Source organism: Saccopteryx leptura, chromosome 11, assembly GCF_036850995.1.
Source record: "Saccopteryx leptura isolate mSacLep1 chromosome 11, mSacLep1_pri_phased_curated, whole genome shotgun sequence".
NCBI lineage: Eukaryota > Metazoa > Chordata > Mammalia > Chiroptera > Emballonuridae > Saccopteryx > Saccopteryx leptura.
Window position 1 is genome coordinate 73,898,526 of NC_089513.1, and position 72,089 is coordinate 73,970,614.

The window sequence follows — 72,089 nt, forward strand, 5'->3', positions numbered from 1 at the left end:
ATGTGCCTGTTATCTGTACTGGGTACCTTGGTCTGGGTTATGACTTCAAACAATAAAGGCAAAATCTGGTGGCCTGTAACATACTGTTTTGCAATTCATGTTGAGTTGCTAAGTTATATGTAACAGGAATGACCTGAGCACTTCCGATGTGTGCACCTCTGTGCTCGGTGTCGGGATGGGCAGTCTGGTTTCAGAGTAGTTTATCATTGCCTTTATCACGTGTTCATTGTTAAAATGGTGTTCACTAAAGGTCGTTTTAAATTATTTAGCTACACTAAAATGTAAATATACTAAGTTTCTCTGATGCTAGGAACAAAGTATAACAATGATTCTAAAAGGAATCTGAGAAAATTACATTTCTTTCCTACAAAGTAAATATGTTTAAAATATCAATCCAAAATGCCTGGAGTAGGGAAGAAACAATATGGTAAATTAGAAAGCTTTCCTGCACTTTCCTGCACTACAAAGTATCATTTGCCATTCCCAGGACCTGGTAGATTCTCTGAAACCTGATGTGCTTGCACCAATATTAGCTGATCTGTTTCTGGACTTAGAGAATGATCCTCTGAGCAGAAGTTTTTAGCTTATTTAGTTAATTCTTGTACCCCTTGAATCAAGGAGCTTTTTGATAGCATTTAAACAGAATTCAGGACACTCTACCAATTTTTAGGGTGTCACACTTTAACAAAACAGACAAGAAGGCCCTATTCCCTAAAGGTGACAAGCACTAGCATGAGCTGAAAACACGGTTCATCTTGTTAATTACCACACGCAAGTGCCAAGGATAGAAAATGACATGTAAATTAATGATGCATTGAAAGTGCGTTTTAAGAGACTGTTTTTCTTCTGGAAAAGAGCAAGTCTCTAAAAGATAAATGACACAAGGAGTTAGGTCATTGATTTAGTATCAGTCCTGGGGATCACGGGGGTCCAGGATGGTGGACACTGAGAAACTCAGGCCGGCTCTAACGCTGTTGGAGTCGCGTGCCAGTGTGCCAGCCTCGTGCAGCGGCCCTCTGTTCACCGACTTCCTCCCTCCTTCCTCTCTTTTCTGCCCAGCCGCTCAATTGACTTTGGTCTTTTTGTTTCTCCTCCGCTGTCTTCCCCCGTGTTTGGACGGGGCCGCGTCCTGGACTCAGAGTTGAAGTGAAAGGGTCCCTTCCACTGCCTCAGTTCCCAGGCAGACGGGGGCAGGGCCAGGGGTGTGGGACACAGTCTTGGTAAGGTAGCGGCCGTGAGGCTTGCGTTGGAATGGCTGGGGAAGGGGCCACGGCTTCGAGAGCAGGGGCGGCGAGTCCAGAACACAGCGCCGGTTCACCCGCCAGGCGGGGGCTCTCTTTCCAGACTTCTCGGTTCAACACGCCAGTCCAGTCCTTCCATGCTTAGGCCGTGGCGGGTTGGTTTTTATTCTTCCGCTTTGCGCTTGTTCTAAACAATTCTCCTGGCTGTTGGAAGTGACAGTTCTATTTGATTTCAGAATGTGGGGCTGTTGGAAGTGACAGTTTCTACTGTCTTGAAATTGGGCGGAGTAGAAATAGTGTGCAGGTGGCGAGGCCCCCTGTGCCCCAGGATGGACGAGGGGCCGTTCTCCTTCTGGGGAGGGGGACACCTGGCTAGAACGGAGCCTGTTGCATCATGGAATTCCGACAAGGAGCCTGTAAAGACCACAGGATAAGAAATTCAGGTAGAAAGAAATTTAGAATGCTGGAGTATGTTGGTTATATTGTATACTCAGTAAGGACCGGTAAGAACCTGAAAAGATGAGTTTAAAGTGGCCTATCTGGAAGCCGGTAAAAAAAAGAAAGCTGTTTTCCTACCAAAGCCAGTTTTGCTCAGGGCTTGCAAGCTATGCTGTTTGGGGGTCTAGAGATTCGAGGCCTTGCGTGATGGAAACGCAACCCAGACTATCGACCAGAGGAAGGTGGCAGGCAACGTTCAAGGGCCTCGCATCATACGCTTCCTGCGTCACAAGGGGACAGTCACCTCTTCGGAGCTGCAGTGGGAAAGAGGAGATTAGCCAGGGCTTTGACGACCCAGACTTTCAAGCTGCCCACTGAGAAGGTGTAAATTCCAAGCTAAGGCAACTGGGGGATGGGAAGAGGAACGGGGGAGGCTTTTACTATGATTCATTTTCATTGAAGGCTTCTGAGACTTGTAATTTGAAGTGTGTCCTTAACGGTTAAATTTAGTCTCACCGATCCTCCGTTCCTTATATGCAAAACAGGAAGGACAGTAACTTTTACTCCAGGATGATTTTAAGGATAAGATTAGACCATAGGTGTTGGAGGATCAAACATAGCGCTGGGTACGACTTGATCGGGCAACAAATATTAACACTCTAGGCAGGTCAAAGCCCTAGAAAGGAAATTTTTTCGGGATAATGGAAAGTGTGATAATTTATACAGTGAGTAGTAAACTTGTGGAGTTCGTTATTCCAAGACAGGGTACAAGAGATATGTTTCCAAAAAATAACAGACCTACAAAGGGTATTAGTCTTATTTTTAAAATTTTTAAATTTTATTTTTATTTATTCATTTTAGAGAAGAGATAGAGAGTGAGAGAGGGGAGGAGCAGGAAGCATAAACTCTCCTATGTGTCTTGACCCGACAAGCCCAGGGTTCGAACCGGCGACCTCAGCGTTCCAGGTCGACGCTTTATCCACTGCGCCACCACAGGTCAGGCCTGCAAAGGGTTTCTAATGAAGCCAAGAGTTTTCTTTACCTACATGGGGAGCAACACGGGAGTCCAGAGTATCACTGTTATACTGCCTGTCTGGTTTTCCTTGTCTCCCAGCGAGACAAAGAAAGCGCCGTCCATGTTGAAGATACTGCGTGGATCTGAGTCGGATACTAACTTCCCTCTGTTGATTACATCTATGTGTGAGTTCATGAAGGAAAACCCCCTTCTCCTGTGATTATCCAAACACATTCACATTTGGAGCCTGTGTCAAAGTAATTCTTCGTTCAGAGTAAATGCCCACTTAAAATACTCAGTGAAGCTGTGTATGAATGATGCCCTCACTCCCGGATTCCGGCTGGTAGGGTGTTACCATGGCGACGAGCACCACCTGTTTGCTGGTAGGGTGTTACCCATGGCATCGAGCACCACCTGTCTGTCTCCCAGGCCTCTTTTATACTGACTCCCCTTGTACTACTTTTCCAGTCTGTTGCATTATTGAAAGTGGTCCCCGGACCTGGGCCAAGGCCTAACAAACTATGCTAAGCAAAATTACAAATTTTGGATGAAGGTGCTTAATATATAATTAAGAACAGAGCAAAACCATAGAAGCAAAAAAGTGGAATAAAAATTTAAGTGAAATAAAGCTAAAAAAAATAGTCATTAAATTTAGTGAGTTGGCCCTGGCTGGTTGGCTCAGTGGTAGAGGATTGACCTGGCATGTAAAAGTCCCAGGTTCAATTCCCAGTCAGGGCACACAGGAGAAGTGACCATCTGCTTCTTTTCCCCTCTCCCAGCGCTGAGGATGGCTCCATGGTTTCCCCTCAAGCACTAAAGTAGCTCGGTTGCTGAACAATGGAGCAGTGGCCTCAGATGGGCAGAACATCGCCCCCTGGTGGGCATGCCGGGTGGATCCTGGTCAGGCACATGCGGGAGTCTATCTCTCTGCCTCCCTGCCTCTCCCTTAATGAAAAATAAAATTAACAAATTTAGCAAGTTGCATATCATTTCACAATAGAAAAGTTAGTAATATGGTAGAAGTAATTCCAATAATTTGACTTCTTATTGTATAGCTAGGTTATTTACATAGTCCAGAATTTCTTCAAAGTACCTATTTGATTATTTTCAATATAGTATATTATCAAGTATAACTTAATTTTTCTGGATTTTTCTGTGAGATATCTTCTAAAAATTAATATAAACATTTTTTCTTTATGGACTATATACTCCAATCTCACTTTAAAATTTTTGGTATGTAGACACATGTATTTAAAAACTTTTTTTTGAGTGCCCTATATGCTCTAGGTATCGACTTGGTTCAGAGGATACATTGTCTTTGCCTCAGGAAGCTTACAGCCAACATGCAGAGATGGTTGGAAAGTAGGGAACAACAACGCAAATCTGAGTGTCATGCTGGTGAAGGCACGCTGGACGGGCAGAACCAGATCAGAAAGAAGTGGGGCGCGCTCAGAAATTCTTGTGCGCTGAGTCTTGAAAGAAAAGTTAGCCGGGTCTGGTGGGGCTGGGTTGGGATCTAGGAAATAATTCTTTAGAAAGAGGCTGCCATGTGTCAGGGACCGTCGCCGAGAGTGGTTTGGGGCATCGGGCAGCAGAGAATTGCAGGTCACTCAGCGTGACTGCAGCCGCAGGAGGAAATGAGGCTGCTGGCCTTGAGGTGGCCAGGTTCTGCAGCGACTCCTACACCTGCTAAGCTGGGAGGTGGCCAGGTTCTGCAGCGACTCTGACTCCTGCACCTGCTAAGCTGGGAGGTGGCCAGGTTCTGCAGAGACTCCTGCACCTGCTAAGCTGGGAGGTGGCCAGGTTCTGCAGCGACTCCTGCACCTGCTAAGCTGGGAAGTGGCCAGGCTATGCAGTGACTCCTGCACCTGCTAAGCTGGGAGGTGGCCAGGCTATGCAGCGACTCCCGCACCTGCTAAGCCGGCAGGTGGCCAGGTTATGCAGCGACTCCCGCACCTGCTAAGCTGGGAGGTGGCCAGGTTCTGCAGTGACTCCGACTCCTGCACCTGCTAAGCTGGGAGGTGGCCAGGCTATGCAGCGACTCCTGCACCTGCTAAGCTGGGAGGTGGCCAGGCTATGCAGTGACTCCTGCACCTGCTAAGCTGGGAGGTGGCCAGGCTATGCAGTGACTCCTGCACCTGCTAAGCTGGGAGGTGGCATTTTGAGGTTGTCAGTGTTCACCGAGTGACTGTGTGTAGGGGGACGTTTGCTTTTTAAAAGAATTCCTCTGCCAGGAACAGTCATTCAACCCAGTCAGTGGTGCTCGCAGGAAACGCCGCGGGTGAACCGCCCAAGTCCTAGGAACGTGGGAGCTTCCTGTCAGACTGAGTGTTGGTGGAGGGGTCAGAGGTCACTGAAACGAGGCCTAAGCGGAGAGGTCAGAGGTTAAGGCGTGCGCTCACTGGGAGCACATCTGCAGAACGGCAGGTGAGTTCAGTTTCTGCCTCTGTTGAGTTTCAAGGTAGTGCGGTGGTTGCTGGGGCGGGGCCAAGGGGCCGTCGGGGAATGAACGGTGAGGGACAGAGACTGGGCGTGGAGCGGGGAACACGCAATATGGAGCACAGGGATGGGCGGTTGGATTGGGCCCTAAAACCTGGATAATTATGTTAACCAGGGTCACCCCAGTAACTGCTTTTAAAAAACTTCAAGGGCTGTGTGGGCATTTAAGTGAAAAGGTCAGGCAGGCAATTTGTTTTACTGGAAATAATTGAGGTTGTCTTATTCTCCTTCGGGGAGATTGGTTGAGGGGTGGACTATGTCGCCATGTTCCTAACAGTGAAGTGGGACAGTAAGTGTGGCAGGGCCTTCTGAGAAAGACCCTTCTCCATCATAAAAAAGAAGAAGGTTCTCACGGAGAAGTCTTCCCCCTTCTTCCCCGTCTGAGTGTTGATGAATAAGGACCCAGAGCTTGAAACAGAAGGAGAGTTCTTTTGACCTTGACACGAAAGCAGGACAGTCGCAGAGTGGACCCCCTCCTTCCCCCCGGATGTCAGTAAGGTACTGGATTCACCCCACGACGGGCTGGTTTTTAGATGAGATAATAAAAACACTAGCTGTGTGAGCAGTTCTTCTGCTATAGTCACCTGCCACGAAAAGCATTTTAACGGGAGGACTGAGATGCAACGTGAAGGTCATTCTGTGGAGAGCAGGCAACTCTTTGAAGAGCTGAGTCGCGATGGAAAGGGAAGAGGTGATGCTATGATTTAGATGTGGTACCAAAAAAAAAAGTTTTCCTTTACAATAGGAGAGGCTTGAGAATATCTAACCAGGAACATGAAAAAGAAAAATGACAATTCAGAGAGAAATTGAAGGCACGGGCGTGCCCTGAATGGAGCTGATGGAATGGGAAAAGACTTTGGAGAAAGGACGTCCCTTTCTTTCCAGTGGCAGGCAAGGTCGACAGTGGATGGCTGTGCGGTTTGACTGAGAGGTAGACTGCATGGCTTGTGTTCCGTTTCCTTCACAGCTCTCTGTTTCTTGCTTTTATTTTGTTGAGCAACCAGAGTAGAATCTCATATCATCACTGGTTGAGATGGTCAGGATTTTTCTCTTTCAATTATCAGAAGAGAGTGCACCCCCAGAATAAAATAGAGTGTCACCAATATGTAACTACCCACCCTAGGAGGGCAGTAGGACGAGCATCCGCATGTTTGGAAGGAGACAGGATGCAGCTGATTGTGTCCGTGAAGTGTCAAAATCCGATTTCCTGTGGCCAGCTGGCTTCGGGAAGCACACACTGTTCTGCAGAACCCAGGAGTCAAATTGGTACCAGCTGAGGAGAGAGAAATAGGGCTTTAGGCCAAATTAAATAAAAAGCTATATAAAAAAAGGACAAATTCTGAGCAGAAGAGAGAGTGAGAGAAAAAAGGAGCGGACCAAAGAGTTATTTGATAGTTATTTTTAAAGATACAAATGAAGAGGTTTGCCTTTGCAAACCTCAAAGCCCGCAAAGTGTTCTCATTACACTCAAGGGAGGAATGGAAACTGTCTACAGCGGAACATACCAAGAAACCTCCGTCTAGTACGCACACGATTTCCGTAAACCGACAGTCTGCGTTTAGCTCTTTCTCACCTGGATGGTACCAAGGAATGAAATCCAAGATCCATCAATGTCATTCACTTGAGTCTACAAAGGGCAGTGCTTGCTGTCTCCAGAGTTAAGGGTTGACAGGAAACTGTTTCTGTAGGTTGCAAGTTAGAACTGATTCTTCAATGGTACAACGATAGATTGAAGGTATGCTCTCCTATAAGATTCTGTAGGAAACCCACGCCTTTAACATTATTTCCAGATGTACTTTTGGCTAACTTTTTACTTTTCATTTAGCTAGACCTATTTCTTAAACCGGGAGAATGATTATGCCCTGCAGAACAGAGCCATTTCTGAGGCTGAGGGTTGAAATCAGATACACTGGTGATTTTATACATATATGTGATTGCCCATTCCAAAGTGATACAGAGTTCAAGAATAATAACGACCGCACCCATAGCTTCATTTATTTTACATACATGCCAAGAAATATCAAGAACTAATCTTCCTTTGATTTATGTGTCCTGAAAACAATGAGAAACCATTAATAAAGTCATTCATACATCTTCAAAAAGTGATTGACCAGGTTAAAAAAAAAAAAAAAAAAAAAAGAGCCAGCAAAGGCTCAAAAATGATCTTATTTAGTGTTTGGAATAAGCTAAATTGTTTTCAAAACATTTTCGGGGCCCATTTGGATGCTCTACTGCCCGGAGGAGAATTCTGTTTGCTCAGCTGGAAGATGTGCCTCTCGGCATAGCACCCAGTGGACAAAGGCAACAAGAGAAAGTGGAAACATTGTGAACATTTCAGTGTAAGGAAGTCATGTCATAAAGCATACTGCAGGGTATACTCATACGGAGTGATGTATTTTCTGTGTTTTTATGTGTCTGAGGACAAGGTTTGGTTTGTTAACTAGCGGAACTAAGGGAAAAGCATCTTGTTTTGCAGTAAGTGAGGCACTTGTTCTTATAAGCGGGAAGGGCCTTTCCTACTGCTGCTATAGCCTTTGCCCTGCCTCTTATATTTCTTTATTATTATATTTTAATCTAAGTGACTGGAATGTTGAAAAAAATTGTCATTAGTAAGTCAGTGACACCAAGTTGCAAAATAAATGAATAAAAACTTGAGATATATGTCAGCATTGAAAACATTTTAAATAATCTTTTTTTTTTTAATATTTTCATGGCATAAAAGCTACAGATATTAAAAATGGTAAAATACAGCACAGATTAATAATAATATAACTTGACTCAAACTTTAACTGTATAACTATGCCTTAAAAACTTAAACTGTTTGGTATAATACTTCATATGTAATTGCTATTATGTTATTTCTGTAAAACTTACATGAGAGTTATATATATATGCATCATATTTTTTGCTCCATAAGACGCACTTTTTTCCTCCAAAAGTGGAGGAGAAAATGCCTGTGCATCTTACGGAGAAAAAAAATATGGTATTTTATTAATTTTTTAATACACCATTTGGTTCAGAACATTTTTTTTCCCCTCATTAAAAACCCTAGGTGTGTCTTATGGTCAGGTGCGTCCCATGGAGGGAAAAATACGGTATACATATAAACTTACATACACCCCTTTGTATTATTGTCTGTGTAATAGTCTGCTCAGTGAACACAGACTGATTACACTCTTTCAGCATCATAAATATTATCAACAATGCTTTATAATAGTGGCACATTATTTATAATAGTTCCCTCAAATTAGTTAAACCAATACTTCTTGAACAGCTAATTTGTGCTACGCACGGAGGTTTTAAGACACAATTCCTACCTCAAGAAGACTGTAACAGTGGAGAAGACCGGGAAGGAAACAGTGCACCTAAGGTTGGGAAAGATCGCTACCACAGCGGCTACGGCATCAGTCACGCGGGAAGTCAGACACTGGACCGCGAGAGCCCCCCGGCAGAGACGTTCGCACCAGGACTGAGGTCCGCAACTTGGAGTCCACTTGTTACAGGACACACATTACTCTGGTGTCAAACCCCACTCTTCCTATTATACAAGATTAAGGCCAGTCAGTGTAAAGTGGGAAAAGGCTCATCTGTTCTTGCAAGTTTGGTACAATGAGCAACATTCAACAACTTATGAGGAGGTAGGTCACCTGCAAATGCGAGCTGTGTTGGAGAAGTAAGGTGCAGCTGCTATAGCATTTACTCTATGAGTCTGGGCTTCATTGGTTAGATCAGGGGTCGGGAACCTATGGCTTGCGAGCCAGATGTGGCTCTTTTGATGTCTGCATCTGGCTCGCAGACAAATCTTTAATAAAAATAATAATAACATGAAAAATATAAAACATTCTCATGTATTACAATCCATTCATTTTCTACCGCTCATGTTCATGGTTGCAGGTGGCTGGAGCCAATCACAGCTGTCCTCTGGGACAGCACCAAATTTTTATTGGATAATGCGTAATGTAAGCAGGTCATTATATGGCTCTCACGGAATTATATATATTTTTTAAACGCACTTTTTTTTAAATTTTATTCATTTTTAGAGAGGAGAGAGACAGAAAGGGAGAGAGAGGAGAGAGAGACAGAGAGAGAGAAGGGGGGAGGAGCAGGAAGCATCAACTCCCATATGTGCCTTGACCAGGCAAGCCCAGGGTTTCGAACCGGCGACCTCAGCATTTCCAGGTCGACGCTTTATCCATTGCACCACCACAGGTCAGGCCCGGAATTACATTTTAAAATATGTGGTGTACGGCCTGACCTGTGGTGGCGCAGTGGGATAAAACGTCGACCTGGAACACTGAGGTCGCCGGTTCGAAACCTTGGGCTTGCCTGGTCAAGGCACATATGGGAGTTGATGCTTCCTGCTCCTCCCCCTTCTCTCTCTCTCTGTCTCTCTCTCTCACTCCTCTCTCTCTAAAAAATCAATAAATAAAATATTTTTAAAATATGTGGTGTACATGGCTCTCTCAGCCAAAAAGGTTCCCGATCCCTGTGTTAGATTATCTACTTGGGAGCATATTCCTAATTCTAACATCTCCCTGTAAAATATGAGCTCCATCAGAGCAAGAACCTGGAACAATTCCTTGTACAAAGGTGTTCAATCAAAATACACGTTGACTCTGTATGAAAAATAAACAAACAAGCAAAAACAGCCCCTATTCCAAGAACCCACTCCAGACATTCAACCTCTGTGCCTTCAACTTACAGCTCTCTTAGAATTGTCTAGAGCCGTGATGGCGAACCTTTTTATAAAAACCACCCACTTTTGCAGTGCTGGTCAACCTGGTTCCTCCCGCCCACTATTGGGCGTTCCAGCTTTCATGGTGGAGCAACCAACCCATGCCACGATTGGCCCACCATGAAAGCTAGAACACCCACTAGTGGGCAGGAGGGACCAGGTTGACCAGCACTGCAAAAGTGGGTGGTTTTTATAAAAAAAGTTCGCCATCACGGGTCTAGAGTGTGTATGCTGCAATGCCTAAATAGGACAGTATTACAGATTTAGGGCCTTGTCTGAGGAAAGTAACAAAGTAAGTGAAAGTGTCATCTAAATAGACTACTCTCTTCCTATCACCCCAAATTTAAGAAGTTACATAGGACCCTGGCCGGTTGGCTCAGCGGTGGAGCATCGGCCTGGAGTGCGGGGGACCCGGGTTCGATTCCCGGCCAGGGCACATAGGAGAAGCACCCATTTGCTTCTCCACCCCCCCCCCTCCTTCCTCTCTGTCTCTCTCTTCCCCTCCCACAGCTGAGGCTCCATTGGAGCAAGGATGGCCCGGGCGCTGGGGATGGCTCCTTGACTGCTGCCCCAGGCGCTGGAGTGGCTCTGGTCGTGGTGGAGCGACGCCCCCTGGTGGGCAGAGCGTTGCCCCTGGTGGGCGTGCCGGGTGGATCCAAGTCGGGCGCATGCGGGAGTCTGTCGGACTGTCTCTCCCCGTTTCCAGCTTCAGAAAAATACAAAAAAAAAAAAAAAAGGAAAGTTACATAGGACTCGTGTCACGTGTCTTTTCAAAATCGCCCAGTTAGCCGGGCAGCTAAAGGCAGGATGACTTCAGGTGCCTGACGCATTCACTGGCAAAGCTGCTGCCTTTGCCCAGAGGATGTCCCTTGCTTTTCTGGTGGTCTTTTATGCTGCTGTTAAAAGAACTACAATTCCTGATAAGGATTTAGTCTGACATGAAGGTTGACTATCAGTTGAAAGGGATGATATAGGTCAACAGAGAATATTTACCTGGAATTCTGAGAATCCTGAGGGTCACAGCCCGAATTCTGTCATGCAGTGTAGGCGTGTACTTAGGGGGCTTGACCGACCGGAGGCTCGGTTTTGGTTCTGGTTGCTCGATGCCTGGGGTCGGTTCACCTCCGAGGGCTGCAATAAACAATATATGCACGAGGGAATATTTGTAGTGTGATTAGTTATTCAATCCTTGTATTGGGGTGTGTTTTATTCTTGTCACACGAGTCAATCAAACTGAAAACGTTTATTTATTTAGGGGGTATGTCTCAGCGGGACCACAAAAAATAAGGGGCTGGCGTGTCTTAACAGCTTTAGGATATCAAAACTTTTTTCTGTCGTCCAGGAGTATGACAGAGGTGCAGAGACAAAATGGTGCTCCTCTGCGCACCGGATACTCCAGAGATTCTCTGAAGAGACCATGTTTTTCACACTTCTATATTTTTACTAATACTATACCCTCCCCCACCTTTCCAAAGCTGGTAAACATCTATTTATCTTTGAAGACTCAGCCGAGTAACCCATCTTCGGAAAATCCTTGTGCTAAAAGGCGCCTCTATCAAAACATTTATTGTCATTATTTTTGAGTGTCTGTTGCCTAGTGAGAATGTAGGTTCTGCAAGAGCAAGGTCAAAAGAAGGTCACTGAATGAAAATATGCTCTCCGCAAGCCGAAGATCTGATGTTTTGAATATGTATTGATACATTAACCTCACTAGACTTCAATATGCTTGTGTCTTAAAGAAAAAAAGTACTTTTCAGCTCTAATATCTCATGTACACAGGATTGGGCAAAAGGAGATTTACAGATGGGAGTTCACAAAACACAGAGTTTATTCTTGTATTATTTTTTATTCATTATTGTAATATTTTCTATATGAACAACTGTAAACCTACTTTTGCCCCACGCTACATATGGTGGATTGCTGGTCAGTACAAGTTGGTCATTAATCTGAAATAGCAGTTAATCTCTGCTAAACCTTTACTCTATAATTTAAATAGGCAAAGAAATTGTTCTTCTTTCCTCTAAAGTTGATTCCCTTGTAGAGGATTGCTTCTCATTATATTATGCCTAAGCTGTACCTGTGGGTTTTGTCGTTTTTCTACATAAATTTCTTACTTTGTATCCAAACATGATCAGCTGTTTCCATAGGGCAGCATTAATTAGCCCACATCACCTCCTCTTCTTTAAACAGATATTTAATGACATTGTTTAACACTTAGAAAATGCGAATGTGGTTATTGTTCCTTCCTAGATTCCAAAGAGATCCTTTCCTGTTTCTTAAAGCCCTTTGTGTAGCTGTAAGAGCTCATCTTGAGGCGGTTTTGTTTGGCCTGATGCTCAACTCCAGATATTTCTGGAAACTCATCTTGGTGTCTTGACCTTATGCTCTGCAAGTCTGAATCATAAAGAAAGCAAACGCAGCCAAAAAGCAACTATATTTGCCCAGGAACATTGAGCTACTGAAGACACCAGCCTATTTGGGTGTGTGTAAAATGCCACAGCCGTTGGCAACACTTAAAGCGTTAATAGTAAATGGAAGCATTTAGATTTACATATCACTTGAAGAAATTCATAACTCAATAGTCATTGAATAAAATTTATGAAAAGCTTAATTTTATTTTTCTCCAGCAACAAAAACTGTATTGTTTATTTAAATCATAAAATCCCTTTGAGATTTCAAGAGGCTATGAAATTGGTGAATTTGTACTATCGTTCATATAAGAGAAATTTATATGAAGCAGTTTTGCCAATCTGTTGCTAGCATTGCTAATAGGTAACATTTAATTAAAAAATAAAGGTTAGAATATAAATAATATTGAATAAATTGTATTGCAAAAATAATCAACATCACTTCTCTCTTTAAAGAACAAAAAAGTGCCTGACCAGGCGGTGGCACAGTGGATAGAGTGTTGGACTGGGATGCGGAGGACCCAGGTTCGAGACCCTGAGGTCGCCAGCTTGAGCGTGGGCTCATCTGGTTTGAGCAAAGCTCACCAGCTTGGACTCAAAGTCGCTGGCTCGAGCAAGGGGTTAGTTGGTCTGCTGAAGGCCCATGGTCAAGGCACATATGAGAAAGCAATCAATGAACAATTAAGGTGTCACAATGAAAAACTAGTGATTGATGCTTCTCAACTCTCTCTGTTCCTGTCTGTCCCTATCTATCTCTTTATCTGACTCTCTCGCTGTCCCTGTAAAAATTAAAAAAAAAAAAAGATAACAAAAAAGTAGTGAGACAACTTTGAAAATATTAAGTATAATGAAATTATTTTTCTAGGCTTTCATCTGGAATATTGTTATATAAAGAAAGTTTTTGAGGACTTTTAAAATTAAGTTATAATTACCCAGTGAGGTCTGTAAATAGCATGCCTCTGTCCTGCTGTTTAGAACATGTTTCTTGTTGTGTATGACTTAAACACATATCTTTAAGAGTTACCTTGACCATCCTACTTCTGAAAATGCTTTTCTGACTTTCCCAAGAATATTTAAACACAGTCTTAATTTTCAGGTGTGAATTGAGCCCCAAATGTCATAAACGAGGGACATACAGTAACAGTCTGATCTGTAAGGTGGAACAAAGGTAGAGATGAAACAAGAAAATTCAGTACCATTTTAAATAAGCTAGACTCTCTTAACACTTGTTTGCCCTGTAACTATGGTCAACTTAAATCTCTCTGAATTTCTTTTTTTCTCATCTTGATTTGGGAAAGATTCTTACCATTACTCCCTGGAGTTCCTTTGATGATGAAATGAGTTCATTCTTATCTCAACTATAGGAAAAAAAGTCTGATCTGGCCTGATTCTGGTGGAATTTGCGGCCTGGGCTCTTCTCCTGGGTGGAGTCCCATGGAACCCTGCCCGCGACCAAGCGGCAGGGACACTGCCCTACCTCGGGGACACTCGAAACGCAGCTGATCCTCAGAGTGGTTCTCAGATGTTCCTGTGCTGAGGTCAGCTTACCTCTCACCACGGCAGCTGTATGGTAGGCCAACCTCTCATCAACTCTCAGACGTCTCCGTTTTGCAGTGTGGTCCGTGGGGAGTCCTGGATTGTTCCGATGCCACACACAATCTCTGGGGAACTAGGACCCGGAAGGCCTCCTCTCTCAACCCTGTGCACGTTTTCTAATTATCCATTAGAAAACACAACTTTCAAAATGGGTAAAAATGGACTGGCTATGTAGACAAAATAGATTAAGAGCAAAAAAAAAAAAAAAAAAAAATCACCTGATCTAACTTACAAAATCTGCACTTAGCGTGGCGTCTGTTTTAGGATCCGTGACTGTAGAAGTAGTCGTTCATTCTCCAAAGCATCGCTTAAAATGCTCACGAAATGATGAGAGACGTACCAGGGAAGCATTCCCCTCTTCACCTTCCTCCATAACTGTTAGAATATCAAGGGGCTTGGCAACATTAAGCATCTGTTAGATGTTAATAATTTAAAGAAGAAATATTAATTTTTTAAAGTGTATTGACTTTTAGGAGAGAGAGGAAAGGAGAGAGAAAGAGAACGAACATCGGTGCGCTGTTCCGCTTATTTATGCATTCGTCGGTCAATTTCTGTATGTGCCCCAACTGGGGAATGAACTCGCAACCTTGCCATAATGGACCGGCGCTCTAACCAACTGAGCTACCCAGCCTGGGCCAAGAAACATTACTTTTAGCCATATCTTTTGTTTCTTGAACATTAGGGTGCTACGTTCAATACCTAATAGTCAATAAACGTTAGGGCATCGCCGTGTCTTGTCCGACATTGATGCAGGGTTATAGACAGAATGTTTTGTCCAACCCTCCCAAATTTGTATGTTGAAACCTTAACCTCAAATGTGACTTTATTTGGAGATAGGGCCTTTATGGAAGTAATTAAAGCTAAGTGAAGTCTTCAGGGTGGAGCCCTGATCCAATAAAATGAATGTCCTTAAAAACAAAACAAGACACCAGAGAGCTGTTGGACGTGTGTGTGCCCCACACCTCTTTCCGGCTCGAGTGCTGTCTGCCTGAGCGGACCAGAGCGTCCACGTGGGGAGGCAGCCGCCTGTGAGCCAGGGAGAGAGCTCGCACCAGGGGCCTGTGAGCCAGGGAGAGAGCTCGCACCAGGGGCCTGTGAGCCAGCGAGAGAGCTCGCACCAGGGGCTGGGTCCTCTTGAGCTTCCAGCTTCCAGAACTGTGGGGAATAAATCTCTGTTGTGTCAGGCATCCCACCTGTGGTATTTTATTATGGTAGCCCAAGTGCAGTAAGGCATAGCGTAATGACAATTTATTATACAGGTCATAGCAAAACTGATTAGAAGGGCGTATAGACCCTATTGTGTACAATATTTTATTAGTCATATTGCAGAAAAGTAGAAATGAGCAAAAAGAGTTAAAATAGCAAGCACGTATTCCCGAATTCCTCAGTGCCTAAATGTTATCGTAGAAACAATATCGGCTCTCAGTAGTTTTTCCCTTTAAAAAGTTGCAGTTTTGTTGGTGGGGAGGGGGGGAAACATGCAGAAGATAAATTACAGGCCAGTGTAAGAAACTAAAATTAGCACTTGGAAAATTTTGATGTAGGTGGTCTGCCGTAGATATACATAAATATGTCTTTCTGTGTTTTTATCCACTTGGTCAGTCTTTCCTTTTTATTCTTCATCGCTAAGTAGTCCCAGGCTAACAAATACCTTACAAAACTGTGTAGATTCCTGCATTGCTTATACTGTTTGTTATTGAGGCACACAATGTAATTAGACGGTGGCAGGAGGCTAGGGAAGATTTAACATATTATACCACCCAGGGTATTTGAATTTGAATTGAACTGACTAGAGGAAGCCATGTTCACTCCAACGGAAGAGAAATTGGCAGGATTTCAGCGCCGTGGCCAGTCACTCGTGGCCGACAAGTAGTTCCTGCCTACCTACCCCTCCCCCTCATGTATGTAAATGCTAATCTGATGGCATTGGACAAAATGGACAGCTTCATGACCTTAATCACAACCTTTGACATGATTAAAGGGGAAAAAAAAAGTGGTCCAGGAGAGCTTCTGCAACATAGAAAATTTGCCTCTGTTTTTGTTTTAAAATTTTTTATTGAATTTACCCGAGGGACATTAGTTAATAAAATTACCCAGGTTTCCGGTGCACAGTTCTCCAATACGTCATCTGTGTGCTGCATCGTGTGTCCACCACCCCACGTCACGTCTCCCGCCATCACCGTCTGTCCCTCTCTGCCTTCCTCGACCTCCCCACAACCCCCCTTCTCCCCTGCAATCCCCACACTGCCGTCTGTGTCTGTAAGATTCTCCCCCCCTCTGGTTAATCCCCTCACCCTTCACAGCCAGCCCCCAACACCTCTCCCCTCTTGTTCTCTGGATCTAAGAGTCTGTTTCCATTTTGTTCTTTCAATTTATTTTGTTCGTTAGATTCCACGTATAAATAAAAGCATATGAGACTTGTCTTTCTCGGACCGCCTTAGCAATCTCAATTAAAATTGAAAACTTGAAGAGTTCATTCTCCCTTCTACTTCTTGGCACGACCAGCCGCTCATCCATCAGGGTCTCCAGGCCCCTCCCCCTGGCCTCCCTGTTCACAGTTTCCTTCTGGGCAAGGAGCTCTGATCCTTGGCTGGCTTTTCACATTTATGTATAAAAAGCGATGTTGATCTGAACAGGAAGCTTTGTGTCTCCAGAGCGCGCCCCTCCCTGCTTGCACACTGGCCTCCTTGCGGACCCTTGTACATACTCATTCCCCCCGTCCGAGGTTTTGCACCAAGTTTTCCTTTGACGAGAATGTTCTTCCTCTGCAGGGCTGTCCGCTCCGGGTCCTTCAGCTTTTTCTGCACCAGATCGGGGCCTTCTCTGACCACGCCCCCTCTCACCCAGCGCCCGATCCCCGGGAGGCCCCCTCCTGTATTTTGCTGTCTCTCTTAGTGATGTGCAATTAGACTGGATCAATTGGGTCTATTCGTTTAATGCCTGTTTCCCCAATTAGCAAATCTCACACACACACACACACACACACACACACACACACACACACACACACACACACACCGAGAAAGCTCAGTTCCGGGCTCTGTAAATAAGCACGTGGGTCATGTCCAGAGGCCGGCATTTGGGTCTGGGCGTCGGATAGGGACAGAGGACAGGCCGGCTCAGGTTCTTATGGACAGTGACCGTGCGGAGGGCCGGGTTAGTGGTTAGAGCTCTCCAATCAATTTCCCCCTTTCTGCTCCTTGGTCATGGTCCAGATTTACCTGCGAACACCCGCCCCACCCCCTGGCCAGGCGAGTCCTGCCTTTGTTTAGAAACCACTTCCCAAGGCTGTCCTGGGAGCAGGTGCGGAGACCAGCTTCCTGCTAAGTCGTGAAATGGGGGGAAGGTGGTTCCATTTGTTTTATGAACGATCCTTCAGTTAATTATCCTACACATGTGATCTGGAACGCCTTCCTTCTATTCACACCAGCTTGCTCTGAGCATGCGTCTCTTTGGCCACCGGGCCCCCACCCGGGAGGGGCTCCCACGTGGTCTTCTGGCGCTGCTCTGAGAAATAATAATTAAATCAAACGAACAATCCCCGGATAACTGCCGTTTCAATAAAGATTAGTTAGTATTTTAAAGGGCTTTGGAGAGTGGGGAAGTAGGTACCCTGCAGTCTACAAATTGGCTTTGAAATAATATTTAAATCAGGAGACTTTTTAAGAGCTTCGGTTTTTACATAATTTCTCCTATGGAAACTCGGAAACTATTTCAGAGTACTAAATTAATAGAATTATTGAGGTTTCTTTACTTCCCGTATTAACTTTCCAAATTCTTCCTGTATTAGGTTACCAAGACACAGACTGCAGGAAAAGTTAACTTCTAAAAAAGAAATTTCTATTTCTATTAAAAAGTAGAAGTCAACAGTAAGCCAGAAAACTGGAAGCAGGTCATACTCAAAACCCACCCACAGCCTCTCAAGTCCGCGGATCCCTGAAGACCCCAAACCAACAACGCACATTCTAGAGGCACAAAGACCTCCCAAAGCTCTCTGTAGCCCCTACAGAAAAGCCTAGACAACTTCTCTGCACGCACAGATGCAATCCAATTTACAAGCCACCCAGCCAGGGGAGGGAAAATGCCTTCTATCTCCTGCACCCAGGTTTAAAATCTGTTGTTTGTCTTCCTATAATGATCTAATTGACCCTGCTGCATTAAAACAGTTCCACATTAAGATATGTGGACTTAATTGTGTAGATTGCTCTTTCTCTTTTTATTCCGGTAACCTTTCTCTCCATTGTCATGCTGTAGACACTGAGGAAGTTGGGGTGGCTTGTGTGGTAAGAGATGAGGCCGACACTCTTCAAACCCCAGTGATTTCCCGGGACAAAGGGCTCCCCACATGCTCGGACCTTCCCTGGGAGGAAGGGACAGCGGAGAATGAGCCACTTTTCAAAGTCCACCCCCACACCAGCCCACTCTCCTAGGGCTGGGCTCTCAAGGGCTCGACCTCGGTGGGCGAGAGATGAGTAATGTAGCATTCACCTAGTTTGGGGGCTCTGCTCTGTAGCTGGTGTTCAGTCAGTGTGTTCTAAACTAGGCTTTAAGAGTCTCTTCTGCCTCATGTTTTTTCTTCTCCTGAGGGAAAATAAAGCTGAAAAAACATCAAAATTTAAAAGGTCTGGAGCTAATAGCTGTGAAGTCAGCCATCCAATTCAACAGCAAGCAGCAAAAATATGTTTTCGGGTTTCTTTTAGTTTGATAGTATTTTCAAAATTCACACACACACACACACACACACACACACACACACGTGCGCGCACGTGCGCAAAGATGAAAAATACCACAGAGAATTGAAAGTAATAAAAATCAATCTACTTCTCTTTATTCCATCTCAAGAAGATAAAAGAGAGGCTTCATCCTGAAAATGAAGTCGGTCATAGCTGGATTTGATAGTTTAGAAATAAATATCGGGTCGTAAAAGATGATATAGCAATGTGGCAAAATAGAAGGTAAATAAGATGGTTGCCTCCAATCACAAAATTTTTAACCTTGGAAGCAAATGACCGAATCATTCATTCCAAATTGTCGCTTCTGGAATTGAATGGAGCCAGTTGGATTCCCAAGTCAGTCACTTCCTGAGTTGTGTCTACTCTGGGTATTCATTATCTCAACTTAAAAAAAAATGGTAAAATAGAACTTACCACACAGAATTTAAATGAAATTATGTAGGTGGGACATACAATAGGAGCTACAATGCCTATGTTCTGAGGTCACAGAGCACACGTTTCAGAAGAACTGGGTTTGAATATAAACTGAGCCACGTAATAACTTGGAGTGTTTCCAAGTTGATTGGCCCTGACCTTCAAGCGCAGGCTGTGGTTATTTTTATGAGGATTAATTAATGAAGCAGAGTCATTCATTTAAACAATTTTTATTTAGTATGAAACAGGGGACCCAAAAGAGGCCTGCCCATACTTGAGCTGAGATCCTAGTATGTAGTTTTACCAAAATTTAACACCCAGGAATATTTTATTTAACAAAAGTGAAGATCAGAGGTATCCAGAGGTAGAATGCCTCTTCCATTTTACTCTCTAACAGAGTATTATTAAAGAGGGGAGGGGTCACCCAGAGAATCTCTCTCCTAGTTCCAAAGCTTGTCTTTACCTAAAAAACAAGTTTGCACATATTCTGAAAAGTTTTTCAAAGAAGCAATGGGAAAAGATAAAGTATATCATTAAAAAAAAAAAAAACCACATAGAAGGAATTTAACTCCTTGACTCTGTTCTGGTGGTGTTAGCATGTCTGTTGCTTCCCAAGGAAAGTCTGACCTAAGTCCCGAAGTGATGAATTATTTCTATTTGTTCCGTGTTCTGCGGTAGGTGGGCGAAGTTGGTTTAAGATGGTGTTTCCTCATTTTCCTGATTCTTCCAGATCTGGTTGGAGAGTTTGGGATTACTGTAGAAAAAGAAGTATATTAATTAATCATATTCTCCTTCTTTTTGTTCACAGATGTAATGATAAAGTATTTAAAGTGTTTATCTCCTTAGAATCATGTAAACATACTTCCACAGTAGATACAATTATTCACGTATGCCTGCTAATTAATAAGCCACATAAAAATTCCAGGGATTACAGTGGACTTCTGTTTTTCAATGTTCGTAGTCACAGTTTTTAAAAATAACTGGGCCCCCCAGGGACTTTTATTGCTCCTCTCACATTGAAAGTTACATTCAAGAAGAATCCAAATTATGTTGAATTGGCTGCTGTGTCACGGGCTGGTCAATGAAGTATTTATTAGCAAAACCACAATATAAACAAGCCTAAAGGAAAATATAGAACATTCTGTGGGACGTCAGCCAAGGAGGTTTTCTCAGGAGAAGAGGAATGAAGTGAGGGTAAGGACAGATATTTGGCTTTAAAATTACATATAGATACAATGAATAGCAAAAAAAAAAAAATAAATAAATAAAGTAAGTGGAAAAAGGGGCTTTTAAAACTGATGGAAATTGGTAGACTCTCCGCACTATTTTCTTGGATCAATCTTTGGTCTGGAAATACAATGTATGGCCTGTGGGTAGGTGGGAGAGGTTTTGTTTGTTTGTTTGTTTGTTTGTTTTGGGAGAGGGGGTGGTTGTTTTGAACTTTGGTTCCCAATGAATTGCCTACTTGCCCCACCCATCTCTCAGGGTGCCAGGAAAGGTACACTAGTGTTTCAGGTAGATTAATGCTGACCGCAGCTGTTCCCCCTTCCAATGTACAAAAAAAAAAACCCTAAAAATAAAACACACAAAAAAAACCCTGGTCCCTTTTAATTTAGTCTTATGCTCTGTATTTTGTAATTAACAATTACTTTTCCTAAGCTTAATTTTTTTTGGATTTTTTTTTTTCTGAAGTGAGAAGCGGGGAGGCAGTCAGACAGACTCCTGCATGCGCCCTACCGAGATCCACCCGGCATGTCCACCAGGGGGCGATGCTCTGCCCATCTTGGGTATTGCTCTGTTGCAACCAGAGCCATTCCAGCGCTTGAGGCGGAGGCCATGGAGCCATCCTCAGTGCCTGGGCCAAGTTTGCTCCAGTGGAGCCTTGGCTGCGGTAGGGGAAGAGAGAGACAGAGAGGAAGGAGAAGGGGAAGAGTGGAGAAGCAGATGGGCACTTCTGTGTGCCCTGGCCGGGAATCAAACCTGGGACTTCCACATGCTGAGCTGACACTCTACTGCTGAGCCAACCGGCCAGGACCTCCTAAGCTTAATTTCAATCATCGTCTTTCAACATTTCAAGCACATGTCTGAGTTAGCTGTTCTTTCTCCTTGTTCTATATATTTAAGTTCCAACTTTATGCTTAGGTTGATGTTAGGTGTTCAAGCAGCTTAAGAACCTCCTCCTTAAAAATGATCGGGTAAATGCGTGCACACGCACACGAGCACACGCACTTTGCTGCCTGTGGTGCCCTTCTTCACAGCCATACCTCTGAAAGTGGAAGTTACACTCTCCACATCCATACTTTCTAACTCTCTCCTCGACCTGGGACCGTCGGCTTCCATTTGTACCATGGGAGTAAGATTGTTCCCTTTGAGGGACATAATGGCTTTGTTGCTAAAACCAATGGATTCTTCACTGGCTTACTTTTATTTGCTTTCTAGCATCATTTTACTTTTGGCTATTTGTTTCTTAATCCAACTTATTCTTCTTCGGCAGGCTTATATAATTTATCTCCTGGCTCTGTGGTGTCTATTGTATTTTCCTTTAAATTTCCTCAGACTGGGTTCTGGGCATCTGCAGGTGGGTGTCGGGACCCTTCTCCAGGTCTGTTGACTCCTCCTCTGGGAAGGTTGGGTCAGTTCGCGCGGTTAACGTCACCACCTGTTGTCATGGTGTCTCCCATATCCAGCCTCCAGACACGGGCACTGTCGCTTGAATGTCTCCCATATCCAGCATAGGAGGACCCTCAGCTGTCCGCGCTGCAGACTGGACTGTGCACCTCCCCCTCGCTCCTCCACCCTCCCAGCGACTCTTTCTTCTAAGTTCTCCGCCTCTGCTAGGGACATTCACCTCTCCTCGGTTTTCGACGCCAGAAAGGAAGACGTGGCTGGGACTGCTCCTTTTTTTGCATCTTCAAACCCAAAAGACGGGCGAGTCTGGCCGTGCTCATCCTCCACGTCCGTTGCTACTGCGTGCGCCCCGCCCCACCCCGCCTCGCCCCTGGGTACCCGAAGTGCCTAACTCCGCCCGTTAACCGGGCTTGTCTCATCCCGTTCATTTTTACAGCAGAGTTGCACCACTCTTTATAGACAAACAAACAAAAAAAATCAGATCATGTTTTTATTTGTTTCTGCAAATTAAAACCTGTTCATTGAGCATTATTGTATATACTTAGAAGAGAATCCAAATAGACTGCTCACAAAAATTAGGGGATATTTCAAAATGAATGTGAAGCAATAAAAAAAAAAGCATTTGATTTTTTTTTTATTAAACAAGAACATCAGAAAAGCAAACAAGTCACGGAAAGTTGTTCAATTATGCAAATGAGATGCAAAACCAACTTTGATTTCATTGGTGGAAAATGCGCCAGACACAAGGCGGGAAGTCCTGGAGGACCTGCACGTTCCCTGGTCCCCTCATATTTGTGAGCAGCGTATAAGCAAGAGCGTGGTTGTCACGGTCCTTTGCTGTCTAGGTCCTGGCTGCATATTCTGCCCCTGGTCCCTTCCTCCTTCCCCACACGGTCAGCCCCTCCCTCTCATACGTGCACAGGCAAGTGCTTTCCTGGGGAGTCCTAGCCACGTTCCATCGCGGTCAGGTTCTTGAAGCGCCATACTGATACCTGCATTTCCGGGTTCACTTGTCAATCTTCTCCTAACATTTAGACTTTCAGTTAGTTAAGTGTCTTCTACTTCCCAGGAGCAGTCCCGAGTTCCTTCTGTCTGGGTCTGAAGTTTTTATGTTTCTAGACCTCTTCCTGATGTCACCTTTCAGACTCACTCGTAGCTGCCTGTTTTAGTCGCCCGTGTGCTCGCACTTGACCGTGAGCTCTACGGCCCTGGCTGGCTGGCTGGCTGGCGCGTCCACGAACCAAGCATCCGTCCTAGGACTCAGTGCCTCTCAATAAATATGGATTTAATGGATACATGATGCATAATTAATCAAGTAAATGGACTTCTATTATTAATGCATACAAATTATCTTTTTAAAAATATCACTTTATTTCAAAGGTGATATGCATTCATTTTGGAAAATTTAATAACTCCAGACATAATGCTTAATGTTCGATTTATCCTTAATCATATTACATAGCAGTAATAGCAGTTGTTGAAAATCCATCATCTACTTTTTCTGCAATTCAGAAAATTACATATTTATCTCTAAATTACTTTTTAAAACATCTGTATTACAACATTCAAAGATATTTTACAATATGAATAAATGTTATTTGTTTTCCTTTTTTTAGAATCAACAATATCATTGTTTACTTTTTATGATGTAGATTTACAAGTAATAATTCAGTGAGAGATATGTTGTTGAGAATGTCTAAAATGTCCAAAATGCTTTAGAGATTAAAAAAACAAAAAGGTTCTTCTAGGCCCTGGCCAGTTGGCTCAGCAGTAGAGCGTCGGCCTGGCGTATGGAAGTCCCGGGTTTGATTCTCAGCCAGGGCATACAGGGGAAGCTCCCATCTGCTTCTCCACCCTTCCCCCTCTCCTTCCTCTCTGTCTCTCTCTCTTCCCCTCAAACAGCCAAAGCTCCATTGGAGCAAAGTTGGCCTGGGCGCTGAGGATGGCTCCATGGCCTCCGCTTCAGGCGCTAGAATGGCTCTGGTTGCAATGGAGCAACACCCCAGATGGGCAGAGCATTGCTCCCTAGTGCGCATGCCGGGTGAATCCAGGTTGGGTGCATGTAGGAGTCTCTCTGTCTGCATCTCCGTTTCTCACTTCGGAAAAAAAAAATATGGCTTTTCTAAAAAGAGTTTCTCCAAAAATAGCTGATTAAATGCTGAGACTTTCCTAGTTGGTAGCAGCAGAGAATCATTGTTCTATACTTACCATACATGGGTCAGGACAGATAGCAGTGATTTCTGTGGTCATATGTGAGTACAGTGTTCATGTGACATCATCACATGACTTTAATACCATCAACTTCTCCTCTAAATATCTGGCCTTTGCACAGAAAATATGTTCAAAATAGCATGTGCAGCTGGTGTACCCAGGTCAATAACTCAAATGTAGAGTCTCTAAGAAATGCCTTTGTTATAAACGATCTGCTTCCCAGCCTCAGAGAGTCCAAACTAATAGGTTTGTGAAATACTAGCTTGGAATTTGGGCCTAAAACACCTATGGACTTCTCATGAGTTTCTTTACAATTTTTAACCCTGAGACAGTAATGTATCATCCCCTGATGTTAGTGGGATTTTTTATTTTTAGTAATATAAGTATGAGAATGAAAAATGTAAACTGTTTATATTGGAAATTCATTTTTTACCTTTAGAAATATTGTCTTATAGGAAACTATATTTAATGTTTCTTTTACTTGGAACCAACATTGCTCTACCCTGAGGCCTTCCTATATAATGAAGTCATTTTTTCTGCGCTAAATCTACTGTCAGAATTGGAAGCTTATATGCAATGGAATGGGGCTCTGGCACATGTAAAAATGTAGCTGGTGTCTCTATCTGTCACTTTATTGCCACATGGTATTTTACGACTTATAGGGAATTTCAATTGAAATATATGCTATAAGTATGCTATAAGTAAATTCAAATATGATATTCATAAAGAGGTTTATGTACAACATCTCTGATTTTTAGTACTACACACCATATAAAATTTGCTTAAACTCTGCCCTAATACCTCGTTTTTAAATCCACTATAAATAGTAATTATAGATTATTATTGGCCTTCAGAACAGGGGGAAGTAGGGAAAAGCACACATTTGACAACATGAGTCTCATTTCTGGCTTCACCCACTCACATGGATTTTTAAATTATTTCTCCTTTCCCCAGACCCCTTCACCCATTAGCGACTCACCACATACTTGTTGAGCACTTTCTTACTGCCAAGAAGAGTGAATGAAAAGGCGAAGGGATAAAGCAAAGGAATAAGAAAGCTCATTGATGCAGAAAACAGGAGGGAGAGGGGTGGGGGGGAGGAAGGAGAGGGTCGTGAGTGACCCATGGTGATGGTAGGGGACCTGACTCGGGGCGCAGAACGGGTGCCGCAGTGTACAGATGACTTTTTTTTTTTATGACAGAAACAGAGAGAGACAGAGAGAGGGACAGATAGGGACAGACAGACAGGAAGGGAGAGAGATGAGAAGCATCAATTCTTCCTTGCGGCACCTTAGTTGTTCATTGATTGCTTTCTCATATGTGCTTTGACCCGGGGGGGGGGGGAGGGCGGCTACAGCAGACCAAGTGACTTCTTGCTGGAGCCAGTGACCTTGGGTCTAAGCTGGTGAGCTTTGCTCAAACCAGATGAGCCCGCGCTAAAGCCGGCAGCCTCGGGGTTTCGAACCTGGGTCCTCCGCATCCCAGTCCGATGCTTTATCTACTGCGCCACTGCCTGGTCAGGCTACAGATGAGGTATTTGGAATGGTGCCTCTGAAACCTATGTAATTTTATTAATCAGTGCCACCCCAATGAAGTCGATTTAAAAATAAAATGAGAACACCAGATTCCCCGGCTCTGCCTGGCTCCTCTTCGCATTCTTTCTCTGCCTATAAGTCGAAGGGCTCTATGTTCCCCGTCAGTACAAGTTTAGTTTGTGTTTGCTGTGCTTGCGCTGACGGAACACACAAAACGGTATTCCCAAGTGCTGTTTCTGTAAACTTCTAAAGACAATCACATAATGAACAAATGCAGTGTGGTTATTTTTTAAGCTTTTCAACATTTCCTATAAGGAGAGCCCTTTCTATCACTGGTCTTCATTCTGTTAGTCTTTGTTAAAATCGGTGTGTAAAACTAAATTCTTTTTCTCAAATCCAAACTAGAATCTTTTTTTTTTTTTATCTTGGCAACATATCTAGCTCTCTTCTGAGAATATGTCGTTGCTAATAACGACTTTATTCTCATTAAAATCTTCTGCTAATTTCTATTTAGTAATACACCAATTTCTTTCCTTTGGTACTAATTAGCCGATCCGTGCAGGTCTTGACTTGTGAAATCAAAGCAACTGAAGGTGGTGCATCAGTGGTAACACCTACATTTTCCAGTGCGTGTCCAGGTGTGTAGGTAGGCCCATGCATTGAGAAGGAGCTGGTAGGTAGCAATTCCATTGTCAAAGGTGTAAACGGAACCATGTTCTTCTATCCACATAATACCAGGCACGTGCTATCCTCTGCCTCTGCTGGAGCGTTTCTGATTGTTCTGTTGGCATGTGTGGCCGTGCTCAGGTTACGTGATTGTAACCCTGACATCAGCGGACGCATGACGCAATGGTGTTGAATCTGTGCGCTCGTCTGTGAGGACATGTGATTCCCAAGTCAGTCCTCTAATGCCCCCCCCCCACGGTGAACGCTCATTCGACACTGAGGGTGGGCTGGGGGAGAGTCATCAACGTGAGTGTGACAGCAGAGTGGAAACACGCAGCTTAAACACCAACAAAACAGAAGGTCACCACCAAAAAGGCAAAATAACACAACGGGTGTCAGCTTCCTTCTGGTCCTGCTTTGGAGCATTTGGACAGGTAGAGGTCATCAAGACTGTATAGCAACTGTCTTCTCTTCTGCCACCCCGGAGCTCCTCCCTTTAGCCACCATCAGCTCGTTCTCTGCCTCTGTGGCTCTGTTTCTGTTCTGTTTTGTCATTTGTTGTTTGCTCGTTTGTTTAGTTCCATGAATGAGTGAAATCATACTGTGTTTGCCTCTCTCTGAGTTATTTCGCTGAACATAGTGCCCTCTAGGTGCACCGACATGGTCATTCCTCTTTATTGCTGAGTAAGACCCCATTGCATACACGTGCCACGCCTTTAAGGTCTGATGTCTAGTGGATGGATGATAACACTTACTCGCACGCATGCATGCGCTCACCTATCATGTATAGATCTGGGCCAAAGCCAAAACAGCAGCTGCCCCTGCCCCCAACTCAACTTAACCTGATTGGCTAAAGACCAGAGAGAGTACACCTTAATTTAGGATTCATCATTCTGACATTGGCTCTTGAAGTAGACATTATGGATACTGTGATACTACTTCCCCTAGACTCCCAGTCAAGAGCCATAGCCCAGCTCTCACAGCTGCTAACCACACATAGCTCAGCCCCTCCATGGGCATTGTCCTCAGCTGTAAGGAACGTCCTTCCCAAAGGCGGTGGGGGAGGCCCCTGGCCATGATGGGCTGGTGAAGGCATGCCGACGTACAGCTCCCCTTGCTCAAGCTGGGTCAACTTTACAGGCCCATCTGAGCTCCAGAGCTCCCCGTGGGACTGAGATGCCCCTGCACATGGCAGGTCAGCCAGCTGCTCCTTGTCCCAGTCCCCTGTCACCACTTATTTATATGTGTCTATCAGAATGCAGTACCCCTGGAAGCCTTCTCCACGAAGTTCTCCGGCGCTTTAAAAGGAACTCAGGCTAACGCAGAGAAAACCCAGGTCCTGCTGTGTAGAACAATAGAAACTAAAATAATTTTCTTCCTTGAGTGGTGAAAGGCGATCTGGAAGAAATCAGGAGCACAGGCAAGCATGATTCCATCAAGTTTATGGAAGTGTACCATTATCAATGCAATAAGGATTGTAAGACGGAAATGACATTGTTCTCACAATATCCAAGGTAGATACTTAACTTTGGTTTTTCCAGATAGACTTGGCTGGGGTTGCATGTAATCGATAAATGCCAAGCTTGGGGAGAAGTTTACTGTTTAAGACATTTAACGTCGGCCTGACCTGTGGTGGCGCAGTGGATAAAGCGTCAACCTGGAAACGCTGAGGTTGCCGGTTCAAAACCCTGGGCTTGCCTGGTCAAGGCACATATGGGAGTTGATGCTTCTTGCTCCTCCCCCCCCCCATCTCTCTGTCTCTATTCACTAAAATGAATAAATAAATAAAAATAATAAAAAAAAAAAGACATTTAACGTCAGGACTATATACAGTAAAGCCATGGTGCACTTTTGACCGGTCACAGGAAAGCAACAAAAGACGATAGAAATGTGAAATCTGCACCAAATAAAAGGAAAACTCTCCCAGTTTCATACCTATTCAGTGCAGTTCGATGTGGGCTCACGCACAGATTTTTTAGGGCTCCTTAGGTAGCTATCCTGTATAGCCTCTACAGACTCGTCACTGACTGATGGCCTACCAGAACGGGGTTTCTCCACCAAATTGCCGGTTTCCTTCAACTGCTTATCCCACCGAGTAATGTTATTCCTATGTGGTGGCGTCCTATAAACGCGCTGATATTCACGTTGCACTTTGGTCACGGATTTGAATTTAGCGAGCCACAGAACACACTGAACTTTCCTCTGTACTGTCCACATCTCGACAGGCATAGCCGTGGGCTGCTCCGCTGTATACACGGTGTTACATCATCATCTGTGCATGTGCACATGCTGCCACATCATCCTACAGAAACTGGGAGGGTTTTCCTTTTATTTGGTGCAGATTTCACATTTCTGTCGTCTTTTGTTGCTTTCCTGTGACCGGTCAAAAGTGCACCATGACTTCACGGACACACTGTATAATTCTTATGTGAGACAGGACATCCATGTGCGATCATGGGAAAAGGAGAAATGCACATCCTGAAATGATGTCCGTGATGCCGTAAGTGAATACAGAAAGTGGCCTGTATGTGCCCATTATCATTTTTATAAATGGAAACTACCGAAATCCTGAAGATACACACGTACCTGTTTGCATATACTTGAGGGTGAAGAGGGATACCTCACAGGATATGTGAACGTTAACTATCATGGGGGGAGACTAGCAGAAAAAGTAGAGCAGGAGTGTGAACACGATGGGTTTAAAAGAACAAGTATCTCTATTATTCCAGTGTATTTTTTTTCCTGGTGGGGGTTTAAATGTTTGTCATTTTGGAAGGGGCACGTAAGATGTAAAACAAAATAGAATGCCTTAAATCTGAAAACCAGAACTGTGAAAAACTATTCTCAGTACAAATTTTGTCCATTGTAACGGGATACCCGCTCACGTTTACGTTACTGACAGACAGACTCCAGGACTGCGGTGAAATCTGCTGTAAACAAATGCAAAGAATTCAAAGAAGCGGGGTGAGAATAAACAAAACCGAGTCACGGCGGATGACAGAATTGCTAAGTTTCCTCTCCTTAGCAATGCCTAGAGGACTCAGGACGAACAAGCCATCTTTCTTTCTTTTTTCTTTTTTCTCAACTCCGAACTGTTTGAAAGACGAGGCAGACAGGGAGCGTGCCATGTTCAGAAGCCCTCGGAGTCCCCAGCGCCCTGAAGAGAGAATCTGAGCCCGTTGCAATGAAACGCGGGTCTCGTAAGCTCACCTTCCCGGTTAGTGCTTCAGCCTTCGGACGACAGGACGGACGGACGGGAGGCCTCCCGCGTCACCTGCCCCTGTCTCTGTGCTTCCTCCTGCCAGGAAGTCCTCCCGCCAGGTCCCACTTCCCAGGTGAGTCTTGCTTCCCCTCAGTGGTCGGTCAGGATGTCTTCTTCCCCTGGCTAGGGCTTTGTGTCTCTGAGCACGAGCCTGGGTCAGGCGCCGTCCCACCATAACCCCAAAGGCCTCGGGCCCTTCAATTTCTCATTTCATTCATCTCAGTGAATTAGTGGGGGTTTTTTTTAGCTTTAATGGATATACAACAAACTGCGCATTTTAAAATGTGTAATTTCATGAGCTCTGGCCTAAGTCTACAGCCGTGACACCATCACCACAAATCAAGATAATGAACTTTTCCCATCACCCACAAAAGTGTCTTCATGCCGTGTGTATCTCCTCCTCGGCCTCCCCGCCCTTCCCTGGGCATCCCCGAGACTGTGCTGCTCTGCTTTCTGTCCTGACAGACTCATTTAGATGGTCTAGAATCTTATGTAAACGGAACCATACGACAGGTACCCTTTCCTTTCTAGCTTTCTTTCCACTCAGCCTAACTATTTTAAGACTCGTCCATGTCATGGCATAGATCAATAACATGCATTTTTATTCCTGAGTAGTCTGGTGATACCATACAACTTGGTACGGTTATGCCAAGACTTGTTGATCCATTCACCTGTTCTTAGACGTTTGTGTTGTTTCTAGTCTGGGGCTATGAAAAATACAGCTGTCACGCCCATCGGTGTACAAGTCTCCTAGATTTGTGTGGGAGAATAAGCCTGTATTTCTCCTGTGTGAACGCCGGGAGTGTGCATTAGTTTGTAGGGCCGCTGTAACAATGTTCCACAAACTACGTGGCTTGCAACAACAGAGATGGATTCTCCCGTGGTTACAAAGTCTTAGACGCCCAACATCAACCTCTTAGGAGTCACACTCCCACCAAGGCTGAGGGGAAGATGCCTTCTCTGCCTCTCCTAGATCCTGGCATCTCTTGGCATTTCGTGGCTTGCGATTGGGTCACTCCATTCTCTGCCTCTGATTTCATTGGTCTTCCCACTCTGGGTGCAAATGTTCTTCTTCTGATAAACATACCCGTCATATAAGAGTTAGGGCACACCAGTCTGAGCTCACCTTCACTGGGTTACATCTTCAAAGACGTTATTCCCAAATGATGTCCCATTTGCAAATTCTATATAGACGTGAATTTTGCGGGTACACAACTCAACTCAGCACAGGGCCTACCATTTCTTTGGACAAGGTTACTTCTTTACCACACATCTCTGTTTTGCAAGTATTTTCTTCTCCAGAGGCCTTGCCTTTTCATTTTTATACCAATGTCATGTGAAAAGCAAAATTTTCCATTTTGATAAAATCCAGCTTAGTGATTTATTTCTTTTATAGTTTGTCCTTTCTGTGTGGTGTTTAAGAAGTATATATCAAATTCCAGGTCACCACGGTTTTTCTCCTATGATTTCTTCTCAAGGTTTTCTAGAGTTAGGTCTATAAATCATTTCAAAATAACTTCCGTATAATAGGATGGGGTAAGACAGAGGCTTCTTTTTGTTTATTTTGCCCACAGTTATGAAATTGTTCTTGATCCCTTTGTGGAAAATATTCCTCCCCATTTAAATGTCTTGGTAATTTTGTCAAAAATAAATTGAATATATATGTAGATCCAATTCTAGATTTTCTATTCTGTGTGGCCTTGATATATTTGTTTTATCCATATGCCCAAATTTACTTTTTACATATAAGTAATTCTCAAAATGTGGAAATATTTTGAGGTTTTAACAGATGTTCTTTTCATTCACAGGTATAATTTTGCCTCTAGTTCATTGCACAGAGTCAATAAACATTGCTTTCCTAAACTGCATTAATATAATGAGAATTTCAAATATAGGGAACACCTATATTTGAAATTAGATAGTTATAAAGTTAGATTTATTTATACACATAAAAGAGTTGAAACACAGAAAAAAAATCTTTTCAATTACAGAGAAGATACTCAGTAAACATTTTATGAATGTGTGACTCATCAATCGTCAATCAAGGAACTAAAAGTGTTACCTCTTTTACACTAGTCATATATTCATCTTTCCTCTTACAGGGTTTCTTTCGGTATCAGCTGTTCAAATTCAGTTATTTTCAGACTACAAAGAAAATTCTATAACTGTGTTCTTGTCCATATCTGTCTAAAGTGGGTATGGACTATTAAATTATTTTTTCCAGATTTGTGGTGGATGTTCAAAAGCAAGCAATAGTGTGTTCTGTCCAAATGTATGTATGATCACCTTCGGCACAGAATTCCTCTCCCCGTCAGTCGTGTAAAAAGCTGTGGGAAACTATCTCTATTTTTGAAAGGAGTGCATTGGGGTACCCGGGCCTGTCGTGAGCCCAGGACTTCCACGCTGGTGCTGTGTGGATTTAGGCAGTACCCCTTCGTCAAGAGTATTTGCAGCCAAAATTTTACTTGAGAGCCGAACAGACGTCCAATTATAAGGGAAGTGGAACCAGACTCTTTCTTCTTGAAATCAAGAATTATTAAAATATCTTAAATTCCAGGGTGGTGCCCATTGAGGTTTGCTATAATGGAAGGTCAGCAGGCACACCCCATGTGCAAAAAGACAATCTTCGGTAAGAAAAGAGATTCTGGACTGGTGACTTGCCCTTGACATTAAGAAGGGCTGGATCTGAGCACAGGGAATAGTTATGCTGGAATCTACTTGGACTTACAGTCGTCAACATGCTTGAAAAAATTAAAGGCAGGCAGATTAAAAAATCTATTCTTTATTCCCGGCCAGGGCACACAGGAGAAGCGCCCATCTGCTTCTCCACCCCTCCCCCTCTCCTTCCTCTCTATATCTCTCATCCCTTCCCGCACCCAAGGCTCCACTGGAGCAAAGTTGGCCCTGGACACTGAGGATGGCTCCACGGCCTTCACCTCAGGTGCTAGAATGGCTCCGGTTGCAATGGAGCAATGCCCCAGATGGGCAGAGCATCGCCCCCTAGTGGGCATGTCAAGTGGATCCCGGTCAGGTGCATGCAGGAGTCTGTCTGTCTGCCTCCCCGCTTCTCACTTCAGGAAAAAAACCACTCTGTTCTTTAAAAGATGGCAGGGTTAGTCCACTGTTCTTTATCAGAGGAGGAATGGCCATCTCTTCCACAAATGGTGCTAGACCAACTGGACATCTACCTGCAGAAAAATACATCCTGACCCAGACTTTACACCTTCACAAAATTAACTCAAAATAGAACTAAATGGGAAATGAAAAACTCTAAAACTCCTGGAGGATAACGTAGGAGAAATCCCACACAAACTTGGATATGGCCATGGCTTTTCAGATAAAACATCAAAGGCATGAACCATGAAAGAAATAATAAGTTGGACGTCATTAAAATGTAAAAATGTCTGCTCTGTGATAGACAATAGCAAGGCGATGAGAATATAAGCCACATGCTTGGAGAAAATCTTTGCAAAAGACCCATCTAAAAACGGACTGTTCTCCAAATACACATATGCCTCTTTAATTCAAGATAAAGAAAATAACCCCACTAAAAAAATGGGCCTAATCCTTTACAGATGCCTTGCCAAAGAAGATCTACAGATGGCAAATGGGCACATGAGAAGGTGATCCACCTCTTTGCCATCAGGAAAATGCAAATTAAAATAACAGTGATACCACTGCACAACTCTAGAGTACAATGGCCGAAATCCATTGCAACAGCAAGTTCTGCGGAGGCTGCCGGAACTCCTTTGTTGCTGGTGGAACGGCAGATAGCACAGCCCCTTTGGAAGAGACTCTGGCGGTTGCTTACAAAACTAAACACACTCTTACCATTTGATCCAGCAATCGCACCCTTTGGTATTTATCCAAAGACATTGAAGAATTCTGTTTACAGGAAAACCTGCGCATGGATGTTTATAGCGGCGTTATTCATGGCTACCAACACCCGGAAGCAACCAGGATGCCCTCCAGTCGGTGCTTGGATACATAAACTGTGGCACATCCAGACAACGAGATACTATTCATCACGAAAATGAAATGAGCTATCAAGCCATGAAAAGACAAAGAAACCCGTCTGCAAAGTCTGCACCTTGTCTGATTGCAACTAGATGACGTCCTGGATGCGGTGAAATGACAGGGCCAATAAAAAGGTCACCGGCTGCCAAGGGTTGGGGTGAAGGAGAAAAACGGTCAGATGCAGAGGACTTTTAGGGCTGTGTGTAACGCCACGATGATGGATACATCGACACAGACCCATAGGACGTGCAGCCCCAAGAGTGGACGCTAAGGCGGACTGTGGGATTCGGGGGAGAACGTGGTCAATGTAGGTTATAACCAATGCACCGCTCTGGTGAGGGAGCGATACTAGTAGGCACTGTGCGTGCTGGGGCCGAGATGTATGGTGAATCTCTGCAATTTTGCCGCAAACCTTGAAATGCTCTAAAAAAAAAAGTCCTTAGAAACATTGAACAACTGTGATAGTTAAGGCTCAAGGTACTTCTTGTTGCTGGGCGACCTCCTTAGCAAACCTAACGTTGGGAGGGCTCCCCCCCACCCCCCACCCCCCCAGAGGGAGCAGCTGCATTTTAAAAAGACCTTACCTCAAAGCCAAATTGATTTCTGGGCATCTTCCATTTCTGCTTAACACAGAGCCTCAGCTCTGCTGCAACCCCTGTGGCTTACGGGCTTGCGCCACATAGCTGAGCTGCTCTGAACGTCCGCCAGGAGAGCAATTTGGTGCTGGAGAACTCTTAACCACAAAGTGAGGCTGTGCGAAGGCCAACTCTTGCATAAATTTGGCTTAATGAGGTACACCTGAGTTCTCAGTCTCTGGCCACGTTAGCCAGGCCAGTGGGTGGGACGGAAAATCCTTCAAAAAGCCGTGCAAGCAAGCCTGAGTTCTTAGGAAGAATTTGGGGTATCGGGGGAAGGGCGGGCCTCCCTGCCCGGGGTGGGGGTGGAGGGTGGGGGACGTGGGGGGGGGCAGTGAGGAGCCCCAGTTGTCAAATTGTCAAAATTATTTTAATTATGACATTGTTTTCTAGTCAAAACTAGAAAAGCAATATTTGTATTTTAAATATGTGTATTGGATTTCTGATTTTGTGTTTTTCAGATTAAGCCCTTACCCCCTAATTTTGAAGCTGTGTCTCCCAATCACCAGTCCTTAATTGATAACTTGCCATCAAAATCGCTTCTTGTCCATGTGTATTTTAGTAAATATTTTAATTTTATTTAAACAGGAAAAAAAAATCAAGCAAATAGATAATTCTATGTGGAGGCTTTGCAAGCTACACACATCGATTGTCATCATTATCATTGTCTGGGCTTTTGAAAGATAGACTCACATTAACAAGCTGAAAATTCAAACTATTATGGGAAAAAAAATGAAAACTCTTAGGTATCAAGAGCTTTAGGCTCACCTGATCAGGCGGTGGCACAGTGGATAGAGCGTTGAACTGGGATGCGGAAGACCCAGGTTCAAAACCCCTAGGTCCCCGGCTTGAGTGTGGGGTTGCTGGCTTGAGCATGGTCACTAGCTTGAGCCCAAAGGTCACTGGCTTGAGCCCAAAGGTCGCTGGCTTGAGCCCAAGGTCACCTGCTCTGCTGTAGCCCCCTCCCATCAAGGTACATATGAGAAAGCAATCAATGAACAACTAAGGTGTTGCACCAAAGAATTGATCTCTGTCTCTTCCTGTCTGTCTGTCCCTCTTTCTGTCTCTCTCTTTGTCTCTGTCACACACACACACACACACACACACACAAAAAAAAAAAAAAAAAAAAAAAAAAAAAAAAAGCTTTAGGCTCTAGTCCAGGGGTAGTCAACCTTTTATACCTACCGCCCACTTTTCTATCTCTGTTAGTAGTAAAATTTTCTAACTGCCCACCAGTTCCACAGTCATGGTGATTTATAAAGTAGGGAAGTCACTTTACTTTATAAAATTTATAAAGCAAAGTTACAGCAAGTGAAAGCATATAATAATAATTACTTACCAAGTACTTTATGTTGGATTTTAGCTAAGTTTGGCAGAATAAATCTTTACAAAACAACTCATTCTAGTTAAATCTATCTTTTTATTTATACTTTGGTTGCTCCGCTACCACCCACCATGAAAGCTGGAACACCCCCTAGTGGGCAGGAGGGACCAGGTTGACTATGGCTGCTCTCGTCCTTGGCTCTGTTACTAACTACTTGGGTGGGACCCTGGATAAATCGCCCAGCTTCATTGGACCTTTGGTTTTTTTCCTTTTTAAGATAAAGGAATTGTACCAGATGATTTCCAAGGACGCTTGCAGTTCTAAAAGCTCCAAACTCTCTTGCATCTGCATCTTTTACAAATATTTTATTTACCTAACAGTATTCCATTTTACAAAAGGCAGCACCCTCAGGATATGCCACACCTGCTGTCCAAAATCAATCAGTCGGTACAAACAGCCATTTTTCATACAAAGTGAAAAATTGTCAGAAAGAGCCACACTATCCTAACGTGCGAAGATAGAGATTTCAAAATTTTCAACGACTTAATAACTTTAAAAAATGCTGATTTTACTGTTTTTCCCTTATGCAAAAGAAGAGGCTCTTTATACACAATTTAAGAAGAATGCTCCTTTTCAAGCTGTCCAAGACACCGTAATTTTTTTTCTCCTCATCAGCAAGGAAGCCTGATTAAATCGTGGTCTCAAGAAAACATGTGTCATTTTTCAGGGAATATGTACACTTCCCTTCTCAGTAGTCTGATGGAATTCTTCTAACTCTTTGCCATGCTTTCTTTTTATTTTTTAAATGTATCTGTTGATTTGAGAGAAAGAGAAACATTGATTTGCTGTTCCATTTTATGCATTCATTGATTGACTCACGTATGAGTCCCAACCAGGGATCAAACCTACAATCTTGGCATATGAGGCTGACACTCTAACTCTTTGAGCCACCCAGTCTAGGCACCATGATGATTTTTAATTAAAAATTTTTTTTAATTTTAATTTTTTTTTTTTGTGACAGAGACAAAGAGAGAGAGAGACAGAGAAAAGGACAGATAGGGACAGACAGACAGGCAGGGAGAGAGATGAGAAGCATCAGTTTTTCGTTGCAGCATCTGAGTCATTCATTGATTGCTTTCTCATACGTGCCTTGACTGGGGGGCTGCAGCAGAGTGAGTGACCCCTTGCTCAAGCCAGTGAACTTGTGCACAAGCTGGTAAGCCCACGCTCAAGCCAGAAATGTCGGGGTCTTGAACCTGGGTCCTCCGCATCGCAGTCCGAGGTTCTGTCCACTGCGCTACTGCCTGGTCAGGCCCATGATGATTTTTATGCTTCGGAAAACTTGTTCAGTTACTCAGTTCTTTCCCACCACACATTTTTATTTCTAAATTTTTTTTTTCTTATTTTTCTGAAGCTGGAAATTGGGAGAGACGGTCAGACAGACTCCCGCATGCGCCCGACTGGGATCCACCCGGCACGCCCACCAGGGGCGACGCTCTGCCCACCAGGGGGCGATGCTCTGCCCCTCCGGGGCGTCACTCTGTCGCAACCAGAGCCACTCTAGCGCCTGGGGCAGAGGCCAAGGAGCCATCCCCAGTGCCCGGGCCATCTTTGCTCCAATGGAGCCTTGGCTGCGGGAGGGGAAGAGAGAGACAGAGAGGAAGGAGGGGGGGGGGTGGAGAAGCAAATGGGCGCTTCTCCTATGTGCCCTGGCTGGGAATCGAACCCGGGTCCCCCTCACGCCAGGCCGACGCTCTACCGCTGAGCCAACCAGCCAGGGCTACTTCTAAATTTTATCTCATAGGTGGATATTTAATCCATATTTTCTGTTTCCAAATTATTATACATATATACATACTAAAGAATAGACCATCCTCAAATAACAACAACATCATGGGAAGGCTATTAAAATTCAACACATACACACACAGTGGTTACCCTTGACTTTCTAGAACCTGGGCAACCCAGTTTGGACCACGGGCCAGCAACCTTAGTATCCCCTGGAAGCTTATTAGAAACACAACACCTCACTCAGTTCCATGCCAGACCTCCTGAATCAGTGTCGGATCGTGAACACACTCTATGTAGTTTGAGGAGCGTTGACCCAAAGGAGCTGCCGACGCTTCTGGTTTAAGGACCGTCCTTGAACAGCCTGGGGAGGCCCTGCTGCTTCCGGCACGCCACCCCCTCTACTCTCTGCTGGGATAGGATCCGTGTGAAGGTTAATACTCAAGAGCCATGCCTGTCTGCTGACAGAGTGCCCACAGCTGGGACTGAGGAGAGGCCTTCGTCATAGAGAAACGTTTCAAGTCTGACTTTGGAGATGTTTTCAAGGTTAATGTCACTCCTCTAGGTGGTAACCTGGAATCCATTTTCATTCACTTTTTAAAAATGTTTATTTTATGATTTTATAGAGATAGGAAGGGAGGGAGAGAAAGTAAGAGAGAGAGAGAGCCAGGAACATTGAGCTGTTCCTATGTGTGCCTTGACCAGGGATCGAATCAGCAACCTCAGCGCTTCAGGACAATGCTCCAACCAACTGAGCTATCTGTCCAGGGCTCATTTTCATTCAGTTATGAAAGTAACTTCATAATTGGTGGACCATATCTGAAGTAAAAAGTTATTCATTTCTATGGACTTTCAAAGAGATTTCAGGCAAAATCAATTGTTTTAAATTATTTTCTATTTGGACACCCAATCATTAAAGAGCAGATGTTGGCTCAGAATGTGCTGAATACAAACCTTATAAAGTATAATATATCATTTCCCTACATTTATTTTCACTTCTGGTTGCTTCCCTCATCCAAAGATATGTATGCTTTGGATAGAAAACGCTGTGAGGTCATTTGAGGGAAAATTATGGTGTTAGTTTTGTTTATAACAATGTAGTGGTTAGACAAACCCACGCCACCTTGGCACGGAATTACAGCTTAGGAAACATCCATGTTCATTTGTAATGTGTTCAGAGGACAGTGAGAGAGAAAGATTTAGAATTAGAAAGAGTGTTTCCTAAAATAAAATATAACATGAGGTATGATCTGATGAGATAGGAAATGATGGTAGGGTATGATACATTATGATACATTATGATATTTCATCACATCCTAGGGTGTACTTGCTCTGTGATGGGTTCACAAAGTGCCTTTCAGGCAACAAGGTAATAACTTTGGATTCTCTTCTGAGTCTATCTTAAATATCACTTTGGGCGAGGTCACTTATGCTCATTAATTTATTCAATACTATTTACCGAGGGTCCTCGATCTTCCCGTCACTGTTCTGGAATGTCGGGATAGAAAAGTGAGCGCTCCAGTAAGATGAGCAACTTTTTTATTATACAATGAAAAGGACAGAAATAAATTGAAGAAAACAATATCGTAAATAAAAGAAACATTTTATTCACTGCAACACTAATACACTATAATATGATAAGTGCATAATAAAAACATAATATTTTATATTGTAATTATGCTTACATGCATATTAATTTTTAATAGTAATTGTAAGAAAATTCATTCCATTGAATGAATCTTTTTCGTCAATGTATCATCTTGTCACAATATATTGGAAATATCTGAACAAGAAACAGCCTTCATATTGAATTTTACATGAATTGTGCTTACCTATCTATGATTGAATATTCACTGATGTGTCGTGTTTCAATAAGAAGTACACAAAGCCATTTGCACGCTCGGTATATCGCACGCTCTCTCAAGGTCTCCCATGCGGAGCGCATGCGTCTCATAATTGCGTCTCGCTGCACTGTACTGATCCTTGATGAATCGTCATGTCAAACACAAATACGTCACATCACACGCAATGGATCGACTCTGCATCGATCAAATAGAGACATTTACAGATTAGTCTTTCAATATCAAAAAGGAGGACATGTAGGAGGACATTTTTTGAGGGAGGATGGAACTTACAAAAGGACTGTCCCCCCTAAAGGAGGACGACTGGTCACCTTACAAAGAATCTGCCAGTCCTCGGTAACTTATCTTGAAGCAGGGCTGCCATATGGCCATATGGTCACGTGTCTGCGTCCTGCTTGCTGTATTGTATCCTGTGGGTCCCTTCGGGTGTGGTGCGGAGTGAGCCTGCACGGAACAGAGATGAGAGTCCCTGGAGTGGTCAATGCATGGTGGACAATTCACGCTCCAGAAATAGTAGTTGGCCTCTCGCCAAATTCTATTCCTATGGCACACATAAAATATTTAGGTAAGGGAGTTATCAATCAATGAAAAGCTTCTGTAATCATAGGGGGTTTGCAAGAGAGGAGTTGCGTGATCTGACTTGTGTTCCAAAATCGATTGAGTTACTGGAATCAACGATTTGGCGGTGTGATACTAGGGTTTGAATGAGGGTTCGGTTTCTGGCACAGAGCTTCTAAAACCCTTGGAATTTCCTAAGTGAGGAGGGCCTGAGAGGTGTCTTTTGTTATGGTAATGAGCTGATTTCTGAAAGCACTTAAGATGAAGGCTGGTTGCCAGGAGAACCAAAGGCCAAGAGAGGGGGCTACAACTTTCAGTTCCCCCCCCCCCCTCCTGGAAGGTGAGAGAGGCTGGTTGAATCAGTCACCAATGGCCAATGATCTGCCTAACCCGTGAGGCCGCCATAAACCCCTTTCTGGGATTTGAGAAGCTTCCGGGTTAGGGACCGACCGTGGGGAGACTCCGGGAGGGGGTCTTGGGGAGGGTGCGGAAGCTTCCCTCCCCCACCCCTGCTCTATGCACGTCTTCCCTCCGGCTGTTCTAGAGGAAGAGCGATACACTGGTGAGGACAGTGTTCTATGAGCTCTGTGACCCATTCTCGCGAATGAATCAAGTTCGAAGAGGGTATCAGTGGAACCTGTAAGCTACAGCCTGTTGGTCAGAAGCCCTGGTGACAAACCGGTGAAGTCAGGGAGGTGGGGAGAGTCGTGTAGGGCAAGGCCCTTCACCGTGGAATCTGGTGCTGTCTCTAGGGAGAGAGTGTCAGAACTAAGCTGTATTTTTGGGACAGGTGGATGTCTAAGGATTGCTTGGTGGTGTGGGGAATCCCCCCCCCCCAAGCCCATCAGAATTGGTGACCAGAAAAATAGCAGGTGCAGCTTGTGTCCGAACTGGACTTTGTGTCACTCAGGGTCCAGTGTGCAGGGCTGACCTCTTAGTTCTATTTCCTATTTCTACCTATGCCTGCAAACGGGTTTTTAAATTGATATTGCTATAAAATATTAGGCATGTAAAATATTCATATAAAAATTTCTGAAAGAAATCTAAGTCAAATAGCGCCGTTACGGTGCTACGGCTGAAAAACAGAGGCGAAAAGGACCAGGAAAATCCAATTCATTTCCTTATAAAATTGTAACCCCCTAGGAACCCCTAGTTCTGAGGTTCTAGAAGCTTTGGGGTTCGTTCCTTTCTCATCACCAGGTCTTCAGGAAACCCCTGCTTCCCACAGTTTTCATTCTACTCACCTATAAATTGCCAGGATGCTCCCCCAGTGTTTCCTAGTGCTGAAACGAAACCATCCCATTCAAAGCTTTCTGTTCAGCCGGAACTGAAATCTTCTGCAGAGCATGGGCGAGTTCTGTAGAGTGTGTCCTTTGCAGAAAGGACATACACTAGGACCAGTCTCACTTTAAATCAGTAAACTAACAAAGAAAGTAACTCACATGTGACGTGCCGGCACACACTACAGTATGTATGAGCCCGGAAAACATGGTATTAAAGCCAAAGAGGCCAGTCACAAAAGACAAGGCGTATTGCATGTTTTCCTTTACACGGACCATCCGGACCGGTCAGATCTGTGTGGACAGAAAGTGTATTACTAGTCGTCCCGAGCTTGGAGGATGGAGAGGGGGGCGGGGCATCTGCTACATCCTGGTAAAGATGTGGGGTGACTGAGATATCACACACCCACTTTCGGTGTGACCGGGCACAACCCTTTTTGGAAAGCTTCCGAGTTAAGACAGGCCCTATTGACCCAGCAATTCCATTCATAAGCACATACCCCAAATCAGTTCTTACGTTCATTCAGCAGAGGATAAGTACCGAAAGCGTGTTTCTCCAAAGAGGATGAAAACAAGAATTGGTGGTAGTCTGATTCACAGCCCACGTGCAGATGACTTCGGAGTTTACCTTGGACTCAATTCGAAGTCACACTGATGGGGGGGAAAAAAAAGGCCTATTCAATGTACCAAACAGAGAAGGCTCCTGCTAAGCATCAAAGCCACTGAAAGTCAGAAAGTGCATATTGGCAGCTCCAGTTCCCCCTTGCCTAGTATTTTTCTCTCCCACCTCTGAAGATTATTACACAAGCCTAATCCCAGCCTTTAATAAGGATCACCAACCGGCAGCACACGCTGCATCTGCCAAAAAGACATGCTAATGGCTCTTTAAATGCAAGCTGATTTAAGGCATGATTTAACAGACGAGTCACACTGATTTCTCGGCAGTTCCCAGGTCATTATGTCCAAGGTTGTGGCTGTGAAAACAGTCTGCGTTGTAACCTCTCCGGGGATCACATCCTGCACCCGGGCCTCCAACTCTCCCCACAACGATCCGCGGAATGCGAGCGGCCGGCTAACAAATAAATCAAATCACAAAACCTTCTGTGCAAGGAACTTGGCCTTGTCGAGATTGCTACTGCAGCCACCAGAGAGAGAAAGAGAGAGGAGAGAGAGGAAGAGAGTGGAGAGAGAGAAAGTGAGAGAGAGAGAGAGGAAGAGAGAGAAACAGAAGGAGGAGAGAGAAAGAGAGAGGAGAGAGAGAAAGAGGAGAGAGAGAGAGAGAGGAAGAGAGAGGAGAGAGAGAGGAGAGAGAGAGAGAGAAACAGAAGGAGGAGAGAGAAAGAGAGAGGAGAGAGAGAAAGAGAGAGGAGAGAGAGAAAGTGAGAGAGAGAGAGAGAGAGGAAGAGAGAGAAACAGAAGGAGGAGAGAGAAAGAGAGAGGAGAGAGAGAAAGAGAGAGGAGAGAGAGAAAGAGAGAGGAGAGAGAGAGAGAGAGAGAGGAAGAGAGAGAAACAGATAAGGGGGGGGGGAGAGAGAAAGGAATATTGGGAGAGGGAGATGCATCGTCCAAATGTAAGAATAAATTGGGTGGTTTGTGGAGCTGGGTCATGTGGCTGTATTCTCGCTGAGAAAGCCAGGAACAGTTTTTCTAGAGAGAGGTGGTTTTTGACTCTCACCAAGACGTGTAAGGTAAAGAATCACCAAAATACTGCAACTGTCTAATAAAAAACTGTGATCTCTCTCCTGAATCCCAAGTCTGGCCCGAGTTTTCTGCTTTCTTCCCACATACATGGGCCCTGACCTGACACTGTCCCAGTCTCCTCTGAATACCTGAAATTAACCTGACACTTGCCCGTAGCAATCTCGGAAGTCAGATACACTCCTGTATTTTTTCTGTCTGTCTGTCTGTCTCTCTGTCTCTATTTTTAAATTCTTCTCTTGTTCACCGTTTCCCCCCGGCGGGTATGAGAACGAGGCCTCATATTTGACTGTATGGACTGGGAGCTATGTCATCTTGAAAACTTCGCTGGGCTTGACTCTGGGACGTTCACGCTGAGTAGCAGGTCTGATGTGGTTTTGTTTTGCTTTTTCGTAGCTAGCTGGAGCTTAGCCAGGCCGCCTGAAGGATTCCTGTTGCGGGGGTCTCCTACTGTTGGGAGAAGCTCTGGAAGATTTTTGTCTTCTACATCTGGTCTAATGCAGAAAAACTGTAGAAACATTCCCTTTATAACTTGCTTCTTCGTTATTTCAAAACTGCCACAAGTGGCCATCGTTTCTACATAATTTCAGTCTTCACACGGAAGAAAACTGCACAGAAAGCCCGTGAAAAAATCAGAAGCCAGGGGACATTGTTGATCGGCTCCGAGGCGGGAGCCCATGTCCACACCCAGGGCCGGCTTTTGTTTAGCCTTGACCTTCTCTTTTCTGTATCCATTTAACTGCCGTATGCGCTCCAAATGGCGGAATGGGACCTGAGCCATGACACTGGGTGTCTGAATAAGAAACAAAGGACAGTTATACACGACGCCGGTCTGAATTCATCTCTTCTAGAAGCGGTCATTAACTACACGGGTGATACATACTCAGCGACAGTAAATCCGCGCACATCCACGCCCCGTCTTACGTATTTCTGAACATGAGGCTACGGTTCTTCTCTCTTTTCAGGAGACATTTATGTAGATGACGTGTTCAGTCTGTTAGTTCTAGTGTTCGTCCCAGAGCTGCCCGGATGGATGGAATGGAAGATGGATCACGTTTCTGGAGGCAGAGGAGGGACGTTATTGTCGCCGAGAGCAGCGAATATGACCAAGTCTCAGAACTTGCCACCCAGTGCATCACTTCCAGCGTCCTCGTTCCAAAGTTTATTTATGAATCATTTTAATATCTGAAACCCACAGATACTTCCGTCGTCTGGGAAGGCATTCTATGACACTGTGACTGCTGTTTGCTGATTACGCCCAGCGAATCATGCTGTGGGACCTTCCAATCTGCTATTCCCCTGACCCGTGCCCGGAGGACAGAGTTAGTGTTTGCATTACGACAAAGTAGAAAGACGTAAACAAGGTGGACTGGCTTTCACGGCTCATCTTTCATTTGCTTTTTCAAGCGCCTGCTCACTTGGAAGAGAAGTGAAGTAGTAGTGACTATTACAGAGCCGGGCGTGGGGACGGCCGGAGAACCCTGCTCAGGAGTGATCTCGGGGCCAGTTGGAGGCTCTGCGGAAGGCTGTGGTAGACTCATTAAGGAGGACGAGAGCCATCCAGCTTGGAAAACGGGGGAGAGCCTTACTGCCAGCTGGAAAGAAAATATATTTCTTCTAGTTCTTATAGCCATCAAAGTTCAGAAACAGTAAAACAAACAAAAAAATGTAGAAACGGTAGACGATTTTGCAGTTGGAAACGGACAAAGTTTCCTTTTACCGGGGGTGGGGGGGGTGGGGTGGGGGGGGGTAGGCTGCTTTTTCTCGACAGTCGAAAGCCAGTGATTTTTCCCTAACAATTGTTAGCACATCACTCGAGCCCAGGAGCACGTGTGTCCAGCTGAAGTCCATCCAAATTCCTATACCCTCTTGGCCCGTGGGATGGTGAGGACTTCCATCACCAGAACGGGGCCTGTTGAGCTTAAATGCTCGCTTCTGTGGTCTTACACAACCCGGCCTGGGCACCGCTTTGATGTTTACAGCGGGAGAAAAGGGAACCCTTGTGCACTGCTGGTGGAAATGCAGATTGGTGCGGCATTGTGCACAGCTGGACTGGGGGGGGGGTCCCCAAAAGATTCAAGACAAGGCTGTCGTTATGACCTAGCAATTCTACTTCTGTGAATAGACCGAAGGAAACAGAGACACTGATGCAGGAAATTACCTGCATCGTGCTGTATGCCTTCAACTTAAACATTGTTTTAATGGATGTCATTTATTTCTCAATAAAACTTGGGGAAAAAAAGTTTACACTCTAGCAAGGAAGCTGCGCAAAGAGCAAAAAATAAAAATAAATAAACAAAAAAGCAAAAAAACCAAAAACGTTATAAATGCTGAGCACATATTGATAGTAAATCATCCTGGGAGCTGGCTCAGGAAGGATTCACCTGGGGAAGTGACGTCTAGCATGCAATCTAACTGTCCTCTTGAGACCATTTAACAATATTTAAATTTATCTCTAATTAGATTTTTATTGCATTTCCTGCAGCGTTTAATCAAAAATGCTTCTCCCTCCTCCGAAGGTTTCCATCTTTCTCCTGACACCCCCATTCTTTGTGAAGATGTCTCCTGCCATCGGTCTGGATGAAGGAGATTTTTCCAGCGCCAGCCTCCTGAGTCTTCATTTTAAGTCCACTGCAGCACATGCTATGTTCATCTTTTCCTCCTTGTGGCCTCCAGCTTCAAAAAGATTTGGCCTCTTCTTTTGGAGTCCAAGGTGACATTTTCTAGATAAGCCTCATTCCTTCCTGCACGAATGAGGACCTGGCTCATCGCAATTACCTGCTCTTTCTTCTGCGTTTCCAATCTCTCGCTCTTCAGCCGCTGTGTCTCCTGTGCCACCCACAGTGCTCAGCTCATTTCTGTTCAGTCTGATAAACTTGCCGTCTCCGTTGGGCGGGCTATTGAGGAAGGCCATGCAGATTCACCGACTTTGTTCCCTATGTTCGTAAATGGCTTGGTGCCTGGCCTCTGCTTCTGTCCACCTCTGGGCGCTCTCCAGAAGGCCTCCGATGGGACACGGATGACCCGTCTCAGCCCCAGGATCCGTCCTCAGTCTCAGTCCTTGACCTCCGAGTAGCGTGCTCCTCTGAACTGGGTCCCTCTGAAACTCATTTCCTCGTGACCTGCATTCTCCTCGTTTTCTTTCTCTTGTTTCTGTCCCTCTGTCTACTCAGTAGTTGTCTCTTTCACTGGCCCAGAAGACCTGGAAGATAGCGGTACACTGATACTAACTTGCATGGCTCAGGCTGCAAGGGGCTTTGCTTGGCCAGACTTATGTGATAAATACTCCTTATATGGTGCTAAACATTCACCAGGCCGTATTCCAAACACTGACGCATGTAACCCTCACAGTAACCATTGGAGGATTAAGAAATAGAGAGACTGAGGCACAGAGGGTGGACGTGACTTGCTCAAGGTTGTACAGATAGTGTTTTGACAGGAATCTCTGATCTTTTTTTTTTTTTGTAGTTTTCTGAAGTTGGAAACGGGGAGGCAGTCAGACAGACTCCTACATGCGCCCGACCGGGATCCATCCGGCATGCCCACCAGGGGGCAATGCTCTGCCCATCTGGGGCGTTGCTCTGTTGCAACCAGAGCCATTCTAGCACCTGAGGCAGAGGCCATGGAGCCATCTTCAGCTCCCGGGTCAACTTTGCTCCAATGGAGCCTTGTCTGCGGGAGGGGAAGAGAGAGACAGAGAGGAAGAAGAGGGGGAGGGGTGGAGAAGCAGATGGGTGCTTCTCCTGTGTGCCCTGGCTGGGAATCGAACCCCGGGACTCCTACATGCCAGGCCGATGCTCTACCACTGAACCAACCGGCCAGGGCTAGGAATCTCTGATCTTTAGAAATATGCTGCCCTTGGTGCCGATGGATAACATAGACAGTTTATACCACGTTGCCACAGTTTTTCAGACCTCCTTCAGTATTTTGTGGAGTCATTGTTACATTGAAATTATTGCAGTAATTAGACCCACCACTAAATCTTGTTATCTAATGCATGAATAAGCAAGAACTAACATGAACGTATCACATTCTAAGTTATTTTGATAGCCCTATTTTAAATGGCTCTTTGTTTTAATTCCATACATCTTTATTTTATGCAGGTAAAACTGTGATTCTAAAGAGAGCTCCACAGGCCTCTCTGGAAATTCCAAAATTCTCCACGGCACAAAATAACTTGGAGACTTCTGCTCAAAACCTCTCTAGGCTTATATTTTCTCTGTCTTTCTGCATCTAATCAGATCCATAATGATGGCACTTGCATACTTACCTGGAATTCTACCCTCTCCTAAACCTAGAATTGTATTTTCAACATTCTGCTAGACTTTGCTAGGTTTCTCTGCCAACATCTCTACCTCAAATAAGAGAATTCCTCCTCGACCCTCACTCACACTCCTCTCTTTCTGGGTGCGTAGACGTGTGACAGGCATCTCCATGCTTCCTGTTGTTGAGATTAAAAACCTTGCAAGAATCCTTGATTCTTTACTGCTCACTTGTAGTTTCAATCAAGTACTTATGTCTTTTTCTTCCCAAGTGCACCCTCCTATTTCATGTATTTTGTACTCTGTTTTTATTCCAGATATACCACTCCCCTCATTTTTCTCACTTATATAGTTAATAGCTATATGGTGCCCTCAAAATTCACGTCCTCACGATATTATATCAGAAAAAAAAATATTCAAAGTTGGAAGTAGACTCACGTAGTGAGACCAACGGGGCTAACCAGGAACAAAGATAAAATGCGGGGAGGTGCCATCATCATTTGTTTGATGTGTATCACACACACACTCACACACACACACACACTCACACACTACAGTGAGTGATTTCACACAGACAGGGAGTTTACTGATTGTGTGTTAACGTGGTAGTTGTTCTTTTCCCTGTAAAAGGTCAAGAGCATGAAGTTCCTTCTTCACACTCCAGAGGAGAGAGAAAAAGTACAAGACATGTGCTAGGGAGACGTAACAGTGACTATGCCCGGGAAGAGCAGAGAACGAGGCTGTCAGCCCTGTGCTGACAATGCAAAGAAGAAGAAGGAGAATCTCTTCTGATTGTAAAATTTCCTACATTTTTTTGAAAGTTACTGTGTCTCATAGAACACACAAATAAATCTTATAGAGACTTTTGTTTAAATATCATTCAGTTGCGGCCAAGGAATCTGAGAATTATAATTAATTGTTCAGTAATGTGGATAGGGTTTATTTCATAATAATTATTAATCATTTTCTTTTTAGAGAACTTCAACATAAAGAACCTGTTTAAATGTTCTAATAGAGGCATGAGAAACCACTTCAATTTCTGTATTTAGTGTGGGTAGAATAGATAAGTAATACCAAATGCTCCTTTATTAAGGTTTAATCCTGTCTGAGTTTGTTATTCATCGACAGATGTATTAGGAAATATATTCCACCATGGAATTAATGCTAATTTATTCTGACACTCTGCATCAATATGGATGAGAACACTGCCACGAAAATATAATATCTCCACTCCCTCTAACAAATGACATTAACTTAAAAAAAAAACTTTAAATTTTTTAAAATTATAATTCCATAAAGCATGACTGTATTGAAAAGAAATAAACAGTTGAATGTGCCCAAATATATACTTCCTGGAAAATGCCAAAGCCTCAATGCGAAATCTCAACTTCCGAGTCAGATAGATGAGCAGAGGCCAGATGAAGGAAGGGCTGTCCACTCAGATGGAAGTCTTTGCGGAGGACTCGGCGAAGGTTCTGTGAGGGGAGAGAGCAGAAGACGGAGGCGTGTCAGGTGTGTGGCGCGGAGGTCCTGGGGGGAGGGCGCGGGGGCAGCACCGAATGGCAGGCGGTGCGTAATTGAGGCAAAACCGAGAGAAGAAGACACTCAGCAGGTTCACCCCCGAACAGACACCTAGGACCTGCCGAAGAATCTGGTGAAACACCGTTTGGAACAACGAAGAGATAGTTCGCTGTCCGGGTTTTAGGGTGTCTTGTTTGCCTTTTTCGTTTTGTATTGTTTTGTTTGTTTTAGTTTTTGGTTGGTATTGTTGTGGCAACAGATTGGCTCCTTAGAACAGGTTGTACCCCTAGTCTTCACTGATTCACGGGTCATGACTTGTCTGAGGGATGACACATTAATCCGGATCATTGCCGGTCTTCCAGTAAAGGCAATTGGACAAGCAATGTGGAATTCTCTACGGTACATAATCACTGGGGAGAAGCAGTGCTCCTCCTTAGCCTACGAAGCACTGGAGAAACTCCCAACGCCACGGTCATGCTGGGAATACGCAGCAGAGATATGACGTATGTGCCTTTCATCCTTTTAGCCTCAGAAGACCCCTGGCAAAGTCACCTTCTTGATGAAGGTGATGAGAAGAAAGGTGTTAGCATGTCTTAGGAACCCTGGAGGACTGTCTTCCATTTTTTTTCTCCATATGAAATGATGGCTTTTCTCCAAGGTGTCGCTGACTGAGAAGGATTTTTCAATGACCACTCCAGTCAATAAACTATACCAACAACCAGTAGGCACTTGAAGGCCCAATTCTCATGTTGATAGATAATAAATTTGTTTATGTGAGATTTGTATGAATCTCTGATGATACCTCAATCTGTTTTATTATTACAATGTTTGACCAAATCTGTTAAAAATTATATTTAACCCTTTGAGTAGTGAGTTTCTTTCATGCTCGCTGACCCCCAGAAGTGAGTTTTTTTTTCAAAAAATGAAATTAGTTCCAGTTACAATTTTATTAACTTAAAATCATGTTTGTTTGATAACCAATTTATAGAAAAAAGAAGAACATACATTTGCCTTTTTTTTAATGTTGCCTTACACATTGTTAAATTAAAATTTTTTGTTATAATTGTACTCTGGATGGTCAGGAGGTGTGAGGAAGTACATGAACATTCGTACTACTCAACAGGTTAAGAATTCTTGGAATTCTTACCATGAATAATATTAGAATGTTTTGTGTTTGCTTAATACAAACCCTAAAGTTTGTATTAAGGGACAGACTTGAGCAAAACACGCTTCAATAAAATTCGTTTTTAAATATTGAGATACAGCATCTTTATTTCTCAACCGTTTGGTCATTGAACTCAGTGAGTGTTGTGTTTTAGAAAAAACAAGGAATTGAATTTTAAAAAAAATGTAATATTTTAATAATAGCTATTTAGAATTTCCAGAGCAATAAACATGTTGCTAAGTACAGGTAGTTAGGGATGGTTGCCTTCAGTGGATTGTTTAGGGGTCCTTTTGTAAAAATAGATAGGTCTATAATTAGTACAAGAAAAAGGAGGCCCGGGGAGACTAATACCACCGGTTTCTGAGTAGACGCCATTTCTCTTTGATCTGGAGGATACAGGCAGGAAAGAACTCATGTAGAGGAGGCAAGCAGAGAAGAATGAGATCATAAAAATGAAAGAAAAAGAAACCTTTCAGTTCACTATTTTGCTTGGACCCAGACCTAAAGACCCTTATGCGCAAATCCCTCAGGGGGGGAGAGGACAGCCTTTGCTATATATTTTCCAGTGATACAAATTCTTTGTTTCCAACGATTTCTGAACAGCTCATCTGATGTTCTCCTCAATTCAAACTAAAAGGACATGACAGTAGGTATCATAACCTTTTGTTATTCTTGTGAATAATTTTTCCAAAAAAAAAAAAACCCGCAGTCTTCAATTTAGCTAAATCAGAACCAGTGATCCCAACCCGATTTTCTGTTTAGTCTATAGCTCATCTTCTGGGCAAGTGCTTTAAGAACTTATGTCAATTATTAGCGGAAAAACTACAGTATGCTGGAGATTCAGATGCTTTCAAAATGTGGTAGAACTCAACTCTAGTTACTGGGCAAGCGTTTTAAGAACTTATGTCAATTATTAGCAGAAAAACTACAGTATGCCGAAGATTCGAATGCTTTAAAAATGTGGTAGATCTCAACTCTAGTTACTGTAACTAATATAACAACACAAAAGGAAACAAAATTTTATGGCGACACTTCTAAAAAAAAAAATTGTGGTTATGAACCGCCCATTTTCTGCTTTGTGTATTTATCGTTTTCCTTTCGAAAGAGCCTGGAGTACATCAGGCTCAACTATGTCACCGTCATCTCAACTCTCGTGGCCTTCAGTACAGTTACCATGGTGACTCTGAACCCAAACTACAGACTTCTTTGGCTCTGTATCATTTGGGGCGGGGCGCAGAGGGTTTGTCCATATTGGTGGCATCTGGAGTACCCCAAGTGTCTAGCCAGATGGTTTGTAGTTCTTCCCCAGCATTCTGAAGGAATGACGGGGGAGGGGGTTTGTGAATTTTTTTTCTAAGTGCTTTCCACTTTTTCCTCCTCAGGGCCCGCCTATAGCTCCTGTCTACTCTCATTCCTCCTTTAAGACACCCCCCCCCCCTCCACAAGAGTGTGGATTGTCTCCTCTTCACTTGGTTACCAAAGCACCCCCTCCCTCAGTGATCTGTCCAGGCGTACTCTTCCTAAAGTCACGAGACTCCAAAAACCACCGATTCCCTCTCCACAGAACTCCCTTATCTGCGCCTTTATGTAGGACAGAAAGAGGAATTGAAGTCAATGTAGATTTCACTCGCTAATCTGCATCTCGGTACATTTCCTGTAACCTCCCAACCTGAACTGTGTTCTCTACCTGTTTCCATATCATTGATGGATACCTATGGATATTATCAGCGGATATTTTCATCGTTAGCGATGATTCAGAGTTGATATACTTGGGTCATCAAACACTAGTAATAAGAAGAAAAATTAATAAGTACAAGCTGATATTAATAACTTAATAATTAACAGATTGTGAGCACTTATATCTTAGGCACCTAAGTGTAAATATGATCTCACTTAAAACTTGCAACAGCTCTTTAGGTAGGTAATGTTAGTGCCTCTGTTGTGTATTTTAGGAATGGTTAAGGGACATGTGTGGGGTCTCACACTTGGTGGGGTTTGAAACCAATCCCCAAACTCACTTATCCTGAACTAGCCCTTCTTGAGCTTGGCTGTTGACCCCTGGACTGGACATCTGGGCATTGAGCCCAGTTCATCTGCTGTAATACAGCTCTTTATATGACAATATAGTCTTACCCCAGGATGGTGGACAGGGATTTCCTTCTCTCTTTCCTTTGCCCTTAGAGTGGTGACAACTATACAAATCGGCATGTTGTCTGTGACTCCGCCCCATCCTCCTACCACTATTCTGTCCATCTGGTCTGGTCAGCTTCCATTCTTTGTCCCTTATGGTGTGCACTCTCTAGCAACTGCTCCACTTCTCAGAGAATGAACTCATCGTGTGTGCATGCACACGCTATAACGGAGCAGGGAAATTAGCATTGGAAAGAGGCATCAAAGCTCTTAATTTCTGGCTCATTGGTTACTCCCAACCATTTTTTTTTCTCATGAAAAATATACATAGCATAAAATTTACCACTTTAATTATTATTAAGTGTACAGTTAAGTGGTGTTAAGTACCTTGATATTGTTGTGCAACCATCACTGCCATCCATCTCCAGAACTCCTGTCATCACACAAAACTGAAGCTCTGTGCCCAATTAAACAATAACTACTCATTCCACCGTTTCCTCTGTCCCCTGACCACCCCCTTTCTACGTTCTGTCCCTGTGAAGCTGACAAATCTAGGTACTTCATAAGTGGAATCACACAGTATTTACCTTTTCGAGACTGGCTTATTTCACTTAGCACAATGTCATCAGGTTCATTGGTGTCACAGCACATGTCAGAATTTTCTTCCTTTTTATGGCTAAATGCATGTATGGCCAATAGTCGCAGCCATTGTGGCCGTGCACATGCAGGTTCTATTGGATTCGGGCAGATGGTAAAGAAACACTGGAGCCAAAAACTGGTGGGCCATTCTTTTGTTAAAGCCTCGCACCAGCCGACGGGCAACACACACAGGGAAAATACTTCCCTTTCACTCAGGGCTCCCAAAGCCACTGACGCATTCTCCGGTTCCACAACTAGGAGAATCTTCTCCGGTTCCTCCTAGAATCAAAGACCCCACCAGTCTCAGTGGAGCTCACCAAGCCCCTCAGCTCTGGTCCCCCATCCACACACCTTCTCCCTTCTCTGCCAACACAGCTTCTCCTCAGCACCCTGCATTCTCTCTGCTCTCACTCAGCAAACATGGCTTCTCTCTGCCCCTTCTCCTTCTGCTCTCTGCAAAATTCTCTGGTGCAAAAACCTCTCCTCCAGCAAACATTAGCAAAACAACAGCCCCTCCCAAGCAGGAATGCAACCCCGCGATCTGTGATCAACTGCCCGGCTAGGAGGACAAGCACACCTGTGGCTGCCCAGCGCCATTTTCTAACAATCAAAGTGAGCAAACTGAAAAAATACAAATTTTACAAACTCATTTGCCCAACAATGTATAATATATTACTGCATATACGTACCGCCATCTGCTCATCCATTTTTCCATCAGTGAACCCTTGGGTTGCTTCCTCTTGGGCTGCTGTTGGCAATAATGCTACAATGAAAGGGCAAATATCTCTTAGAGACCCTGCTTTTAATTCTTTTTTTTTTGTTGTTTTTTTTTTTTTTGTATTTTTCTGAAGCTGGAAACCGGGAGAGACAGTCAGACAGACTCCCACATGCGCCCGACCGGGATCCACCCGGCACGCCCACCAGGGGCGACGCTCTGCCCACCAGGGGGCGATGCTCTGCCCATCCTGGGTGTCGCTCTGCCGTGATCAGAGCCACTCTAGCGCCTGGGGCAGAGGCCAAGGAGCCATCCCCAGCGCCCGGGCCATCTTTGCTCCAATGGAGCCTCGGCTGTGGGAGGGGAAGAGAGAGACAGAGAGGAAGGAGAGGGGGAGGGGTGGAGAAGCAGATGGGCGCTTCTGTGTGCCCTGGCCGGGAATCGAACCCGGGTCCCCCGCACGCCAGGCCGAGACTCTACCGCTGAGCCAACCGGCCAGGGCCCCCTGCTTTTAATTCTTTCGGAGACACACCCAGCAGCAGCATTTCTGGATCAGATGGTAATTGTGTTTTTACGTTTGGGAGGAGCCACCGTGGTGTTTTCCAAGCAGCTGCCTCACTTCACGTTCCCGCCAACAGTGCCCCACGGTTCCCTTTCCTCCACATCCTCACAAACACTTGCGTTTACTGTTTTTGTTTTTATAGTAGTCATTTTTCCTGTCCATTGTTTTTTCTTTATAAACTTCTATATTTTTTAAAAAGTTATTTTTAACAACGAAGGGGCCACAACAAAGAATGGATGCTCCTCATCTCTCTCCCTTCCTGTCTGTCTGTCCCTATCTGTCCCTCTCTCTGACTCTCTCTCTGTCTCTGTCAAAAAAAAAAAAGTTATTTCTGAATTGTAGATTTGAAGAACAAAGTATTTTTGACGGCTTTAGTATTTAGAGTGTTTTTTGTTAATATAAATGACATCAAGGTAATTACAACCACCTACATTTTCTATAGGGTTTTAAACATGTAAAAGGTCTTTTGCATGCGATCTCATTTCATCCTTGCAACCCTGGGAAGACTTATGTCTGATCCCCACTTTACAGATGAAGAAACCAAGTCTAAGGGCAAATTTACCAAATACCAACACGGCAAATTGCAAATTGAGACTCAAGGACAAATGATTTCTAATTGTGCTCATTCCTATTATTATAGTATTTTTTTTTATTAATAGCCTACTAAATAAACAAAATCTCCCCAGTCCATTCTTACTTTTATTGAACTGTTCTGAGGTTTTGGCTGAAGCAGAGGGAGCAGGGAGGTAGTCCCCATTCACCCCTTCTTCGCCCTTTGTCAGGGGGTTCCGAGCTCAGTGGAAACCTTCACGTCTCACAATATTAATAGAAAGGAAGACCATCTCTGCCGGTTGGCCTGAGACAATGCCTGTTTATCCTGTGATCATTCATTGTCCAAATGAAGACATTCTTCAGATCGAAAGTATTCCGCTTTAGGCAGTGGTCGCGTTAATAACAGCTAACATTAATTATGTGAGAGACACATCGCTAAGTACTTTTTTTGCAATGTATTAACTTTCTTTTCACAACAACTTTTCGAGACACAGACAATTATTGCAGTCCTCATTTTATAAACGGAGAAGGTCGAGAGCAAGGAGAGTGTGTCGTGCTGGAGGTCCTCTGGGTAGTCAAGTTCCTAGCGGGGACCTTGTGGCTCCAGAATCTATGTTTTAATTCTACCAAGTTTGCAAACCAGTTATCATAAGCTTTGTCGCACTGTATTTCCAGGCTGCCAGCCTGCTGTTGCAAAGGAGGAGATGCCTGCAGCAGTCTCATAGTCTTTCCCTGAGGTCACCTCTCCTACCCGTCACCCGGCTTCTGGTGACAACACCGCCATTCATTCATTCATTCATTCATTCATTACTAGAGTAAGCAAAATGCGTTTCATTCAACACTGTCTCTTCAGTCTAAACTCTCAGTCACTGACGGCTTCACATTTACCCCTGGCTTCTTCTCCCATCCCCCCACTTTCCCGTTTTATCAGTTCTTCTTTCAAAGTCGTGAAAGTCAAAAGTTAATTAGACGGTTCTGTAATCTATCAACAGAAAATAACAACTGTTGTCGAAGATAGGGAGAAATGGAACCCTTGTGCGTTGTCGGTCAGAATCTAACAAGGTGCAGCCTCTTTAGAAAAAAGATTGGCAGTTCCTTGAAAAGTTAAATACAGAGTTTCCATATGACCTCGGATTCTGAGTCCCAGGTATGTACCCAAGAGAATTGAAACATGTGTCCAAACAAAAACTTGTACGTGGTTATTTACAGAAGCATTACTCATAATGGCCAAAAAGTCACAATAACCCAAATGTCCATCAACTGATGAATGGATAAACAAAATGTGTGTGTTCGTACAATGAACTATTATGCAGCCATTCAAAGGATGAAGTGAGCATAAGCATGTGTTATATTAACTGAAGGGAGCCAGAGACATGAAAGTATGACTCCGTTTATGGGAAATGTCCATAATAGGCCAACCCAGAGAGACAGAAAAAGGACTGGTGGTTGTCAGACCCTGGGGGTGTGGGAACGGAGAGTCTGCTAATGGGCATGAGGTTTCTTTTCGGAATGATGAAAATAGTCTGGAATTAAATAGTGGCCATGGTTGCACAATCCTGTGAATATACTAAGCCCACTACGTTGTACACTTCAAAATAACAAATCTTATGGCATGTGAAAATTAATCAGAGAAAAATATGTATGACAAAGTGAAACTCTAATTTTCTTTTGTTGATTTTTAATTTAAAATTTTGGGGAAAATATTCATCAAGTTATTAAAAAGTTTTTGCTAACTTATCCAATATTACTTAAATTAAGTATCATCATCTATGAACTAGTTTTTTAAAGTTATTTTATAAATCATTTCTATTTAGTCACTTGACTGACTGTTGCTATTAATGTAAAAAAAAGCAGACGTTTAAAATAAATTAATTAAAACTCAGAAATTATGGTTAAATCAATATAGTCTGTAAAGCTATAGTTATATATAATGTAGTGATTGTGAATTAACATTTTCATGTAGTAAGTATATAAAACGTTTTATTATACTAAAATAATAGTAAATTTGAATAAAATTTACACTTTCATTAATATTTGTCTCTTCTTATTTGCAATAAGAACGTGAAGTGAGTCATCTTATAAACTTGTGTTGATCTCTGTAATAGTTTTGAAAAAGTATAGTTTTCATTCTGTGAGATATGCCAAAATGTCTGAAGAAACTGAAGTATAAGCTTGCTATTGAATAATCTTAGTTTAAAAAAAGAAATGATCAGCTATTGAAAATTAAAAGTCCCCTTTGATTTTGAGAGGAGACTTTGAAGATTTGGGGGTGTTAATTCTTTTATTATTTATTTAAACAGCCACAAAATTCTGTTTGATACTAAATAGCTTTGAAGGTTGGGAGCTTACGGTGGATATTTAAAATTCAATGTAGCTCTGGCCGGTTGGCTCAGTGGTAGAGCGTCAGCCTGGCGTGCAAGGGGTCCCGGGTTCGATTCCCGGCCAGGGCACACAGGAGAAGTGCCCATCTGCTTCTCCACCCCTCCCCTCCTTCCTCTCTGTCTCTCTCTTCCCCTCCCGCAGGCAAGGCTCCATTGGAGCAAAGATGGCCCGGGCGCTGGGGATGGCTCCTTGGCCTCTGCCCCAGGCGCTAGAGTGGCTCTGGTCGTGGCAGAGCATCGCCCCCTGGTGGGCAGAGCATCGCCCCCTGGTGGGCAGAGCGTCGCCCCTGGTGGGCGTGCCGGGTGGATCCCGGTCGGGCGCATGCGGGAGTCTGTCTGACTGTCTCTCCCCGTTTCCAGCTTCGGAAAAATACAAAAAAAAAAAAAAAAAAAAAAAATCAATGTAACAGTCCCAGGAAGAACAACCTGAAGAACAGTAGTCATGAGTGTGGCTGTGCTTTAGTGCCCACGTGTGGGCTTCTTCTCAGGTCTGACAGCCACCTGTCGCGATTGTAGCCGCGTCCTGCCAGGGCCCGGGGCGTAGGGTCAGAGCAGAGAGCGTTGTCCGGGGTTTCCGCCCCGCGCTGACCTCGGCTCGGCCTAGGGAAGGAAGCCAAACCGCGCGCGGCTCCGCCCGTCTGTCTGGCCGCCGCCAGCCGACCGCGGCTCGGGGCGGGCACGGTGGCCAGCCAGCTCCGCACCTGCAGCTGGGCCCACGGCGGCTCCCAGCTAATAACAGCAGCCAGGCCAACCCTAGACTTTGCTGTTTGTAACAGAGTCAGCTTTTGCCTATTCAGGGAATTATTTTTAAATAACCTTCCTTCCAAACCAGCTGCGATGAGGCTTTAGTGTGAACTGACATCAGAGGGACACGCCCAGGGGACATCTGGGCTCCGGGTGCCCCTCAGACCACAGGGAACGCACTGAGTGGGAGGGCACCTCAGCCGGCCTTGTCATCTCCCTGCAAAGGCAAGGACAGGCGGGGACAGGTTAGATCAGGGGTCCCCAAACTCTTTACACAGGGGGCCAGTTCACTGTCCCTCAGACCGTTGGAGGACCGGACTATAAAAAAAACTATGAACAAATCCCTATGCACACTGCACATATCTTATTTTAAAGTAAAAAAACAAAACGGGAACAAATACATTATTTAAAATAAAGAACAAGTAAATTTAAATCAACAAACTGACCAGTATTTCAGTGGGAACTATGGACCTGCTTTTGGCTAATGAGATGGCCAATGTGCTCCTCTCACTGACCACCAATGAAAGAGGTGCCCCTTCCAGAAATGTGTCGGGGGCCGCATGCGGCCCGTGGCTGTAGTTTGGAGACCCCTGGGTTAGATACATAGTTACAGGGGGCGCCAAATGGTGTTGACCAAAGCTTTCTCACTGAGCCCACGGGCAAGTCCTCTGTACCAGCGACGGTGCGTGGACTGTTTTTACTATCATCATTTTATTTGTCTGCTATTCGATCCGCTTCTACTAACAACGCCGACCTGTACGTCTCTCTGATTTGTGCTGCTTTTTTACACATAACAAGAATGATGAGTCAACTGCAATGATTTCTAAGTGTCCTTGTTGCAATTGTATGTCCAAGCTTTGTCAGAAATAAAACTTAAAAGCATTCTTAGAAGAAAGTCACGCAAGAGAATTAATTAAGGGGCCATTTATAGATGTGTACCAAACCAGTGTTAAGAGATAGCAACGGGATGTTCAAGGACGCTGGCACGATGACAGTGGGGACATTCCGTCTCCCTGGGCCGGGCAAGGACCGGCAGCAGCCGGGCCTGTGAGAAAGGAATGACTTCGAAGACTGTAACCGTCATGGAGGTCCGTGGCTGGCCCCCAAGAACTAAGCCCTTCTCTTACGCCCTCTAATTATTTTTTTGTTAGTTCATCCCGTATCCAGGAAGTGGGGAAACTGTCCATGTGACCCACAGCCAGCCTCCCATGGCACAGAGACCCGCAGGAAAAGGTGGGAGGCTGATCTGGGGGAACAAATTCAGTTTTCTAGCACAGCAGCTAATAAAAATGCGAAGGGTTCTGTCCTCATGACTGTCATTTCCAGACTCTGGCCTTGTCTCCTTGTACTGCCAGGACACATACTCTGTAGGTGAGGAAACAATCTGTCAGTGAGCAGAGAGCTGTGAGACGGCTTTTCTTTCATTTCGGTTCGAAGAGATTCATTATTTATCTCTTCAGTGGAAGGGTGAGACAGACTTTATAAAACACCTGATAATTGGAAAGAAAGGAACAATTCTCTGGTTTAGTACTCCCTAACGACACTTGACAAATAAAGAAATATTATTGTCTTATGAAATGACCTGTATCAATTGGTGTTTGGCTAATTTGACTACATTATGTGTCACAGCATATGATGATTATTTCCCTGATGTATTTTTAAACCTTCAAACAAACACAAAACTCTAAAACCCAAGCTTTTCTTCTTAACATTTATATTATGCTTTTATACTATGGGATCTGAATTTGAAAAAATATTTAACAGGATCACTGCAAACTTTCATATAATATGGAAGCATGAAAAAACTAAGGACCTCCCCCCATGAGTGAACGAGCTTACATAATTAAAACATGAGTCTACTTGAAATTCTAACCTGCCATTATCTTTGGCAATAATTCATTTAGTTATTTATAAATATTTCCTGAACGTTTATTTTTAGACTTTGTTCGGGGCCCCCAAGATATATGTAACAGTATAATTAATGTCTGGTATATATTATTAATTGTAAAAAGCAAGATTTTAGATGATAGACACACTATCAACTAATATTTTCAAGGTGATATACAGTGTGTCCGTAAAGTCATGGTGAACTTTTGACCAAATAAAATGAAAACTCTCCCAGTTTCATACCTATTCAGTGCAGTTCGATGTGGGCTCATGCACAGATTTTTTAGGACTCCTTAGGTAGCTATCCCGTATAGCCTCTACAGACTCGTCACTGACTGATGGCCTACCAGAACGGGGTTTCTCCACCAAACTGCCGGTTTCCTTCAACTGCTTATCCCACCAAGCAATGTTATTCCTATGTGGTGGTGCTTCGTTATAAACGCGTCAATATTCACGTCACACTTTGGTCATGGATTCAAATTTAGCGAGCCACAGAACACACTGAACTTTCCTCTGTACCGTCCACATCTCCACTGGCATGGCTGTGGGCTGCTCCGCTGTATACACGGTGTTACGTCATCATCTGCGCATGCTGCCACATCATCCTACAGAAACTGGGAGGGTTTTCCTTTTATTTGGTGCAGAATTTCACATTTCTATCATCTTTTGTTGCTTTCCTGTGACTGGTCAAAAGTGCACCATGACTTTACAGACACACTGTACATGTTATGGACCCTGGTTTAAATACTGCATGTATTATGCTATTGGATTTTCATTAAACACCTTATGGAATAAGTGATGTTTCACTTATGCTATAGGAAAGAGAACAGGATTATCAGGTAAATAGAGTTATCTATGCTACTGCCTAAGCCTGTTTGGGCAGCTGTCACAGAGTATGTAACCACAGAAATGTGTATCTCATGGCTCCAGAGGCTGGGAAGTCCAAGATCAAGGTGCTGGTAGAGTCAGTATCACCTCAATAACTGTATTTAGTGCATTTAACAGAATTTAATAGTGATTGAAAGTTTAAACATCAGAAAATAAGATACAAAGTATTCCCTTACTCTAATAATGCTCATGTGTGAAAAAATCTGCAGATATCATAATTGCAAAATATTAAAGTCCTTTTCTTTAAAATTAAGAAAGTCAAAGATTTCTTCACTTACACCTTCTATTCATCATTTTAATGTAGGACTTAGACAATGCAATAAAGCAAGAAATAAAAATGATAAGGATTGGAAAGGAACATATTTATTCACGAATGACGTGATTTCTCACTTAGAAAGCAGATGGTATGTACAGACATACACTAGAACGAAGAAGTGATTTTATCATGGTCACAGGAAAAGAGAACAATGTAAAAATTAATTTTATTACTGTGTACCAGAAGCAAGCAATTTTAAAAAATGTCACCCCATTAAAATTAATTTAAGAAAAATTCCCTCACCCACTACTAGCTGTGTGACCTGGGCAAGTCTCTTCTCTTCTCTGAGCCTGTTTCCAGTAACACCGCACTGAGCGGGCTGGGGGTGATGCATCTGAATGCCTGGCAGCCGGGCATCACGTGTCTGAGCCACGCCGCCTGTCCCACACCAGTCCCGTTTCAGAGCCGAAGCCCCAGCAGGGCAGTGGAAGGTATTACAGGCCACGTGTTGGCCAACATGTTCACTGCCTGGAATTCAGTCTGGAAGTAGCCACACCTAAACCACGTCACCGTTTCACACTTGAGGCTTTCAAAAGGTCAGTCTTTGACCTTCAGAATGAAAGTGACTTTAAAAGGCTGGAGCTGCAAGGAAAAGTTAAACAAAATGCAAATAATTTCACAATTTGAAAAAAAAAACCATGCACAGTTTTTTTGTGTGTTTTTTTTTCTAAATAAACAACAAAAGTGTTTATTGGTTAAAAAAAAAATAGAAATTTAAAAATTCATTTATCTGAGCACCTAAAAGTAATTAAGGACAAATTGACAACAAATTGTCTACATACAACCTCGCACAACCTCTATAATGACAAATACAAAACATTGCTGAGAAACCTTAGCACCTTATTCAGTGACTAGAAGGTGATTCATACTTCCAAATTTAAAAAGGCACTTTCAGTGAGGAATTCATAAAAGATGTTCCGTTAGTGATGACTGGTTATCAGGAAGAAACGTGGCCCAGACTGACCTCTCTACTCCTACAGAATCTTCACTGCTGTCACTGCTATGTGTGTGGTTTTAGCCTTTTACTGACTCTTTTCTCACCAAAGGAGCCACAAGATCTTTATACATACTTTTACTATAAAGTGAGCTGCAGCCCAGTAGGGTCCATTCCCTAAAGTTGAATGATCTTAACTGTACTGATCCTTTAATAATGTTTAAAACTTTGTCAATTTAACACGTTATATTTCATTAAAATAACACGGATACATAAAATTAAGGCAGTGATTTTGAAAAATAGCTAACTTGTTCAAGTAAAAGTCAATATTTGTTTGAATAGTCTCTTCCATCAAAAACAATCTTATAGGAATGTTGAAGTCATAGAGCTGCTCAGTTATTAAATCATCAGTAATTCAAAAGTCTGGATCTAGGTTAAACTTGGAAAATAATGGTTATTCATTTTAAAACCATCAAAATAATTACAAAATATTTTATTTTGCATAATAAAGGGTTAAACCATCCTATTTTATATGGGTATTATTTTTTTTTAAAAAAGAAATTGCTTCATTATATTTTATTTTATGTTTCTCTTTCCTACGATTCCAAATTTCTGTGAGGTATTTTGATAATATTTTATTAATATGTGTGAAATTAATATGTGGTAACATTGACAGATTTCTGTTGCGATGCGAATTTAAAATGTGTCTAATATGTTTTCTCTGGCAAGCCTTCCAAAATAAATGAGTTGAATTTGGGGAGCATTACGACTCCCAGTTGAATTCTTTCTCCATTTGGTTGTATTTACTACCTATCAATCAAGCATTGATTCATTCTCAACTCTATTAAACAATCTAGAGGTTTAAATCCTGAGAATACTTCTTTCTTTATAAAGAATGCACCTGTTCATTAAACACTCTCTCTATGTCAAGCACAGTGTTGTCAATCACCAATTCCTGGTATTGATGAGACGTGAGGGAAAAATCTAAAATCTGCCTTTCTGGTGATTCTATTTTATCTGTAAGGAAAGAAAACAAGAAATTTCTTTTATCGTGTATGTGTTATTTCTAACCACACAGAAATGCCCCATAGAACTCAATTTAAGTTTTATCTTTTCAATTTGGTTTTTTAATGTCTCAAAAATGTAATTTCTTGCCAGCTTTTTTTGGGGGGGGATTTTTTTCCCCACAAAATAAATTTTCTCAAAAATTGGGGTTTCTTTCCTCTTCTGATACTAGCCTATCAGTGGGAGAGTAGATGAATTAATTTTGCTTTCCTTTTCTACTCTGCGGAAAATATTTTTTTCCCTCCACGTTTACTACTCTTTTAAAACTCTAGGAGACTAATTATGCCCATCCCCCATCGCCTTCGCTGAATCACACTCTGGTTTTTAACCTTTCCTCATAAATCCATCAACCACAAGCCTTTGATCATTTTCATTACTTCTCTCTGGACTCCATCCAGGTTTTCTATAGACTTCTAATAACGATGACCTTAGAAACGAGTCCAGTGAGCCAGGTGTGAGGTCAGCATAGTTGTGCAGACAGAGCTTGTCATTTCCATCCATTATGACGTAGGTTTTCTGCCAGAGGAAGAAGGCTCCTACACTTCTCATCAACCTCCAGACTAGGAGCTCCACATGACCTTGACCTAGGCCCTTGCTCTGCTCTCCAACCAACGTCTTTCTAGAAATATTGTCTTTTAGCCATGGCCAGCTGGCTCAGTGGTAGAGCATTGGCCCAGCATGTAGAAGTCCTGGGTTCTATTCCCAGCCAGGGCACACAGGAGAAGTACGCATCTGCTTCTCCACCCTTCCCACTCTCCTTCCTCTCTGTCTCTCTCTTCTCCTCCCGCAGCCAAGGCTCCATTGGAGCAAAGTTTGCCCGGGCACTGAGGATGGCTCCACGGCCTCTGCTTCAGGCACTAGAATGGCTCTGGTTGCAACGGAGCAACGCCCCAGATGGGCAGAACATCGACCCCTGGTGGGCATGCCGGGTGGATTCTGGTCAGGCGCATATGAGAGTCTGTTTCTCTGCCTCCCCTCCTCTCACTTCAGAAAAATACAAATATATATATATATATATATATATATATATATATATATATATATATATATATATATATATATATATATATATATGGTCTTTTCCCTTTAGGATTTTAGACACCATGCATATGATGACCATTTCCAAAACTGCAGCTCCACCCCAAACGTCTTCGTATATTTTATACAACAATATGAACATTACAAGTAGAAGAAGAAAAAACAGGAGGAAAAATAATTAATTTCTTGAGTGCTTACTCAGTGCTGACCATCTTTCTAGCCATTTTATATTTATTAAATTAACCTTAAAACAACTGTGATGAAGGTAGTGTTCCTGTTTTTATTTTATAAAATAAGGAATTGATACACAGTAATGCTGTCTAAACTGGTTTCCTCACACACATTCAGATGCTTTTCAAAATGAATGTATCCAAAGAATAGTTATCTTTTCAAAATACACGTTGATAGTCTCTTGCCAATAATAATTCAATGGTTTCCTTTTTCTTATTAAGCCAACCTCTAAAATTCTTAGCATTGCACGGAGGGCCCTGTGAGCACCGTGAGGTGGAGACTTCGTGTCTCCGGCCAATTCTGCAGCCCTGGACTTAGACAATGGGGACACTCTGTCCCCACCGCTTCTCCGCTCTCCCCTTGTGAACTTCTGCCCCCTTCGTCTTTAAATTCCAGCCCTATTCTTCCTTCAGTTCTTCAGAAGTCTTCCAGGTCCAGGACTTCTGATATGCAGACTGCTCTTCTAGCATGTTTTTTATTCCCATTATTGTCGCTCAAGTCTGACTCATTACTTATTCTTCAGCGCTCGGTTTAGGGAATCCCGGTGGGGTGTGTGTGTGTGTGTGTGTGTGGGGAGGGGGGTAGCGGCCTGCACCAGGCTTTAAAAGTTTGTGTTTTCTCCACGTTCAGTGGAATCACGTTATCTTAAAATGGACCAGAAATAGACAAATGCTAAAAATCAGACTCGCTCCCTTTTTCGCTGCTAAGAGCCTATCGTGAAGTATGAAGTACCGTATTTTTCGTTCCATAAGACGCACCTTTTCTTCCCCCAAAGTGGAGGGGAAAATGCCCGTGCATCTTATGGAATGAGTGCTCATTTATTTTAGCTGCTGTGAGGCGCTGCACCAGTAAACATGTAGAATGAGCGCCAGCGGGAGTGTAATCATACCCGCCACGGTGGCGAGCGGAACCCGGGCATCTGCTCAGTGCTCTCCCGGTTCCAGTCTCCACAGTTGCATGCAGCGCAGGAGGGAAGGTGAGCGACGTGTGTGGGCGCACTCATCTGGCATCTTCAGGGCAGACGTGAGAGGTGCGCTGCCGTGGTGGAGGGCCGCGCTGCAGCGGCTGGAGCTGGGTGTGAAGTGCCGTCGTCACCTGCTGCCCTATGAGTGCTTGACCAGTTCAGAGCACATATTAGCCAAGTCTCTAAAGTCTTCACTTTAAAGAAGTGAAGACTCATCTAGCTGTCATTCCTGGGGGTCTTACCAGCCAGTTGCAACCTCTTGACGTTTCCATTAATAAACTATTTAAAGTCTTTAATGTGAGAAAAGTGGAACATGTGGATGGCTGCTGGTAACCATGATCTGACACCAGCTGGACGAATGAAGAGACCCACTGTCAGTCAAGTTTGTGAGTGGGTGAAAACGTCATGGCAGTCAGTGAAGAATGAAACCGTGGTACGGTCATTCAAAAAGCGTGGCAATAGCAATGCCTTAGATGGCAGTGAAAATGGCATCATATATGAAAATAGCAAAAGAAAGTGATAACAGTGATTGTGAGCAACTGAGCTTCTTAAATTCTGACACTAGCGATGATGAGTTCCTGGGGTTCCCGGACAACTAGAAGAGTATTTGAACATTAAAGTCTCTTCTCATGTGTTAGTAACAGTGCTAATGGCCATTCACACTGCTGTTGAGTTTACATTGTGGAAATATTATTGTGGTATGTTTTATTCAATATTTTAACACACCATTTGGTTCAGAATATATTTTTTTTTTCTTATTTTCCTCCTTAAAACCCTAGGTGTGTCTTATGGGTCAGGTGTGTCTCGTGGAGCGAAAAATACGGTAGCTATTAGCCTGTCACTGAGGGAGCATTGTCCAACCCCTAACTGCATTTGATCATCTCTTCTTCCCTCACAATACAATTGTAATGATATAATTATCCTATGATAAGTTTTAAATATCATTAAAATGTCCCCCATTAGGGCATATGAATTGTGTTCTTTTGTCTCTTATCGCATCCCTGGTACCGAGAAGGGTCTCTGGCACTAAGTAAGTATTTGTGGAATGGAAAACGTGAATTACTGCCTTATCTTTAGAAATCATTACTCTTACTTGGACCTCCAGAACTGCAGAATAGTGTATCAGTTATCTCCTGCTGCATATCAAATCGCCACATACTTAGAGGCTTAAAATAACACACACTTATTATCTCAACATTTCCGTGAGCCGGGATCCCGGGCACGGCGTCCTCTGCTTTAGGCTGTTTTTCATTTGGAGGCTGCGGGAGAAGACTGAATTCTGAGTCCATTCAGGTGGTTTGTATCATTCATTCCCTTGTGGTTGTAGGACCCATAGTCCTGGCTTCTTTCTGGCTGTCAACTAGAAACCCCGCCTCAAAGGAGGCCACCTGCCGTTGCTTGTCACACGTGCATTCCCAGAGGTCCCTTATTTCATCAGGGGAACAAGGGGAGACTTTAGAGCAGCGGTTCTCAACCTCTCAAGTCATCGGAAAATACATAATGCATATCAGTTATTTACATTCCAAATCATAACTGTAGCAAAATTACAGTTACTGAAGTAGCCACCAAAATTATTTTTTGGTTTGGGGTCACCGCAACACGAGGAACTGTATTGCATTAGAAAAGTTGAGAACCACTGCTTTAGAGGGTCTGCTCTCCAGACAGAGACTTGTCTCGTGATGGGACCACGGGAGTGATAACTCGATCAGCGTGGCTGGTTTGGTTGTTTAGAAGCAGTGGCAGGTCCTGCCGACACCCCGGGCCGAACACCAGGAGGCAGAGATCACGGCGGGTGGGGGGTGGAGGGGGCATGGGACACTCAGTCTGCTGCGGTGGGTGGGGGAAGAGAATGAGGGGCGCATTCATGTAGGAAGCATAAAAAAGCTCATCATTGTTTACACCGAATTACGTAAAAAAGGCCTATAAAAATTAGAAGTGGACATGGAAAAATGCCACAAATTACAATTATAGCTGAGCTGCATTCAGGAGTCCGTGAATACTAGTTCTCTTTAAAACAATGTATATAGTACTTCATTAGCTTACGTTGGTCTCCGTACAATGAATGGAAGTGTATACTTGTAGGAATTTACCTTAACTATCTTTTGTGGGATTTTGTGGGGTTTTTTTTATTGTAAAAAAGGTGTTTGTTTGTTTTAATAAAATTACCATTAGATTCCAGGACCCATGATTACAACCTAGTTTTAGTCTGTGAGGCCCTTCTATGGTATAAATCTTGCTAGTCACTAAAACCTATCAGGTGTAGGGTTGTAACATCAATGTTGAAGATGCATTATCTTATTCACATGGGTTGGTGGGAGAAAATATGAAAATCGGAAAGTAGGAAATTTAACAGAAGATGCTTGTCTCGCTCCTTTTCAATTTTAAATGATGAGGTCCATTTTGACTCAAAGCCACATCCCCTTTGCCTGACCCATGTGAATGCTCAGAAGTATTGACTGCGTGTTGTTTAAACGGGTTCAAATCCTGGTTCCTTAGTTCCGTCGTCAGTCCCTCCCTGCTGCCCGGCTCGAAGACGGCGCAAACGTCAAACCACGTGGAAAACAACATCTGTCTTGTTTTGATTTGACTAAACATCTGTCTTATATGTTTACTTTAAAACACAAAAATAATAATATTCTCTTCTTCCTTATGGTAGTGATCCTCAGATAGAGGCCGTGAATTAAAACTGCAGTGTAGAGCACCTTTCTGTCATTCTAAGTCCAGTTCTGGTCTATTCCAGTCATTCCGTTTCGAGACGGAGCTAGGATAAGAATCCCCACCCTGCTCCACGCGCCCTCTGCCAAATAAATATTTGTGCCTTATCAAAATTGGCAGGGACTGAAAGCAACGAACTGTTTTGCAGCAAATACTGATCCAAACAACAGAAGGAGAAGACGGTGGGTAACAATGCCCACAGTTCATACCGGGGAAGTGAAAGCAGTTTGTAATGAGGAAAGAGAGACTTGTCCATAATATGTTTTAAACTTCTCTGCCAAACCGTTAACATCCCATCTGCCGTGCCTGCTCGGGACTCATCACATTTTTTTTTTTTTTTTTTTTTTTTGTATTTTTCTGAAGCTGGAAACGGGGAGAGACAGTCAGACAGACTCCCGCATGCGCCCGACCGGGATCCACCCGGCACGCCCACCAGGGGCGACGCTCTGCCCACCAGGGGGTGATGCTCTGCCCCTCTGGGGCATCGCTCTGCCGCAACCAGAGCCACTCTAGCGCCTGGGGCAGAGGCCAAGGAGCCATCCCCAGCGCCCGGACCATCTTTGCTCCAATGGAGCCTTGGCTGCGGGAGAGGAAGAGAGAGACAGAGAGGAAGGAGAGGGGGGTGGAGAAGCAGATGGGCGCTTCTCCTATGTGCCCTGGCCGGGAATCGAACCCCGGGCCCCCTGCATGCCAGGCCAACGCTCTACCCCTGAGCCAACTGGCCAGGGCCAACTCATCACATTTTCAACTGCTCGAGGGAGTTGGTGGCTGCGTCGTCCCAAGTCTGCCAGCTGTGTGGAGGGAAGAGCCTCTGCTCCCGGAAGCTCAGCCACCACGTTGGAACGTCCATGGCTGAACTAGCAGGGAAGATGTTCTAGTTCTGACTTTCCTCCTGCTGAACTCCATAACGTGTACTATAACAATCCAGACAGATACGGGTCAGAAAGAGTCCTACGTGGGTTGTATTTAAGATGTCAGGAGAGGGGCGAGGTGGAGAAGGGTATGGGCATAAATGGCAGTGGACAGACTTGATTGATGAGGGCGGTGAACACACAATACAGTGTAGAGAGACGTGTTGAAGAATTAGGCACCCGGCCCTGGCTGCTTGGCTAGTGGATAGAGCATTGGTCCCTCGTGCGGATGTCCTGGGTTCAATGCCCGGTCAGGGCACACAGGAGAAGTGACCATCTGCTTCTCCACCCCTCCCCTTCCCCCTTCTCTCACTCTTCCTCTCTCACAGCCAGAGGCCCAATTGGGTGGCTTGTAGGCCCAGGCAGTGAGAATAGCTTGGCGGATTCGAGTATCGGCCCCAGATAGGGTTGCCGGGTGAATCCTGGTCAGAGTGCATGCAGGAGTCTGTTTTCTGTCTCCCTTCTTCTCATTTAAAAAAAGAAAGAATTTGGCCCCTGAAACTTGTATAATTATGTCAACCAATGTCATCCCAGTACATTTCAATTAAAAAATAAAAGATGCAACCCTTCTGATTTTCTCACAAGGACTTGAGGTCCGTGTCTGTGACCAATGACTATTGAGTGGAAGTAGATTCTGCTCCCGTGTGGACAATTCAATTCCGTCGGTCTAACTTCATGAGATCTTACCACGCGGGATGTTGTGGCACAGGGCAGGGCAGGGCGTCTAAATCGATCAAGTCCAGGGCCTTCTGTACAGGAACGCTCCTGTGCGGGTGAGATAGAGAAATAAGTTCTGTAAGGGGGGAGGTTGGAGCTTACCATGAGTGCCGGTCCCTTCTCAAAGAATCGGTAATTTCTGTGAAAAGTCATTTTGAGGCGCTGCTGAGGAACGGTCCATAGGTTCATGGGGCAGCTTCTCCTGGGACTGTCACGCTATTCAAACGTTCAGCTGTGCCTTTTTATTAAACGTGACTGCCCTGTTCTAGTTTCTAGGGAAAATTCAATATTTGGGTTAATAGTGTCTCTCTCTATCTCTCTCTCTTTAATCTCAGAAAACCTACTGCATTTATGTGGTGCTCTGGGATTTTTGTGTAAATTCTCAAGTGAGACATTTTGAGGGTAAAAAAAATGGCTTTTTTTTTCACTAGTCTGTGCCTTCCTTTTCGCCTCATTTCTTCCCATTCTCGAGCCCGCCCACCACGTGCATTTCTCCTCCAGGTTAACAGCAATGTCTCCGCCTCCGAGTCTCGCTCCACACCGCACCGCGCCGACTGAAACCCCCTTTCAAACGCTGTAATAGAGGCGGTCTGTGTAGAAAGTCATTTGACAAATGTCAGGAACACCCCTCTGCCCCGTCTCCCTGGCATTCTGCGAGTTGCCAGTTAACTTCCCTGCGGTTCCCGGCCTCGACCACAGCTTCAAGGACTGAACTGTGGACCCTTGTTCAGTGTCCCCTGCTAAAAATCAGAGTAAACAGCTGGAATCAAAATGGGCTTTCTGAACTCACACTTGAGCCCTCACGCTGGAATGCCGGGGATGCTGTTAATACAGAAGCGCTGTGGCTTTCAAAGAAAGTATTCTTTCAGTGGTGAGAAGGAGGCTGCTTTATTTTTGAGTGGCAAAAAAAAAAAAAAAAAAAAAGGCAGAAAAATTTGGTCTCGGATATAGGTAGTTGGAATATCATAATTTTGCCTTAAATAAGTAAAAGGCTATTTTACAAGCTGTAATTTGAAAAATATATGTACTTAGGTCAGAAATTATAGGCTGGTAGATGTGAAATAGTAAGGGGCACTGGGAAGCACGTATTTGAATGCATATGAAATCCACGCTATCTAATGACTCCTGACTGTCCTTGCTCAGTGTCGCCTCAGAGCCCGAAGCCAGAGAGCCCCTTTCACGGGGATCCTTCCCCACAAGTTCATCGTGACTGCAGTTAAAAATAACTGTTGAATCCTACTTTCTGTAGCCCTCCTTAGAACTCTCTCGCCAAAAAAAAAAAAAAAAGAAAAAAATTGTCAGGAATGTGTTTTGCAGTGGAGTGCTCCTGTTTTGTGCGCTAACATGCCTGTCCCGGTGTCCACAGCTGCAAGGGTGTCCACCCCTAAAAAGCTCGTGGCATTGTACCGGGATAGCTTTTATTATACTTAATCTAGAGTTGGTGTGTGAATCCTAGCTCCCCTGCCGCACTGCCGACTTCTTCGGTGGCAACAGCCCAGCTCCTCCGCCCTCGGACCCTCGGAGTGCCCGTAACCCTCCTGCTTTCTTCGCAACTGTCACTCGTTGGATACATGTGGGCACTGAATCAAGGGTTATCCATGGTTATAGGCAAGTTATGGACAGTGATCGGGAATAGAACCCACCTGTGCACTGTCTCGCTCTGTCATTGCAGAGAGCCGTTGACCCGCACTGTTGAGTGGGTGTGTATCCCCCAGATGTGTTGTTCCAGAAATGGTGGGGAGACAGGTGGTGAGAATGCCAAGTAATATTATGCGATATGCCTGCAATTTAAGTTTCTGCCACTCTAAGGAAAGAGAACTCAGAAGTACAGGATAAAAATCCTTAAAAATGTGTTTATAGAAACCATTAACAGTACTCTATTCAAGAATAAATACAGCCATGGCCGGACAGCTTGGTTGGTTAGAGCAGGGGTCCCCAAACTACAGCCCGCGGGCCACATACGTCCCCCTGAGGCCATTTATCCAGCCCCCGCCACATTTCCGGAAGGGGCACCTCTTTCATTGGTGGTCAGTGAGAGGAGCATAGTTCCCATTGAAATACTGGTCAGTTTGTTGATTTAAATTTACTTGTTCTCTATTTTAAATATTGTATTTGTTCCCATTTTGTTTTTTTTACTTTAAAATAAGATATGTGCAGTGTGCATAGGGATTTGTTCATAGTTTTTTTTTTTATAGTCCGGCCCTCCAATGGTCTGAGGGACAGTGAACTGGCCCCCTGTGTAAAAAGTTTGGGGACCCCTGGGTTAGAGCATCGTTCCAAAGCGTGGAGGCTGCCAGTGTGATCCCTGGTCAGGGCACATTCCGGAACAGATCGATGTTCCTGTCTCTCTCTCTCTGTCTCTCTCTCTCTGTCTCTCTCTCTCTCTTCCTCTCTCTCTAAAATCAATACAATTAACATTTAAAAAAATAATAAATACAGATACCTTATTTAGAGATAGTCTTGGTTATATATTTAAATAGACGTGTATGCCATCTGTATAATACACTGCTCACAAAAATTAGGGGATATTTTATCTCTTCATATCCATTTTGAAATATCCCCTAATTTGTGAGCAGTATATAGATGGATAAGTTGACTGTTTTATCTGCTAACAATGAATTCAGTTAAAATGGAGCAAGTGTCTAAGAATTATTCCAAAGATAGTTGCCCACTTATACATATCACGTGGGCATGACTTCACAGAAATGAGAATGATGTAATTCAAGTCCTGGGTGGGCCACTTTGAAAGGCACGGAAGGACACGGAAGTGTCTGACACACTTCCCAGCCTGCCTTCCCCTCCACACTCTCTCCTGTCCTTGGCGGTGGCGGTCACCGGCTACGGGTTAACTGCCAGACATTAAATCTTAATTTTCCTTAGAGTTTCATTTTTACTTTTTCTAAGAACAGAACAACAACAATAACAAAACAAAAAGTGGTTTATATATTGGTGTCATTGAACATAACTGTTCATTTTATTGCTAGTTTCTGCACTGGTCTGTATTTCTTCTTTGAGGGAAGGCAGAACAGCTGGTTCACTTGGATTTTATGGTCTGGAGTAGATTTAACAGGCTTTAATTATATGAATAAGTGAATTCATGGCATTTTAAATGACTTTAGCCTGCCAGTATGCTTTTGCAACCAATTATAAGTAAGATCAATAGCCTGGCCCATCCTTGGTCTAATGAAAGTCTGGAGGGGAAGCTGTAA